The sequence below is a fragment of the Benincasa hispida genome, chromosome 10 (genome assembly GCF_009727055.1).
Source record: "Benincasa hispida cultivar B227 chromosome 10, ASM972705v1, whole genome shotgun sequence".
NCBI lineage: Eukaryota > Viridiplantae > Streptophyta > Magnoliopsida > Cucurbitales > Cucurbitaceae > Benincasa > Benincasa hispida.
This window is the reverse complement of record NC_052358.1, coordinates 33,418,486-33,480,370: the sequence shown is the minus strand read 5'-3', so window position 1 is coordinate 33,480,370 and position 61,885 is coordinate 33,418,486. Positions and strand designations below refer to the sequence as shown.

Sequence of the window (61,885 nt, the reverse complement as noted above, 5' to 3'; positions counted from 1 at the left end):
TTCTTCACACAAAGATGGATTAGTAGAACCAAAAATAATATCATCCACATATATTTGTACTAAAAGCATATCATTTTCTTTAGTCTTAATAAAAAGAGTAGTATCAATTTTATCCATTTTAAATCCATTCTCAAGCAAGAAATTATTAAGTCTATCATACTAAGCTCTTGGAGTTTGTTTTAAGCCATAAAGAGCCTTTTTCAACTTATAGCCATGATTAAGAAAATCAAAACTTTCAAACCCCGGAGGTTGTTCTACATAAACTTCCTCTATGATATAACCATTTAAAAATGCACTTTTCACATCCATTTGATACAAAATGAAATTCTTATAAGAAGGAAAAGCAAGTAACATTCTAATAGCTTTTAATCTAGCAACGAGTGCAAAAGTTTCTTCATAATCTATTCCTTCCTCTTGACAATAACCTTGAGCTACAAGTCTAGCTTTATTTCTAATGATATTTCCATTTTCATCCATTTTATTTCTAAGGACCCATTTAGTTTCAATTATAGAAGCATGAGAGAGCTTAGGGACTAACTCCCAAACTTTATTCCTTTCAAATTGATTTAATTCTTCTTGCATAGATAAAATCCAAAATTCATCATTTTCGGCATCTTTAAAACTTTTTGGTTCAATTTGAGAAAAAAAAGCAAGATTATTAAACATATTAAGAGAGGAACGAGTTTTCACACCTTATTCGGGATCACCAAGGATTAATTCTTTGGGATGGGAAGGAGCATACCTCCACTCTTTAGGCATGGATGAAGAACCAACTTCGTTCTTTTCGATTAAGCTCACCTCTTGCTTACTTGAAACAATTTCCTTGCCTTTGTCACTGTAGAAAATAACAAGTTTTTTAAGTGGTTTTTTATTGGTTTTTTTGGAAATTTACAGGCCGAATGACATTATCGTAATTATTGAGTAGTGACATTTTCGCAATTATCTCTTCTTCTTAAAAAATAGGGCAGTATTTTGTGTAACTCCTTTTTTAGACAGAGCACAGCAGCCGCAAGGGAGGAGAAACAGCCGCCTGGGTTTCTTTTCCGGTTGAAAAGTCGCCGCTGAAGAGAAGTCGAACGAGGGAGCCGCCTGAGAGCATTCAACATTGACAAGCTGCCTGTGTGTAAAGATTCGAAGGCCACCGGTGCATTTCCGCGAAGAAGAGAAGCGGCCGAACGTGGGCCTGTCGGTGGGCGACCACGATCTGGGCTGTCCGATTCCAAGCAAGTGGGCGGCCGTTCGTTGGGCGGTCCGGTCTAAGAAGTTCGTCGTGGAGGTTGCTTCTGGTAGAAGTGAGAGAGGCGCGGGTCTGCGCGTGGTTTGCTGGTCAAAGGCGATAGCACACTGTTTTTGGGATGTTTTTGCAACAGGTTGTGCTCAGTTTTCAAAGGCGACATTTGTGTGGGGATCTCTCGGTATCAGTGGATACAAAAAATTACAGATTGGTGATTTCGTTGATTATCTGTAATTTGTAAAATTCCTTTATTGCTCATTAATAAATTAATTCAAGCTGGTTCTCAAAGTGGATGTAGACCAAACTGGTCGAAACACTATATATCTTGGTGTTCTTTACTGCTTTCGATTTATTTCTGCTGATTGTTTGCGTTCTGTTTGGCCATCTAAGTTAAGTTCAAAAACTCTCACAAATGGTATCAGAGCTCCAGTTGATCCAAAGAGGTTGTGTGGTAGTGTGTGCTGGCATATTCTTTGTTCAGAAGTTTTTGTTGGAATTAATTTGATAGATGGCTTTGATATCTACATGATTCAAAGTTGTTAAATTTGATGGGAAAGGTGATTTCGGGTTATAGAGGAAAAAGATTAAGGCTATTTTGGTACAACAAAAGATAGCCAAAATATTAGACGAAGATAACCTTCCACCAACAATAACAGAAGTTGAAAAAAGGGATATGGATGAGATGGCCTATTCGATGATAAATCTGTATCTGCCAAATGGAGTGCTTAGGCTAGTAGATGAGGCCACTACAACAGCGGAGTTGTGGAAGAAACTGGAAAGTCTTTTTTTGACTAAGTCCTTGCCAAATAAATTATATCTAAAGGAGAAATTCTTTGGATATAAGATGGACTCAAGTAAAGGCTTAGAAGAGTACCTAGATGAACTTCAGAAGATTATAGTTGATCTCAATAACATCGGTGAGAAGATGTCGGATGAAAATCAAGCATTTATTCTTCTGAATTCTTTGCCAGAATCGTATCGAGAAGTTAAGGCAGCTATTAAATATGGACGGGATTCATTGTCCATGGATATAGTGTTTGATGCCTTGAGAACTAGAAATCTCGAGATTAAAAAGGAACGAAAGAATGGAGAGTTCCTCATGGCCAGAGGCAGAAATAAGAAAAAGAACGAAAAAGGAAAAGAGTCGAGATCCAGGTCGAAATCAAAGGGGAAAAGCAAAAAGTGTTTCCTATGTCATAAAGAAGAACACTTTAGAAAAAATTGCCCTTTGAATAAGAGCGATGAAGCATCAAGAAGCAAACATGTAGGGGATTTTAGTGCAGCAAATATTACTGATGGGTATGATTCAGCATAGGTTTTGATGGTGTCCAGCAAGGACATTCAGAATGCATGGATCATGGATTCAGGGTGCACGTTTCACATGACTCTTAATCGGGATTCTTGATTGATTTTCAGGAAAATGATGGGGGATCAGTTCTGCTTAGTGATAATGGTACTTGTGATGTAAAAGAAATTGGGTCAGTTCGAATTGCAATACATGATGGTATGATCAGAATTCTTACAAATGTAAAATATGTTCCAGAACTCAAACGAAATCTAATTACTTTGGGCGAATTAGATGGAGCAGATTATTCTTATAAATCTGAGAATGGAGTTCTGAAGGTTATCAAGGGTTATTTGGTTAAGCTGAAGGGGACCTTGAGGAATGGTCTTTATGTGTTGGAGGGTACTGCAGTTTCAGGTAGTGCTGCTATTGCATCTGGAAAAGAAACAGATAAATCTATGTTATGGCATAACAGATTGGCTCATGTGAGTGAAAGAGGTCTGCAAGCTCTTTCACAACAAGGTTTGCTTGGAGGAGTTAAAGACATTGAACTTCCATTTTGTGAACATTGCATAATGGGAAAGTCTACCAGAGTAAAGTTTGGGAAAGGGAAGCATTCTACTAAAGGAACTTTAGATTATATTCATTCAGATTTGTGGGTCCTACAAAGGTACCTTCTATGGGAGGTTTGAGATACTTTATGTCAATCATTAATGATTTTTCAAGAAAAGTGTGGATGTATCCATTAAAACAGAAGGATGAAGCTTTTGGAAAATTTCTTGAATGGAAAAAGTAGGTTGAGAATCAACAGGTAGAAAGGTAAAATATCTGAGGATAGACAATGGTTTAGAATTTGTGAATAAAAAATGTGATAAACTTTGCAAATCTGAGGGAATTACGAGGAAATTCCCTGTTACGTACACTCCACAGCTGAATGGTTTAGCTGAGAGATTCAACCGAACAATTGTGGAGCGTACAAGATGTCTCTTGACAAATGCTTCATTATCGTTGAAATTTTGGGGGGAAGCTGCCCAAATAGCCTGTTATCTTATTAATAGGAGTCCGTCTTCCGCTTTAGGCCTAAAGACTCTTCAGGAGATATGGACAGGAAAAGCTCCAAGCTTGGATCATCTCAGAGTGTTTGGATGTTCAACTTATGCTCATGTTAAGGAAGGGAAGCTGAACAAGAGGGCACTGTATGTTTATTGGCTATCCTCAGGGTGTTAAAGGATATAAACTTTGGTGCTTGGAAGAGGGCAGAAATAAATGCATTATCAGCAGAGATGTGACTTTTAATGAAACAGAGATGCCATTTCATGTCAAAGAGCAGCAGAAACAGCAGACAGTTGATCAGGTTGAGGCATAGGTTAGAATTGATTCTAAAGCACAACCATCAGTTAGTTCAGGTAATTCCAGTGATCAGACATCCAGTTCTGATGGTAGACAACCTCAACTACAGAGGACTTTGATTGATGAGGGAGCTTTTGGTGAAGAAAGCTCAAGTGGCAGTGACCTACAGAACTATCAGCTTACACGCGTGACAGGCCTCAGCGGGTGAGGCAAGCTCCTACGAGGTATGGTTATGCTGATTTAATTGCTTTTGCTCTTACTTATGCAGCTGACAGTATTGAAGTAGAGCCTCTTACTTTTGAGGAGGCTATTGTATCTGATTCGAAGGAACAGTGGAAGGATGCTATGGAAGCAGAGTTGTTCTCGTTGCAGAAGAATCAGACATGGTCATTGGTTCCAAAGCCTCCTAATCAGAAACTCATTCAGTCAAAGTGGATTTATAAAATCAAGCCAGGTACAAGAGGTGATAGCAAGCCTAGGTATAAGGCTAGACTGGTAACCAAGGGTTACACTCAAAAGGAGGGAGTTGACTTTCATGGGATTTTCTCTCCGGTGGTGAGGCATTCGTCCATTCGATTACTTTTATCTATTGATGTTCACTTTGATATGCTTGTTGAACAGATGGACGTTACCACAACTTTCCTTCATGGTGAATTGGAGGAAGTGATCTACATGACTCAACCTAAGGGCTATGAGGTGAAAGGAAAGGAAAACATGGTTTGTCATCTTCATAGGTCCATTTATGGATTGAAGCAATTGCCGAGACAATGGTATATCAGGTTTGACACCTTTATTCTGAAGCAGGGGTTTCACAGGAGCTCATATGATGTCTGCGTGTACTGGAATCTATCTCAGAAAGGTACATATACTTATCTATTTCTGTATGTAGATGATATGATTCTGGTGTCCAAGGATTATTCTGAAATCTGTGATCTCAAGAAACGATTAAGTAGTGAATTTGAGATGAAAGATTTAGGTGAACTAAAAAGAATCCTAGGCATGGATGTGAAAAGAGATAGGGAGAAAGGTTTGTTAACCATTTCGCAGGAGAGTTATGTGCAAAAACTGCTTGAGAAGTATAATATGTCTGGTTGTAAGGCAGTTTCAACACTCTTAGCATCTCATTTTAGGCTTTCTTCATCTCAGTGTCATATTACTGAACAAGAAAGGTTAGAGATGGCTAATATTCCCTATTGTAATGTTGTTGGAAGTATTATGTATTTGATGATTTGTACTAAACCTGACTTGGGATATGCTATGAGTATGATAAGTAGGTTTATGTCAAATCCTGGAAGGAGCATTGGAGTATGACAAGTTTAGGTTTTGTTGAGGAGTTCTTGGAGCGGAGAAATTATGAGAAAAACCATTTTCTTCACAAAAAGTTTCAAAAGCATTACTATCAAATTCTCCTCCATGATCCCTCCTAATTTAGAAATCAAAAAACTTTTTTCATTTTGAACTCTTTTTGCAAAACTAGAAAAGCTTTTCAAAGCATCATTGTTATGTTTTAGCATCAAAACCCAAGTAAACCTTGAAAAATCATCAACTATCACAAAGGCATAATAGTTTCTCTCCAAAACTAGCAATTCTAGAAGGTCCAAATAAGTCCATGTGTAATAGTTGAAGGGTCTAGTTGTAAAGATCACATTTTTAGATTTGAAAGAGGACTTAGTTTGCTTACCCATTTGACAAGCATCACAAACTTTGTCTTTTTCAAATTTAAATTTGGGAAGACCTCTAACCAAAGAATTCTTGGAAATATTTGAAATTAAGTGCATGATAGCATGTCCTTGTCATAACCAAGAATCATTATGCATAGCCGATAAACATTTATCATTAATAGGACAATCATTCAAATCAATCGTATAAACATTTCATCTCTATTTCCAACAAATATAACTTTTCTATCACTAGCATTTTCAATGATGCAATTCTTTTTATCAAACACAACTCTAAAGCTTTTATCACACAATTGACTAATACTAAGTAAATCATGCTTCAAACCATCAACCAAAAGTACATTTTCAATTAAAATAGAAGATTCATTACCTATACTACATTTACCAATTATTTTACCTTTTTTGTTGTCACCAAAAGTTACAAAGCCTCCATCCTTTTGGAGAGAGAGGCAAACTTGGATGAGTCTCCCATCATGTGCCTCAAGCAACCACTATCCAAGTACCACTTGTTTTTCTTAGAGACTTTCAAACAAACCTACAAACACAAATGTTCAAGTTTGATTCTTTGGTACCCACACTTGTTTGGGTCCTAGATGGTTAGCATTGACAAATTTGGGAGTCCATTTCATTTTTGCATAGACATTTAAGGCATTGGATTTAGACAAGTAACAAAAATAAGTTGTATGTCCAAACTTGCCACATGAGAAACAAACAACATTATGCAAAGATTTATCTCTTACAACAAATTTATGCATTCTACTTTTCTTGGAGAAATTATTCCTTGGAGCATTGTGAAACTTTGCATTTGAGAAAAATTCTTCTTGGAGAAGTAGTATAAGCATATTTCAATTTAAAACATTTAGGTCTAATATGGCCTTCAACACCACAATAATGACATATAGGCACAAAGTTAGATTTAACATGCTTAGACACAACCTTAGGCATATTGAGCTTAGACATATTATGAGATGCTTTAACAAGATAGTTTTAGAACTTGAAGGAGTAGAACATTTATCAATAAGCCCAAACCTCTTTTATCACCAAAAGGCTTGCCTACTTCAATTATCTTGCCTAATCTTTGAGCACCTATTGTCAACTTTTTAATATATTCTTTAGCCTTATCAAGTACTTGCAAAGCACTAAATTCCTTTTCTTTGAGTAATTTAATCAAAATTATCTTTTCATAACTATCATGCTCAAGAAATTTAACTTTGTCAAGCAAGGAATTTTTCTCATCACAATCAAAAGCATGCTTGTCACAAGAAATATTCATTTCATCAATATGCATAGCATCATGCTCATCTCTTTTTACGCAAGATATTTCTTCAAGTAAAGACTTATTTTTACTAGATAAAACATTGTATTTCTTTTTAAGCAGAATATACTTAGAACTAGGTTTTTCTAAATCATTTTGCATATTTTCAAAAGCTTCAAACAATTCATTATAAAAAAGAGGTTCTAGAGTTACCTCATCATTTTGTTCATCTTCTTGTTCAGTATGAGCCATGAAGCAAAAATTGGTCACTTCTTCATTATCACTCCCACTTTCACTTTCATCGCTATCATCCCAAGTAGCTTTCATTGCTTTCTTCTTGGATTTCTTAGATGATTTGAGAAGAGGAAAATCGGTTATAATATGGTCCAGCTTCTTGCATTCATAGTATATTACCTCATCCTTTTTGCTCTTTTCACCTTTGACTCTTTTTGGTTGGAAGATGCTTCTTGAATTGCTTTTTTCTCTTGATGAAATCTTCTTTACTTACGTGAAAGATAGGCAACATCATCTTTCATCTTGGGAGTCAACTTCTCAAGAGATGGTCTTTAGAGCTGTACTCTTTTCTTTCTTTTTCTTCTCATCCTCCATGTTTTTCTTGATCTTTATCTCATGCGTCAACAATGAGCCCATGAGTTCATCAATGGAGAGGAGATTTGTGATCTTTTGCCTCTTGAATGGCAATGACTTTAGGCTCCCATTGTTTAGGCAAATACCACAATAGCTTCTTTATCTTCTCAAGATTTGAGTACTTTTTCCCAAGTCCTTCTAAAGCATTGACAATGTTAGTAAATCTAATAAACATATCGGAAATAGCTTCATTTTCATCAATTTTAAACATATCATATTGATGAACTAACATGTCAATCTTTGTTTATTTTACTTGACTAGTTCTTTCATGAGTAATTTCTAATTTATCCCATATCTCTTTAGCGATTTTGCAAATAGACACTCTATTATACTCAACTTCATTCAAACACAAAAAAAGCTATATAGCTTTGGCATTTAAAGAGCATATTCTTTTTCATTTATTGACCATTCTTCCTTAGGTTTTTATAGTGCTAACACCATCAACATCTTTTGTTGGAATTTTAAAACCTTCCTCAACAATATCCCATAAATCATAATCAATAGAAAGCAAGAAAAATCTCATTCTATTTTTCCAATAACTATAATTAGTATCAAAAGAAAGGAGGTTTTGTAATAGATTGACTATCGGTAAAAGGGATAAAACCTAAACTTGTATAGGCTAAAAAATAAATTAAGTTTATCAAGAAATAAATATTTCAAGAGAGCAAACCCGAACCAAATTGTTGAAATCGTATATGGCAACCCTAGAGGGGTGAATAGGGTTTAATTAAACTTTTTTTCTAAATTAACCCAGTTAAACTAATTAATACACTTCTATAAATAATAAGAAAAATCAATTATGCAACAAATAAGATGACAAAAGAGTGAGTAAAATCTATCAAATTTTAGGCAAAATAAATAAGAACAAAATAAAACATACAATAAATTTCTTAATTAATTGCAAAATATAAAATAAAAAAAGATTAGGAGGACACCATAATTTTTATAGTGGTTCGGTCAAACTCGACCTACTCCACTCCCCAAGCGGCCTCTTGGAAATTTGAATAAAAATCATTTCCGACTCCTCCATGGAATTAGAGCATCAACCGTTATCACCACCGCTCCTTTTACGGGTTCAAAGAGCAAACCTGATCCTTTCCACGCTTTAGGATCAAACCGTTACAAATTGGAATAAACACAATATAACTCTCACTGGAATGGATTTACAAAAAGCACTCAACAAATTTATCCTCACAATACAATAACACCTCTCTCAAGAATAAAATGAAAAAAAAAAAAAATGGGAGCTTAGAGAGAGCAACAAATGGAACCTTGTTTTTTGAGGATTATGAAATATAAAAATTTATTAATTCAAAATTTGGAGAGGAAGATGGTTTATAAAGAGATGGAAAGGGAAAAAATTGAATTTAAATTGGACCATTAGATTTTGTGTTAAAAAAAAATGAAGGGTGGAGATTAAAAGAAATTAAAAGAAAAATAAGAAGATAAAATAAATAAAAATATATATTTTTTAAATTCTGAAATTTTCAAACGAAAAACATATATATAAAATATAATAATAATAATAATAAGTTAAATGGTAAAAAAAATTAAAATATATATATATATATATTATCACATATAAAAGGGCTTCCAACGGAAGGAGCATTTAATGCTTTCTGGATTTTTTTTTTTTTTTTAAATTTGAAAGAAACCATATACATTTTTTTTAATAAAATAATATATATATTATAATATTTAAATTAACCAAAAGCCCATATGTCACTCTCCCAAAGCTCCACGTGTCGTCGCCGGGATGGCATGAGCTACTCCAGTCGCCACATCATCGCCACTGTATTTTTTGAAAAATCTTTCGGTATAACTTCTTCTTAGCTCCGCATTTGAGTCCGATTAACAAGAGTGGAATCGTGTTTCGAGCTTTACGCTATGGACATATTAAAACACTAAAATTTTCAGTAATTAAAAATTGAGTTTGTTATCATCAAAACATTGATTAATTAATTAATTTGAGATTAAGGGCCAAAAAACCAACAGGAAACACAAGGATAAACATATTAATCTAAAACATGTATGAACCATGAAAATACATTGAGAATAAGGGAAAGGGATATCACATACCCTTAAAGTACTGCCTTCTCACTTCCTCTCTACAACACGTCTTCTTCTCTCAATCTCACAAACTCGACACGACGAACACAACAACAAGGAAAGGAACATCACCACGGGACCTTCCTCGTTATTCTCAGGGACGAGTGTGCAGAATTTCATGTGTTGCACTCAATCTTGGTAAAAGTGGAGGATGAGAGCTTGAGAGATTTTTGGAGAGAATCACACACATAGAGATGGAGAAGGATGGAGAAGAAGATGATTCTTTTTCTCTTCTATTTTCACGTTCTTGAAAGCTTGAGGGTTGAGTTATAAGTCTCTCTCCTTTTAATTTTTCAAATTAAATTTCAAAACAATTTGAATTTTAATAATAATATATATACATATCTTAACCAACTTAATATATAAGTGTTAAACTATATGTTATATCACATATAATATATAACCTATATTTTTATATAAATCATATTCTTGTAAATTAATATTTGAATCACATTCAATTAACAATCTCTCTCATCAAACTATATAGTTTTAATATGAATCATATTCACATTAATTTTAATATATAGTTTCTATATAAATCATATTCATATAGTTAACGTTTGAATCATATTCAAATATTCATTTCTCTCATAAAACTATATAGATTTAATATGAATCACATTCACATTAAATTTTAACATATAATTTTTATATGAATCTCATTCATATAATAACTACTTGAATCATATTCAAATAGTTATCTCTCTCATAATGTATCAACATACATTATACATTATTTAATTGTATCTTATACAATCAATTCTCTTTAATTAATTTGAACAATTCAAATTAAACCAAAATTTTTTATTCTCATTAATTCTTATTGAGCTAACAAAGAGACCATATAGACCTACAGGTTGAAGCTTTAATGATACTTGATTAACTAATTAAACTCTTTAATTAACTTAATCATCCTTCATTAACTGTCGGACACTCCACCAAAGATCGACAACTGTACTCTTCGCAATATATATATATATATATATATATATATATGTCCATTGGATAAATAGTCAACTATGCGTTGACCCTTCACAAATTGCTCGTAAGTACAATTCGGTCAAATTACCATTTTACTCATGTAGTTACATTTAACTTCTTAAGTAACACCGATTCTTCTAATTAACAATTAGTCATAGTACAACTATAACTGAACCCTTCTCAAGCTAGGAGAGGGTGAGGCACCTCATTGTTCAAGCCTTGAAATTAACCTTTAAGAGAGCAATTTATCTACTTAGCCTAACAGTAGGGAATGAGTGAATTTTTTCTTGTGTTGTGTTCCCAGCTCCTTAATAAGACGAATTCCCAAAAATTGTAGGCTTATTGAGTCGGTGAATCTGGTCACTGTCACCCATACAAATCAAACGACCGCCCTTATAGGCAGGAATTCACAACCCACTCAGTATTCAAGTCGAGTCACCTATGGTCATCCTAGTGAAATGTAAGTCTCTTCGAGCAACGGTGTTATAAAGAGAGACTATGCATTTCGTGGTCTAGTCTTATACAAACTCTTTGTATATGATACTTTTGATCACATGTCTCCACATGAATCATCAGGATCAGATCATTTGTAGCACTTTACAAATATTGTAACAACTACAAAGTGAGCCGTATAAGTAGTGTTAGCAGGATAAGATACCAAATCTTATCCATATACTACATACCATTTAGATTATCACTTAAACATGATCCACTTGTATGTCTCCATATACATGTTTAAGTCACATAAGATAATCTTGGATCTTTGTATAATATAGATTATTGCATATAAAACTAATCAACCATTGATTCAAATAACCTATAACTACGAGACTTTAGGGCATACATCCCAACAATTATATGATTATTGATGGTGATTAGGTATTCCCTCAAAACATTGTACATTCTATTTGGTAATCATTTTGGATTTCTTGTTATCCATTTGTTTCATGTATGAAAGATGTAAATTATTAAGCAAAACAAGCATGATCTTCGAAAAGAATATAACCAAGATTGTCTTATATTACTCTTATAGACCATGTGAACATATAAGTTGTTAATGTTAACTAAAGAGGAGATCTATTTTTGTTTTGGAGATATGAAAGAATTTGTAAAGGAGAATTTTTGCAATTGGTGCAGTCGATAAATATTGAGAAATTTTAATATTTTTCTTTTTGTTTAGATAATGTAGGTCCCTGTTACTTACTTAGTTTATCTCTATAGGTTACAAATATGATTAGAATTAGAAATAGGTAGAGATGAGTTGTCATGTATTATATGTTTGAATGTTAGTATGGTTCTGACTTTAAGTTTTTTAAACAAGGATAATAAGCCGATATCATACTATTTTACCGTACAAATTTTTCTTTGTAGCTTTTAGAGGGCAAGATACAAGAGGTGTAGTGAAACAAAAAAAAAAAGAGAACTGTTAAAATACTTTTTTCACGAGCCTTTTCACATATTGTTGCTGATACCACTACCACCTTTCCTTGGCTTTAGGATTGCAACCGATGTGAGTGAACTGTTAGGGAATGTTAACACAAGTAGTGCTCTTTCTATGTTTGAGAAGATGGAAGAGAAAGGTAAGGAAACAAAATATTGAAGTCAAACTTAGGTTTGGTTGTCACCCTAAAGCTAAATACCTTTTGTTTAGATCTTACTTTTCTTTTGATCAAATCTTCATGTTTAGAGTTATTATATTAAAATTTAATCATTCATTTATATCAAACTCAACTCTTTGTATTTTGAGTATTAGTCTCTTTTCATTATTTCAACGAAAATTTTTATTTCTTTTTATATTTTTAAATGTTAGATATGAAATTTTATCATTTCTACTTTGTGACCTATCTTCTCCATCAACATGAATTAATTCCTCCGGCATGCCCACTACTCTCACCTTAGCCAGTAGCCACCACCTTTTCCTCTCTATTCTTTCCATATTAGCCTTCAAATTTCACCTTAAGAATCGTCCCTTTGTTGAAAAACTTGGAAATTATGTCCATCATTTGTTTATGACTTAGGATGAAAATTTTCAAAGCCTAGTTAGATTTCATTTACTATATGCTATTCTGATTTTTTTTTTTCTTTTTTAAAACTGCCCTTGTGATATAATTATATCTTCACTTCATTTTGTACGACATATGAATCTATGACGTCTAACTTTACAATACAGTTCATTGTGATATGAGCTATTTGTTCGGTTGGGTGGCCAAGCAACCTCTATTTTTTACTTGATCTCTAATTTCTTTACATGAACATTTCAATCTACTTCCTTTATTTATCTGGATCCCTGATGTGGTGATTACGTCTCATTACTGAATCAAATATTTGCTTCATTTTTCTTATCAATGCTTGATCCTTTAAATAGAAGATTTTTTAAGCTAATGTAACTTTATTTAGACAATTTTTCATACTGAGATTCTTCTGTTTATGTTATGAATCTTGGTAGTTTTGGCAATGGAGTCTACATCCACTTTGAGAAACAACTTGAATTAATTTTATTATGAGCAAAAAGGAATTTACAATAAAACAAGTAGATAACATGGAGACTATTTTTATAACAGGAGCTTTTGTTTTGTTTCTTTTCACACTCAAATGGGTTGAATGGCATTCTATTGAGGTACCCTTTTTTGAGTGTCAAGTTTTATGAAATAACTCAAAACCTCTTGTCAGAAATTTGATGTCAATGGACCAAGGACATCTGTTATTCTAGTGCTTACGTAGGAATCTCAAATCCATTCTATGTTGGAGTTCTAATTTTAAAGAGGTTAGATATGGTCTGTTTTTATTGGGTTGGTCCACAAAAAACAAAAACAAAAACAAAAACAAAAACAAAACAGAACCGGTGACCCAACCCGACCCAACCCGAAAATTTTGGGTTGGGTTGGGTTGGGTTGACCCTCCAAAAAAGAACTAATAGGATTCATTATTAGCCAACCCGAATATTTGGGTTGGTCCACAAAAATCTTCCAACCCGGCCCAACCCAAACTATGTACACCCCTACTTTTCAGTTCACCTAAATCTTTCATCTTAAATTCACTACTCAATCGTTTCTTGAGATCACAGATTTCAGAATAATCCTTAGACACCAGGATCATATCATCTACATACAGAAGTAGATAAATATATGTACCTTTCTGAGATAGTTTCCAGTACATGCAGGCATCATATGAGCTCCTGTGAAACCCTTGCTTCAGAATAAAGGTGTCAAACCGGATATACCACTGTCTCGGCGATTGCTTCAGTCCATAGATGGACTTGTGAAGACGACAAACCATGTCTTCCCTTCCTTTCACCTCATAGCCCTTAGATTGAGCCATGTAGATCACTTCCTCCAATTCACCATGAAGGAAAGTTGTGGTGACGCCCATCTGTTCAACAAACATATCAAAGTGAACAGCAATAGATAAAATTAATCGAATGGATGAATGCCTCGCCACCGGAGAGAAAATCTCATAAAAGTCAACTCCCTCCTTGTGAGTGTAGCCGTTGGCTACCAATCTAGCCTTATACCTAGGCTTGTTGTCACCTCTCGTACCTGGCTTGATTTTATAAATCCACTTTGACTGAATGAGTTTCTGATTAGGAAGCCTTGGTGACCATGTCTGATTCTTCTGCAATGAGAACAACTCTGCTTCCATAACATCCTTCCATTGTTCTTTCGAATCAGATACAATTGCCTCCTCAAAAGTAAGAGGCTTTCCTTCAATACTGTCAACTGCACAAGTAAGAGCATAAGCAACTAAATCAGCATAACCATACCTCGTAGGAGCCTGTCTCACCCGCTGAGGCTTGTCACGTGTAAGCTGATAGTTCTGTAGGTAGCTACTTGAGCTTTTTTCACCGAAAGCTCCCTCATCAATCAAAGTCCTCTACAGTTGAGGTTGTCTAACATCAGAATTGGATGACTGATCACTGGATTCGCCTGAACAAACTGATGGTCGTGCTTTAGAATCAATTCTAACCTCTGCCTCAACCTGATCAACTATTTGTTGTTTCTGCTGCTCTTTGACACAAAATGGCATCTCTGTTTCATTAAAGGTCACATCTCTGCTGATAATACATTTATTTCTGCCCTCTTCCATACATCAAAGTTTATATCCTTTAACACCCTGAAGATAGCCAATAAACATATATTTCAATGCCCTCTTGTTCAGCTTCCCTTCCTTAACACGAGCATAAGCTGAACATCCAAACACTTTGAGATGATCCAAACTTGGAGCTTTTCCTGTCCATATCTCCTGGGGAGTCTTTAGGCCTAAAGCGGAAAATGGACTCCTATTAATAAGATAACAGGCTGTTTGGGCAGTTTCCCTCCAAAACTTCAAGGGTAATGAAGCATTCGTCAAGAGACATCTTATATGCTCCATAATTGTTCTGTTGAAGCTCTCAACTAAACCATTCTGTTGTGGAGTATACATAACAGTGAAATGCCTCGTAATTCCCTCAGATTTGCAAAAATTATCAAATTTTTTATTCATAAATTCTAAATCGTTGTCTGTCCTCGGATACTTTACCTTTCTGCCGGTTTGGTTCTCAACCTGCTTTTTCCATTCAAGAAATTTTCCAAAAGCTTCATCCTTCTGTTTTAGTGGATACACCCACATCTTTCTTGAAAAATCATCAATGATCGAAATGAAGTATCTCGAACCCCCCATAGAAGGTACCTTTGTAGGACCCCACAAATCTGAATGAACATAATCCAAAATTCCTTTGATAGAATGCTTCCCTTTCCTAAACTTCACTCTGGTAGACTTTCTCATTATTCACAAAATTGGAGTTCAATGTCTTTAACTCCTCCAAGCAAACCTTGTTGTGAAAGAGCTTGAAGACCTCTTTCACTCACATGAGCTAGTCTGTTATGCCATAACATAGACTTATCTGTTTCTTTCCCAGATGCAATAGTAGCACTATCTGAAACTATATTACCCTCCAATACATAAAGGTCATTCCTCAAGGTCCTCTTTAGCTTAACCAAAGAATCCTTGATAACCTTCAAAACTTCATTCTCAGATTTATAGGAATAACCTGCTCTATCTAATTTGCCCAGAGAAATTAGATTTTGTTTGAGTTCTAGAACATACCTTACATTTGTAAGAATTTCGATCATTCCATCACATGTTGCAATTCGAACTGACCCAATTCCTTTTACATCACAAGCACCATTATTACCAAGCAAAACTGATCCCCCATCATTTTCCTGAAAGTCAATCAAGAAATCTTGATTAGGAGTCATGTGAAACGTACACCCTGAATCCATGATCCAAGTATTCTGAATGTCCCTACTGGACACCATCAAGACCTCTACTGAATCATATCCATCAGTAACATTTGCTGTACTAGAATCCCCTGCATGCTTACTACTTGATGCTTCCTTGCTCTTATTCAAAGGGCAATTTTTCCTAAAATGTCCTTCTTTATGACATAGGAAACACTTTTTGGTTTTCCCTTTTGATTTTGATCTGGATCTTGACTCTTTTCCTTTTCCGTTCTTTTTCTCACTTTTGCCTCTGGTCGTGAGTAACTCTCCATCCTTACGTTCCTTTTTACTCTCGAGGTTTCTCATTCTCAAGGCATCCAACACTATATCCATGGACAATGAATTCTGTCTATGTTTAATAGCTACCTTAACTTCTCGATAAGATTCAGACAAATAATTAGGAAGAATAACTGCTTGATTTTCATCCGACATCTTCTCACCGATGTTATTGAGATCAACTATAATCTTCTGAAATTCATCTAGGTTCTCTTCTAAGTCTTTACTAGAGTCCATTTTATATCCAAAGAATTTTTCTTTTAGATATAATTTATTTGGCAAGGACTTAGTCAAATAAAGACTTTCTAATTTCTTCCATAACTCCGCTGTAGTAGTGGCCTCATCTACTAGCCTGAGCAATCCATCTAACAGATATAGAATTATCGTCGAATAGGCCATTTCATCCATATCCTTTTTTTAGCTTCTGTAATTGTTGGTGGAAGGTCATTTTCATCTAAGATTTTGGCTACCTTTTGTTGCACCAGAATAGCCCTAATCTTTTTCCTCCATAACCTGAAATCACCTTTCCCATCAAATTTAACAACTTCGAACCGTGTAGACATCGAAGCATCTGTCAAATTAATCCCAACAAAAATATCCTGAACAAAGAATATGCCAGCACACTAAGCAGTAAAGAATGAACACCAAGATATATAGTGGTTCGACTAGTTTGGTCTACATCCACTTTGAGAACCAGCTTGAATTAATTTTATTATGAGCAAAAAGGAATTTATAATTACAGATAATCAATAATAATCACCAATCTAACAATAATCACCAATCTACAATTAATATCTACTGATACCGAGAGATCCACACACAACGTCACCTCTGAAACCGAGAACAACCCACTGCAAAATAGCCCAAATCAATCCGCCTCTAACCGGCGAACCACTCGCAGATCCGCGCATACCTCTCTGTTGCTGACAACCGGTAAGCCCACCCGACACCCACTGCGAAGGACGAGTACCTGCGTCATTGGACACAAACCCACGCCCCCGCCGACTGCACTACCACTGACGTCAAAAGTCGGTCGGCGCGACACAAACCTGGTATGAGCCTGCCGCCGACTAGATCGGCTGCTACCCTATTTCTCTCCGACGGCTGCTGTTTTTTTTTTTTCGGTTTTATCTCAGACGGCTGCCTCGTCTCTATCTCAAAGAGTCTCACGATTTCAGCCCTAATTTTGGAGAAGATATGTTTAATTACAAAAATGTCATTTGCCCATAATTACCAAGAATGTCATTGGACCTTTAATTTCACCAAAAATCCAATAAAACCCACTTAAATATCGTGTTATTTTCTACAAACTTTATGTATATATTGGTCAATATAACTTATTGATCGGTTAGTTAAACAAGTTTTCACTTTCTTTGTTGTGAATTAGTTAACTTTTGTGTTTTTTGAAAGTTGTGTTGTATATATAAAGAGAATTAAGATTTTATTTTGTGAATATACGGATGGAAAAGAAATATTATTCATTTTAAAAAAAGAGACATACTATTGATTTTCATATGCATATATATAGAAAAACGTGGGTTAAAATAAACTTTACCTTCATTTTTTGAACACATGCCCCAAACGTTGAGTGGGCTATCCCATTTCATATTGAAGCACTAAAAAATCCCTAGAATAAGAGCAATACTTGAATGTATCTTGCCCTGCATCAACAAAAAAACATTTAAAAATAGATAAAACAAAAAGTTTACTAGAAAACAAAATGTGATTTGACAATTGGGTAGATTGAAAAAAAAAAGTGATAGTCTAAAATGCATACCCAAGTTTTTTGTCCTAAAAAAATAAATTAATTGTTAGTATACTCTTGCATCATTTATTCTTATAATAGTTAAAATTAAATATTTGAAGATGAAAGTTCATCTAAATGTATAGTTCAATGGCATATGAAATGTGGTAGTGATCAAAATTCCACTATATATTGGGCACAACTAAAGACATAGTTTATGCATTTTGGTGTCTTTTAATGGAGCTGGTGGATCAAATTGAAAATTTAACCATGTTTACAATAAGTTCATGGATGATTTTTTACAAAAACACAAAATCCAAAAAATATTTAGTTGTTAAATTATTGCTACCATTATTACTTCCAGACAGCTTTTAAATATTGAGACCAATTACCAAAATTGAATCCATCAATCCATCCAAAATCTTGTCGTCTAAAATAATCAAATGGCCAATTCTCTCTCACTACTGATTGATTACTACTAAGTTATGTGTTCTTTGGAGAAAATTACTACTGATTGATCGAGATCTTGACGAGTTCTACAAAGGTATGATTACAAATCCTCTTATTTTAGATGAGTATGCTTTAGTTTCGGCCAAAATTAGTGAATTTGAAAGCTTATTGATTCTTGTTACTTCCGCTGCATAATAATACACTATTTAAAAAGGTGGTTACGAGTTGGCCTTGTCTAACTACAGTGAGTGAGGTGTGCAGTTTCCTAGGGTTAGTAGGCTATTATCGACGATATGGGAAATATTTTTTTTGCATAGCCATTTCTTTGACTCAATTGACTAGAAAAAGAGATTTCTTTATTTGGAGTAAGGCTTGTGAAGAAGGCTTGTGAAGAAATCTTCTAGGATCTCAAACAAAAGTTAGTTATTGCTTCAGTTCTTATAGTATCAGATGGAAGGGATGGTTTTGTTATTTAAATCGATGCCTCTAAGAAAGGATTGGGGTGTGTCTAATGTAGCAGAGTAAGGTACTTGCTTATGCCTCTCGTCAGTAGTTTTTGCCTTAAAGATTTGGAAACATTACTTTTATGAAGAGAAGATACAGATTTTCACAAATCATAAAAGCTTAAAATACTTCTACACTGAGAAGAAGTTAAATATGAGATAGTGTAGTTGGTTAGAGTTGGTGAAGAATTATGATTGTGAGATTCTGTACCACCTCGAAAAGGAAAATGTAGTAGCAAATACTCTAAGTAGGAAGGCAACCTATTTAACAACCCTGATTACTAGACAGACTCATCTATGCAAGAATCTCGAACGAGCTAAGATTGCAGTAGCAGTGAGGGAAGTTATTGCATAGTTGGTGCAATTGTCGGTATAACCAACCTTGAGAAAAAAATTATTGATGCTCAACGGGATGATCCTTACCTTGTTGAGAAAGTTTGAAAGGTGGAGTCAGGACAAGGCAGTGAATTCTCTGTGTCCACAGATAACGGTCTCCTTTATTATGGAGGCTTATGCGTACCTCTCCACATACATGTTTAAGTTACAACGATAACCTTGGATGTTAGTTTATTAGTTTGTGGTTAATACAACTAAAATATCACATATTTTATAGACAAAGTGAATAAAAATATTAAATATTATTAATCACCTACAAGTTTATTCATGCAAGGTTTACCAACTATAGAACCCTACGAGATTTAGAGCACCAACCCCAACAGAATCACTCTCACCTATGATAATCCCGAATAAAGAGGAGTTCATAATTAGCTCAGGATTAAGGTCTAGTTATCTTAGGTCATCAATTTGAAATAGTCAGTTTTAACAATAAACAGTTGTTATAAAAAAAGTAACTATTTTGTGGTCCAGTTTTATACAAACGTCTTTTGCATAAGATGCCCCCATTCACAAGTCTTCACCTGAACGACTTTGGGATCACATCGTTTGTATCAATACAAAGTGGGCCACATCTATAGTGTCCCCAAGATAAGTTGCTCAACCTCATCCATATACTTATAGAGTATTTTGGCTATATATTTAAAACTTTGTCCTCTTTTATATCTCTACATAAAGTTTAAATATTCATATTATGACCATGGGTTTGTTTATTAGATTTATAAATAAATGCAATTCAATAATGATTCATTAACACTTTTATTTAATGAAGTCTCAATAATACCTTTATTGTGAATAGAATATGTTTAATGTTTACCAACTGCAAGTTTTAGGACATTCCCAATAGTTAAGACATGATTTGGATTGACTAGGAAAAAATTGTTTTTCAAAAAGCCATTTTTCATTTAAATTTTTTTTTAATAAGGTTTGTTTAAAATAAAGAACTCACTTATTTGGTTACATTTTCTTAGACGTGTTTTTATACACTAGTTTTTTTTTTCTTTTTTTCTTTGGAGTTTGCTATACACTCAAAGTGTTTCTATTATGTCAAATTATATAAAAGAAGACGGGTAAATACTATGAACTAGTTGTTGCAGTTGGTGGCATAGGTGGTCATTGGAGTTGTGACTGGAGGCCATAGTTTTCAGAGTTAGTCGCCGAGATCGTCTTTGCCAAAATTGGGTGTCAAAGGTGGCTTTTGTTGAAGTTGGCAACCAAAGTAATCGTTGGACTTGGTCCCATAGTTGGCCATTGGAAATAGGGATGTCGATTTACCCCGCGGGGATCCACCCCGAATGGGGTGGGGAATCCCGATTAGACGGGGAATGAGGGTGGGAGCAGGGATAATTTTGTCCTCATTGGCTAAACGAGGATGGGGACGGGAATTATATTCCTCGTCCTCGCCTCCATCCCCCCTCCCCCGCGATGAATAATTATATAATTATATTATTAAATTATATATAATATAATTACTTATTATATTATCATCATCTCATCATCATCATTAATTCATATTCTGTTTACCTAAACAGAATATGAGTTTATAATAATTATTATAATAGTTATTATTATAATTATTATTATTTTATCAAATATACTTTTTACGAAAATTGTGATATAAAAAGTTAGCTATTTTTCTAGTTTTCATTTCAACATTTTCGTACTTTAATACATTTCTCAATTGTTTTAACATTTAAGACTTTCTACCTTCAGCCATAAATGTTGTAGTATTTAAATGGGAAGCTTGACTATGATATTAAATATTTAAATTTTAACTTTTAGAAATTATAGGATTAAATTATATTTTTACACATATAATAATATTTTTTTTATAATGAATTTTTATACTTTTTTCTTTGAATAAAAAAATTATTGGAATCCCCGCCTCGATCTCTGCGAAAAATTTCGTGGGGATGGTGTAGGGGGGATTGGGGACGGAGAAGCCTTCCCTGTCCCCGCCCCACCCCATGGACATCTCTAGTTGGAAGTGGTTGTCAATAGAGGGAGTGATTGGATATATTAGAGGGAGGAAAACTTAGTTATTATGGCCACTTGGTTGTAAATATTTCCACCATAGAAAAATAAGGGTCAAATTTATAGACCTTACCCCATTGTTTTAAGGATTATTTGGTCATTTGTCCAAAAAATAATTGCCCTTTTTAAAAGTAGCCAAACAACTCTATATTTGTAAAAATGACCGAATATTCCAATGATACGATTTTGTATTTAAAAAAGTGACAACTATGCCCTCCTATAAGATCCTTATATTTTGTGTGCTTAAAAACAAAATCTTTTGAATAAAAATTCCCTAATATCTACATCTATAGTGATAACTGAAACTAATAAATATATCTAAATTTTTCATACTCATTACTATAGTACTATAGAAATCGTGTTATAATTATAGAATATATCACAAAACAAAAATCAAATCAAATCAACTTTTCAATCTTTACATATCCCAAGGAGAAACCCTTCATCTTCGTTCAATCTCTCATACCCCATTTCATCTTCCCACGCAACACTGAAATAAACCAGCATTTCATCTTCAGAAACCCTCGAATCCCAAATAAGAAATACCGTGTATGTGAAGAATAAAGCCTAATTTGGGATTCTCCATCATATGTCATATACCCACTCACCTCAGTTTCTTTATTAATGAGCAAACTCTCCCTGCTTTATTAATTATCTATTTTTCATATTTACAAGGAGGGTATTTGTGTTTGTCTTATGTTCCCCATTCCTTTACTTCACATTCATAGCATTCCGTGTATATTTTCTATTAAAAAATGCTAGATTTTTTTTCAAAGTTTTGCCATACATTTCTTGTACTTAGCTAAACTTTTCATTAATCTTTTAGCAAAACAAAATACTTATGACAATTTGAATCTTATACCTTGTAACAACTTCAAAAAAAAAAAAAAAAAAAACCCTTTTAACAACTAAAAAAACAACTAAGTGAGTCATACTGTGTTATGAAATTACTTTGAATTCAAAATATACCGTCGAAAATATTTCTAAAATATACAATGATAACCAAAAAAAATATGATCCATTTTTCAAAAAAATTATTAAGATCCGTGGATATAGTGGTACTTGGATGAATAAATCGTAACCTAAATAATTGTAGTTTTTTTTTCCAGAGAATTGATTGGAGTATTGGAAAGTTGGAGATGAAAGATATGGGTGATTGGAGAGTTTTTGTTGGATATGGAAGATGAACGAACAATCTACCATTACAATTAATCAAATATATAGTATCAAAGATTGAGAAAATGAACACCTAGAAAACAATTAAAGACCAAAAAAAAGAAAAAAAAACCCACCGGCAAAAGGGAAGAAGAATAGCCTCTTTTGGGGAATGTAACCTCTGGAGGGAAGAATATTTTTCATCCGAAGTAATATCTAAATAATTAGAAAACCCATTCTAATAAAATCTCACATAAATCTCCAAAATGCACACTTGGCAACGTAACCCTTAATGAAAAAGGAAGATTCCTTTTTTTTTTTTTTAAAAAAAAAACACTTTAATTAAAATAAGGCAATACTTGAATTATGTCTTGCATCAATGGAAAAGAATTTTTTAAAAAGGAAAAACCAAAAGTTTGACCGATGATTAGCTACGATTGCGATTGGATAATTTGGTAGATTGTAAAAAAAAAAAAAAAAAAAAAAAAAAAAAAAAAATTAGAATGCACACCCATGTTTTTTCGTTAAAAAATAAAAATGTTAGTATACTTTTGCATCCTTAATTCTTAGAGTTAAAATTAAATATTTGAAGATCTTATAGTTTGAGAGTTCATTCAAATGAGTGTAGTAAAACGACATATGAAATATTTAGGGACCAAAATTCTACGGTAGTTGGCACAATTAAGTGTAGTTTATATATTTTGCGGGGAGTGGTTGGATCACATTGAAAATTCAAGGTTATTTACAATTAATAGATTGAAAAAAAAAAAAAAAAAAAGAAAAAATTTAATTAATATATTATTGCTACCATTATTATTCCATACTGAAGCATTTTAAACACCGAGACCAGTCACCAAATTTCTAAGTCCATCGAAAAACTGGTCCCCTAAAATTATCAATGGCCAATACTCTCCCACTTTACGAAAAAACAATTATCAAAAGACCAACACAAAGAGCATTGGACATTGCCATCTTCTTCCTGTTGCTTTCTCTGGTTTCTTATCGTCTGTTGTTGCTCTTCAACCATGGCTTCTCCCATCTCCAAACCATTGCTTTCCTCTGCGAATCTTGGTTCTCTTTCGTCTGGTTTCTTGCCGTCATCATCAAATGGAACCCCGTCGACTACAAAACTTACCCTCAACGCCTCCTCAAACGGTAAACGCACACCATCTTTTCATTTCTTAGATCTGTTTGGAATAACTTAACCTCTTACAAAATCATTTCAAATATATTCTAAGCAAAGAAAGAAAAAAAAGGTTGTAACTAAGGTCTTCTTTGCTAATCATTTAGACCCCGTTTGAATATTTTGTTTTTGAAAATTAAACTTATGAACACTACTTTCATCACCAAATTTCATTCTTTGTTATCTATTTTTCATCAATGATTTAATAAATCAAGCCAAATTTTGAGATCGTATTAAAAAAAGTAGCTTACAAAACATTGTTTATGTTTATGAACTTTGACTAATAATTCAACCATTGTAGTTAAGAAAAATACAAATCATGGTAATAAATGTGGATGAAATATGCTTAATTTTAAAAAACAAAAACCCAAATGGTTATCAAATGAAGCCTTAGTTTTTGTTTTTGAAAATTAAGTCTATTAACACTCCTTTCACTTCTATATTTTTTTGCTTTTGATTTATTTTTTACTTATGTTTTAAAAATTAAGCCAAATTTTAAAATGACTAGACATTCAACTCATGTATTAAAAAAGATTAAAGATGCAAATAATAGAAAAACATTAAGAAGGAAATAGACAAAATCTTAGAAAAACAAAAAATAAAATGATTATCAAATAGTGTCTTAGTTGTTTTTTCTTTTGAGTTCAACAATTTGGGAGTTGGAATGGAGATCTATAATTTTAAGGAAAGGATAAAATAAAATAAAATATTTTAATTTTTGAGTAGCAGTTTATATATATATAAGAGCAGTGATATTAATGATATTTGCTCCATGCCAATTTTTTTTTATTAAACAGCTAATTAGACTGTACGAAAATAGATTAGGTAGAGCACTCAAGTTTTTCTGAACACAAAAATAATTGAGGTAAATTAAGATGAGTTATAAGAATTTATGGGTGGTGTAGGGAGGTGGAACTTCCGGCCGTGGATATATTTGTGACAACGGCGGATCCTGTGTTGGAACCACCGATAATAACAGTAAATACTGTACTGTCTTTGATGGCGTTGGATTATCCGACAAACAAATTGAGTTGTTATATCTCTGACGATGGATGTTCTGCTATGACCTTCTATGCACTGAGTGAAACAGTGAATTTTGCAAAAATGTGGGTGCCATTTTGCAAAAAATATGAAGTTGAAATACGAGCTCCTTTTAGATACTTCTTAAATGACTCACCAATGCATTTTCATTCTTCTCCACAATTCCAACATGATTGGAAAACTGTCAAGGTAAGTGACAATGACAACCTAAACCCTTTTCTATATATATATATATATATATATTTATTGTGAACTGACAATAAAAAAATCTTTGGTAGTTGGATATTTACTACTTATTAGACCATTAGCATTTAAGGTCTCGCAGCCACTTCTACTTTTTTTTTTTTCTTTCTTGAAATTAAGTTTATAAATCCTCATTTCATTTCTATTTTTTTTTTTATTATTTACTTTTTTATTCATATTTTAAAAAACAAAGCCAAATTTTAAAAAAATTTGTTTTTATTTTTGGAATCTAGTTAAGAATTTAACTATTATACTTAAGAAAGATATAAATTATGATAAGAACATGAGAGAAAATGAACTTAATTTTCAAAACAAAAATACTTAAATGGGTTTCGTCTAGCAACTATCTGTGGCATCCCTACCAAATTGTTCAATCATAATTTGCCATGTGGTGTAGCAAATTCTTTTTTATTTCTTTTTTGAAATGTTTTAATACTTCTTTGCTGTGCGTGATGAGAATGTGATGCATAAAAATGGGTGCATCCAAGTATTACGCTTTTCAAAACTAGAAACAATAGAATCAAATGATACCCAATGAGGACTAAGTGACTTGTTTTATAACCATGATTAAAATATTATTTTGCTCCCTCTACTTTGTAGTTTGTTGAAATTTAGTTTTGTATTTTTAATAAATCTTAATTTTTTGGGTTGTTTTCAAATATAGACAAATGAACCAAAATATTTACAAATTATATCAAAATTTTCGAACTATCAATGATAGATGCTAATAGACACTGATATACCTCTATTAGTATCTATCAGTGACATTGATAGACACGGATAGAAGTCTATCAGTGTCTATTAGCGTCTATCATTAATAGTTCTAGAATTTTATTATATTTTGTAAATATTTTCAATAATTTTACCACTTGAAATAATTTTCTTAATTTTTTTTCCTACAATTTGTTTATTATTAATTAGAAAAAGAAGTGATTATATATTACCATTTTCACTATAAACTTTCAAAATATATTCACATATTATGTTTCTTTGCATGAAATTTTTTATTATAACTTCGTCAATTTGAACAAAAAAAAATAACTTTGCAAGACGAAATTTAAGATTTATGATTTATTGAAATTATGAGAAATAAAATTGAACATTTAAAATTTATTGAATAAAAATTAACTTGAAATGATTAAATTTAAATTTATCGGATGTATAAAAAGTTAAAATTTGACGTTTAAAAATATATGGATTAAAAATTAAACAAAGTGTGGAACCAAAATAGTGTTTTAATGAAAATAGGATATACATTATAGATAGAATTGATTTGTTTTTGTTTAAAAAGACATGGAAGGGGTTAGTTGAGAAATGAATAAAGGATAGATATGTAATTATGAAAAATGAAGGTTGGGTATGAGAGGCTTGAAGGGAAAATAAAGGAAGCAGAAGAAAACAGACTTTGTTCACATGAAGAGATTGGACTGGGCATTGACTTGGCTGCTTTCTCCAACATCCACACCAAACACCATCCCACCATAATAAAGGTACTCCTCTTCCCTCTCCCTTGTTTGCCTCTTGGGGAACAAAAACAAAAAAAACATAAATAAAGAATCAAAAGTGTTGTTTAAATATCTTTCATTTACATAATTCTCCCTATTAAAATTAATGTATAAATAATTTTCAAAGATAATCATACTGAAGGGTTTAAGTTAAGTCACTTCTGAAAGTTTAAGAGTTTAATTTTTTTGATACATTTAGAAGTTTGAACACAAAAACGAACATAGCCATCATATGCAAGAACAAAGTGGATTAGTCACAAAAGCGAACATAGCCATTAAGACATACAAACTCCTAAATGTATGTCTTAAAAAATTGAACACAAAAACAAACCAAACCAACATCAATAGCCATCATATGCAAGAACATCATCCTACCTGCCCAAAATAGAACCTAATTAGTAGATAAATGCATTAACTATAGAACACCATCAATTTCAGCTTGCGCTTTGTACAACGCTGAATATGAAGAACTAGCTCTCTAGATTCAGCAACCAAGACATGCATAATACGCTTCCCAAACGAAGTGTTAACTAACGTCTGGCTAGGACAACTTTTAGTGTCCTAAGACTTCGTGTGAACAAGATCAGAAACATGGTTACCTTGGTAAAGTTTATGAGTGAAAGAGAGTAGGGAAGGAGCCATTAAATGTCAGAATATCTGATTTTTTAATAGGTGAAACCCCCAAATCAGGCGAAGATAACATATAGGTTATGTGACAGCTTAAGATCCAATATGTCTCATGATTTGGTTTGTCACAAAGGCTCCATAATTGAACTTAGTAGGAGAGGCACCCGTTTACCAACCCCAATCTTGTGCAAAAGCGCACTTAAATCAAAAGCCATTAATTCCATGATCTCTATACAGTCTTGAGCTTGATCAGACAACTCTTTTTCTACAACCATACGCCTTTTCACCACAAATTTTCACATTCTAGCATTATGCAAAAAAAGAAACAAAATGGCATTTAGAGGCACAACAGGGATAGAGGTTGAGTGATTCTTAATCTTTTGACTTTTAGCAGGCTGTTTACACTTTGCAGCATGAGGGTTGTCCACCTTAGAGCTTGAGTCATCACCCACAAGCCCATAAGATCCTGAGTTTTCTTTTTCACAAGAATTTTGTTCAGACGGACATGGGGAGCATTGTCTTCATTTTTCATTTTCTTCTCCTACTTCTTGCTCAAAACACTCATAGATATATTATCATCAGATTCACCTTCTTCACAGCTCTCAACACTAGGAATGAACAGTGGTATATATTTAAGGAAAATAGATAATTACAAGAGTAAAACGAATATTTAACCTAGTCGTGATTACCAACAACCCGTGAAAATCCACTTGTTTATACTGATTATATCCATAGACACAACATATCTTATAGTGTATAAGAGTTCAACAATAAGTCTATAGTGGTTTGTCCCATAGTTAATGAGTGAAGGTTAGTTTAATTAATTAATCTTGGATCATTGAAACTTATAATTTGTAGGTCCATAAAGCACTCTTGTTATCTCAACACAAACTAACAAAGATCAAATATATTGAAAGAAAATTTGAAACCTTCAAATTTTATGAGGAAAAATATTAATTGTATTGAATACAATTAAGTACATATTTTATTATAAAGTTTATTTGAATGAGTTTCAAATTTTAACTTTATAATATGAATGATTAATTTATTTGAATAGAATTCAAATAAATAAATTATCTAATTTGAATAACAATCGAATTAAATAGATAATGAGAAAATTAATTTATTTGAATATGATTCAAATAATTAATTCATTCAAATTAAAGAGATAATGGAGAGAATAAATATTTAAATATAATTGAAATATTTAAAAAATTTTAACATGTGAGGTTGGATAATTGTCTTTTAATTATCTTTTAATATGAAATATTAGTAGATAACTATAATTAAATCTCCACGGAAGGGTTATTCTAATAGGATTTGGAGTAGCCTAGTAGAGTTCTATAAATATAGCCCTAGGGAGCTCTTATGGGACTACACTACAACATAATCTCTACAACCATCTTGTTGAGATTTTCTCCAATAAAATTCTCTCAAATTTTAGAGAAATATTTTTAGAGAAGGATTCTCTAGAAATTCTCCTTCATCATTCCCTTTCATCTTTCAAGAATGGTTCCTATAAGTCAAATGCTTGCTAGAATTATAAAAAGAAAAATCTTGTAGAAAAGGGAAGACTTTGAAGAGCAGCTAATCAGTTTGAAGAGAATATTTTGTTGCAGTTGCAGATTGAAAAAAGTATGATGCTTAACATTTTCTTCTAGTTTTTGTATTTTATATTCTTTCAATAAATCAAAGAACGTAGTCATACGCTTCCGCTGGGATTTGATCACCTTCTGATAAGACATCTTTCCTTTGTAAAAATGACATTAAGCTCTGGATCGCATAGTTGACGTATGCTAATAAGCTTTGCAGTAAGCCCTTTCAACAAGCATAACATCATCAAGAGAAGGAAGACAAGGGTATTTGAGTTTACCTTTTCCAATAATCTAACTAGTTGCACCATCTCCAAATGTGACCTATCCTAATCCTATAGCTTTGAGGTTAGAAATTTAGCTTTTCTCACCTGTCATGTGTTTGGAAGTTCAAAACTATCAAAAAATCGACCACCTTTAGTGGACATCATAAAGAACGTTAGAACAACATTACATTGAGTAGACGTATTTTTTAACTTTCCATTCCTACATAATTCTTGGAGAATTTTGAACAACATTACCTATTTTGGGTGGAAAAACTAGCCTTGTCACCTTTTTAAGATATCTATGGAGGGAACAGTAAGGTTCGAAATGATCCATTCTTTCACAATAATGACAAATCCACACCAATCATGGCTTTCAACCAAGATTCTAGTTGACAATAGGTTCTGATATTTTGTTTTCCTTTAAATAAAGGATTACTTACAACTTTGCTTTTTGAACCTGAGAAACCAAGCCCAGATAAATCATCAGAAGTTTTGCCTTTTGAAAGATTCTTCCCAAGAGCATCAGCTTCGAAATAAATCCCTGACAACGACGCCAATTTATTCGAGGCTGTCGATCCCCAATAAAATAAATTTATAAATCACTCTAAAGAGTTTATAGCTAGATGAAACAAGTTGTCTCCACATGAAATCTTAAGATGTTAAAGTCTATTGATGAATTTGAATGGTCATAGGGGGTTGGTTGTTTTGTTTGCAATTAAATTTAAAAGTATGAATGTAAAAGCATAATTAAAAAGGGAATTAATTTGATTAAAAGGCTTAGCCTAGGAACTTGAAATCTACCCAATCACTTGGTTGATCATAGAAGTTCTAAAATCATGCGATGCTAGCATGTTTTACTCTTAGTTCACTTGCTCTAGAAGTCCTAAGCCACATGCTCTTATGTATTGATTAATTTCTAAATCAATCTAGATGTTCAACTAATTGGGTTCATTAGTGTCCATGTCAATTAATCACCTGTATTAAGATAGGTAATATAGCTAATGTGATTTAATAACCCGATTAGCCTTAGTTATCGATCGATTCGTTCTTGAAATTAATTAATCATACAATGTTTTTGAGAAGATTATTCTAAACAATCTAAGTTCACATCCAAGCATGCTTTAAACCTTGCCCTTGAGGCTAAAAATACATTAGTTTCAATCCTAATCTCTAGCAATTAAAGAATAAATGAGAGTTATGAAATAAATGCATAGAAATTAAAATATCATTCAAGAACAAAGAAATTAACAAGCATACATCATAGAAGTGAAAATTCAAGTCTCCCATCCAAGATCTAATGAGTTCCAATCCTACCCTAAGCTAGAAATACTTACCTTGGCCACACATATCGTGCCAAGATGAAGTCCAAATGTAAATAAATGAAAAACTATAATAAGTTAATGCTAAGAAAAAAAAAAACACAGAGAGAATGAAGTTGGAGGCTAGAAATTCGAGGATCCAATGACCTAATTGGCCAAAAATCTATTTATAAAAAGAGCCAAGTGCAACATCACGACGTTGGCCTCTCTTGCCGAAGCGCCAGCCTCAAGCATCGTTTCCTCCCCGCAGCGCCAGGTCTAGGGGTAATTTGGACATGTTCCACTCCTTTCTTCGCGGTCGATGCTGCGGAGCTTTGATTTGATCGATTTTTATCCCTTTTGGCTCTATGGTCCATTATAACTCTTAGTTGCTCAATACCTACAAACTAGCATAATAAACAGTCAATAGAAATCACCTTCATGTCAAAACTTTTAGGTTGAGATCTTAGAACTTTACCAACCAGTTTTTCTTTTGGAGATCATTTCACCCTAAGGCAAACAATATGTTCGCAATATCAAGCAAACAAACATTGCACTTAGCAATTATTTAATCTTCAAGCATTTTTAAACTTTCAAACTTGTGATCAAAATTGAAGTCTCATCTTGAATTTTGATGTTTCCTCAAGAGTCATAGCCAGAATATATCTATCAGCTGAAAGATATTTTTGTAAATGCCATTAAAGATAACAGTGAGAGCATGAGAATTTTCAAGAGAGGCTCCATTTTTAGCTCCTATCCACTCAATTTCAGGTTTAGGAGCATTCCCACTATTGAAAAATTGTAATATGTGGAGGAGTCCATCTAATTACAATGAATTTCCAAGTTTTGTGATCATTACACTTCAAAAATGTTATCATCGTAGTCTTTCAAATATGAGTAGTTTGTTCTATCCAACACTGAGGATGTGTTGTAGATCCACCTTCTTTAATTCCTTCAATTTGAAGAAATAAAGATCAAAGTACCAGAAGTGATGGTGTCCCACACTTATGCCAATTTACATTAAGGTTATCTAACACACAACAACACTTGTCACACACGGTGTTACAACAATTCGATGAAAATCAAATATAAACACACACAAAAAAAAGCATGAACAGAACCTAGAGTTTGGTAACGTAGTTTGATGCAATACTGCCTATGTCTATGGGGCAATGTATCCAAGAAAAAAAAATTTACTAATATAATGTCAAGTGATTACAATGTTGCACTTATCTATAAAGAAAGGACAATTACAAGACACACAAATTGCTTAACTTCTTAAATAATAACTTAGGCTTCCCATAAGTGTGGGACTCCCTCTCATGAAACTTAGGCTCCCCCAAGTATGAGACTCTCTTTTACCAAGACTTTTATCTTTCGACCTTCAAATAAAGACCATTCCATTTGATGAATCTAGACTCCCCCAAAGTTTGAGATTTCTTGTCAAGTTTTAGTAAAACGATTCAACAAGATTTAGAGAAACACTCACGATCTACTGCAACAACATGTTTCCACAATCCTAAGGATTGATACACTTGTGGTTTATAGCGAACACACAAAACAAATGGTTCAATGATTATTCAAAATGGTCAACCCTAAAAAGAGAACAACATCCTCTTAAATAAGCACCACGAAAAAAGGAAACGATCCTAAACAAATTCTACACACAACTCATAGAAATAAGTCATAAGAATAAACACCGAAGATTTTTTAGATATGAAAAAAATATTATGCAAGATCCGTATTTTAGGGAGCATCATTCTGTGTAGAACAACAATAGAGATGGACTGCCACAACATCCTAAAATAAATATTGTCAACACCAAATTTCTAACGTTCATAATAATAAAAAAAATATTTTAGGGACCTTTCAAATCTAGTCTTAAAAATTTAGAGACTAAAAAATATATTTTTAAGAATTCGGGAACTAAAAAAATAAATTTTGAAAATTCGCAAATCAAATACACTTGGTCTTAAAAATCGATGGACTAAAAGATTAGATTTTTCAAAATTCACATACCAAATATACATATTCTTCACAACTTGAGAACTAAAAGGTAATTTTTTTATCATTTTTTAGTATATCAATAATTTGGTAGCAAAAGATTCAAAACTCTGACCTGATGAAGTATATATCATACGCCATTTAAGCTATCTCATGTTGTTTGGTTTTAATAATTTAATAATTATAATTTGTATTTCTTTAATTTATTTAATAAAACTGTGTTCTTATTAAACAAGGGAGTTCAAATATTATTTTTGTTAACCTAATCAACAAACATAATATTATAGTGAAATAATCTTACTGTTATCAATCTCGAAGTGAAAAGTTCGATTATTCCACCTAACATATTATAAAAAACAACAATATACTGACATGTTTATATAACCAATTGTATTTATAGATATTGTGGGAGAACAAAGATGTTTCAGATGAATTGCCACATTTAATTTATGTATCAAGGGAGAAGAGTTTAAAACATCACCACCAAAACAAGGCGGGCGCTATGAATGTTCTGGTAATTCGAAACATACTGATTAATAATATATATATCATGCTGATTAAAAATGATTGATAAATATCATTTTATACTCTAAATTATGAGCTTATATCAATTAAAATTCTATATAAATAATTGTATCAATTTAAATCACCAACTTTCATAAATGTATCATTTTACACTCTTTTATATTTTGTTTGATCAATATGATGTGGAACCTATGACTTGAGTCTACTAAATGTCTAAGAACTTGTTCGGTGCAAAATCTCAAAACAAAATTTTAGAAACAATGAATTCAAAGAAAACGGAGTTATATTTGGTTAAAAATTCATAAATTAAATTTCAATTAATTTTTTTTTTGAATGTATTTGATAATATATTAATAAACCATAAAACTCATTATAGTTACTTACTAAATATTAACTTGAATATAAAATATCCAATTTATGCACTTGTTTTATGTTAAAATTTTTATATAACAATATTTTGTTATATCATATAATAATATATTATAGGAAAATTATTTCAAATGGTAAAACTGTTGAAAATATTTACAAGATATAACAAAATTTTAGAACTATCAATGATAGATGTTGATAGACACTGATAGAGACACTGATAAAAGTTTATCAGTGTCTATCAACGTCTATCATTGATGGTTCTAATTTTGCTATATTTTGTAAATATTTTAGTTTATTTTTCTATATTTAAAAAAACCCCTATATTATATAATACATATTTTAATTTCACTAAAATAATTGAGTTTATAACATGAAATATTATATTTGTTCTTGTTTATATCTTTTCTAATATAATTCAGCATTTTTAATTTTGAATTCAAAATTTGGGTAAACAGAAAAACTAAAAATCTTGTTTTCAGAATTTGCACTATTTGAATCATGGAATTTGAAATCAATTTTCGAAAATTTGCTCAACTTAGTGAATTTGAAAACATAAAACATGATCTGAATTGTCAACCACACAAGCATTAAAATTTCATAAACAAATTAATTAAGACATTTCATTATGATTACCTTTCAAAATCATTCATACATTGATTCTCAAACATGTGTAGACTTCTTCAAGTTGGTTCTACAAGATAAATGATTAAAATAAATGTAAGATGATTATTAAAAGAAATATGACTAAGTGTTTAAATTGAATCATTTATGAACATATACGTAAAACTTTAATTGATACAATTAATTTCGTTAAAAAACTGATACAATTATAAGTTTCATACAGGTTTTTCCAAACAAAATGAAGTAGAAGATGTAAATTGATACATTTACATGAGTTTGATGAGAATTTAAATTGATGCAATTAATAATTTAGAGTTTAAATTGATATAAATCCTAAAATTTAGGTATAGATTGATATTTCCCTTAAAAAGATATATAATAATGTTTGTACGAATTGATGTTGTAGACAAGAGTGTCGGGATTATTGACAAATGCGCCATACATATTAAATGTGGACTGTGACATGTTTGTCAATAATCCCCAAGTTGTTTTACATGCAATGAGTGTATTTTGCACCCCTAAAGATGATTTGGAAGATATTGGATATATTCAATCTCCCCAATGCTTTTATGATGGGCCTGAGGACGACCGATATGGAAATCAATTGGTGGTCATATTCGAGGTAATTTTTTGAAAATTTCTTTATTCATGTACATGTAATCTTTCTTCATATTTTGCAATTCGATAGTTAAAACAAGATGTATAATTTAAAAGAATTTGGTTGTATACTAGGCTACCCCTAGAGCATAGGGATGACTAAAATTCTTCGCCAGGATGGATCTCGAACCAAATTCCTTGGAGATCCGACCCAATTGGGACAAGAAATTTCCGATTTGATTGAGGACAAGGTCAAATCAGGGATTTAAATTGGGTTCCCAATCAGGAATCAGGCGAGGATGGAGAGGGGATCTTCGACCTCGAACCTGATTCCCGTCCCCGTCTTGATTTTTTTAATTGTTTATATATGTATATATACTACTACTACTACTAATAATAATAAAACAATATATTATTGAAACAATATGTTTCAGTTTTTTTTCTTTTTTAATTTTAAAAATCTAAAATAATAAATTTAATTTTTATTAGTTTATAATAAAAAAAACATGTAGCATTTAATTTAAACAACTATATGTGACAATAATACTAATTTCCTACATAAAATTTATAATTTCAATATAAATATTAAATTTAGTTAATTTTAAATAATAAAAATAATAAAATAAAGCAAGGATTTTCCTCGCAAAGATTCTCTGATCTCGACCCTGACTCCCCAAAACGGGGAATGGGGCGGGGATGGAGATTAAAAATCCCCACAGGACTGGGATGAGGAATGCATTTTGGGTAACCCATTTTGAGGAGTAAAAGGACTCTACAAGAATGAGCTATGTGACTCGGCTACAAAAGTTAGTTGTACCCAAAAGTGTTGGGATTTTAATATGTAGCGAATAGATATAAAGTCAAATAAATCACAAGTACAAACGAGAGAAAGATAACAACGGTAACATGTAAATGAAAAATTCATAAGGGTTGTTTGGGGCGCGAAGTTAAGATGTGATATATGGAGTTCATATACTTGTAGAGTTTATATGTCTATAAAGTTGGGTTCATACGTTATGAGTATTTGATGTAGTTTTTTAAACTCTTCATAATCTGCTTTTATGATTATTATTTTTGTTTTGATTTTTTTTATTCAATAATTCCACCCATCTTTATTTGAATAAAATATGGATTAAAATTTTTTTCTTTTATTTTTATAAAGTTTGACTATCTTTCTTTTATTTTTTTTTAGGTAATGAATAATAATTAACCAACTACATTTCTTGCACGAATATGGTTAAATAAAATAGGAACCAAAGAGAAATTATTAATTCTAATTTTTTTCCATCAATTTCATCTTTATCTTCTTCTTCTTCTTCCTTTCTTCATCTTGTTACTCTATTTTTTTTCCTCTTTTATGAATTTTTCTTAATCAAATATCCCCTATCATCTACAGTGAATTTAATCTCACCACGTTTCTTTATCAATTCCACTTTCAATTCCTCCTAATTTGGAGGGTCATCAGAGAACAAATCTTCATTTTTCACTAATTCTTACTAGAAAATGTTTTGGAAAATAAATCTCCATTTTATGGGTTTTTTTTATTTGTTGATTCTCTTTTGTTTTTTCTTTTGTTTTTGTTTGTTTTTTTTCATAAGTTCTTGTTCCACCATTCAACTACCTACAAACTTTTACAAATTCTTAACACTAATGAGATATGCGAACTCAACTAGAAAATATATATTTTACAGTTTTCTACATATAAATATTGCACTTAAAGTAAACAAAATACTATTATTTATATAGTCAACAACTCTACAACATACTTTAACAGTCATAGAATATATGAGTTGAATGTGCATAATAAATAGGATAGGGTTTATTTCAAAAATAATAGGGTATATATATATATATATAAACATGCCCAACAATGAGACAATTTGTAGTCGAGGTGATTGTCGGAGCTCCAAGTTAGTCACACAAACATTTGAGTCGAAGGTGGTTGTTTAAGTTGATTATTGAAACTGATTTTTATTGAAGTTTGTAGTCGAAGGTTGTTGTCGGAGCCCCAAGTTGGTCACACAAAGCTAGTGTTGGACTTGGTCATCGGAAGTGGTTGCTGGAGCTCAGAATTAGTCATCGAAGTTGGTCATGCGAAGGTGGTCGTCGAAGTTGATCATCGAAGGTGATTTTCACCAGAGTTTGTAATTATAGATGGTTGTCGAAGCTTGGAGTTAGTCGCATGAAGGGTGTCGCCAAAGTTGGTCACATGACTTTATTATTGGAAGTGGTTGCGGGAGCTTGAAATCAGTCGTAAAAGTTGGTCGAACGAAGGTGGTCATTGAAGTTAGTTGCTGGAGTTGTCGGAGGTGGTTGTCGGAGCCTTGAATTGGTCGTCGGAGTTGGTCTGTGCTGGAGTTGTCATCGGAGGTGATTGACGGGTCCTAGAATTAGTCATCAAAGTTGGTCTTGCAAAGGTAGTCGTTAGAATTGGTCGTCGGAGTTTTCGTTGGAGCTGGTTGTTGGAGTTTGGAATTGGTCGTAAGGGTTGGTCGCACGAAAGTGGTGCCAGAGTTGTCATTGGAGGTGGTTACTAGAGGCTAGAATTTTTCATCGGAGTTGGTTGCACGAAATTTCGAAGCCCAGAGTTGGTAATCGACGTAGGTCGTATGAAAGTGGTCATCGAAGTTCGTTCCTGATATGTGGCAGCAGTAGTTACTGACGGTGGTCAATAGATATTGTTGAATCGTTCTTCTATGGTTAGTAGTATCTTATATTAATCTACATACAATTTCTTTATCTTATGGTGTCCTTTATTTCTAAGACAACGTGATCACTTATTTCTAGGCACTTTGTCCCATATACCTTTGTGACATCCATTTATATCCCAACCTTCTCAGCATTAAGACTCTACTAGATTGTCAAATTAAGTGGCAAGTTTAACTTAAAATTTTTATCTTTAACTTCTATAAAGGAAATGCATAAGTCAAGTCGATATGAAGTGTAGGCCTCAAGCCATAAGACCCTAGGGTATCCACATTGTTGAACTCCTTAGAGAATTTAGCCATGGTTAAAGATAAATAAATGAAATTTATTAGATCAAAAGTCATAACTACATGATGATGTTCAATGCAAGAGAAAAGAAAGAAAATAAAAAAGTGTAGACAAGTAAACAAAGAAATGCTGGAAATATACTTTGATGATGCCTTATGGAAATTTCTCACTCTCATAATCTTTCTCTAGGGTGACTCTCCTTTTTCAAGGATAAGCCCTTTATTACCACACGTTGTCACGGGATTAGAACAACCTAGATTGCTCAACCTTTAGAGGAACTTTTTTTTACGAAGTTGCTGATTAGGATTGTAAGAAATTGTCCAAGGATGACTAACTTTGTGGAAGAACCGTAAGTGACGTAGGTGGTGCATAGATGGAGAGTTGATAATCGAAATGAAAGTATTCTCCTCCTTTTATAGGCTCCAAATTGGTTGAGGAAGGCCAGAAATCATGCTAAACACTTTTATCATGCAATTTCGGGGTTGAAAAAAAGATTGGGACAAGAAAACAATAACCTCCGACGACTGGGTGAAAATCTAGAAAATTAAGGTTTCTTGATGCAGCCATAGTGACTTCAGGCAATGCAGGTGCATTGAATAAATTTCATCAAATCAATCAAAACTACCTTCAAAAGTTCATAAATTCAGCTAAAATCAATAGAAATAAACTTTTGAGACAAATAGCACCCTTATAAGATCATTTGATCAATTTAAGACCAAATATGGGTGAAAACATATGTAAATGTTCATTAATTTTTCGTATGTAAAAGTATAGAAATATTAGCCTAAAACATGCATTTCATGCCATATATCAGGTTATGACTGCTTTTAATTTCCAAGATAAAAGTAAATGATAAAAAAATAAATAGCATTGAAACTAAAGCCAAGAAAAGTAGAGGAGTAAGTTAAATGAGAGAAGATCTAGCTTAGGTATTCGGATCCACCCATATATGAAGTTGTTCATTGGACTGTAGATATAATCATCAAGTTCATGCAAGTACTTAACCTACTTGTTCAATAATGCGGCAACAATCGCCCTATGATATTAATCAATATGCTTAACTAAACCATGTGTCAATCAATCAAGAGTGTAATGCATCTCAAAAGCAATCAACACATGCATTAAGATTTAGCAAAAATTAAGACAGTTAGTTACTAAGTAATGCTTAAATAGTCTAATTGATTTTATTCTTGAACTTAACTATTCATCCAGTGTTGTAAAAGGGTCACTATGAGTAACCAAACAATTTACATACAAGAGCTTTGATTTGTGATACTCAGAAATTCATGCAATGTTATATGCCACATACCGATTATAAATCTCTAGCAAGACATTGAAAGGGTTGTCAATCCAAACATATAAGATATTGAGATTAAAATACAATCAAGAATCACAAGTACTTGAAGGATAATAATGTAAATACAAGTCCTGAGAACATATTACAATGGATTTCATCTTCAACCTAAGCTGGAAAGTACTTCTTAACCATTAAACATTGAGATATTGAATGGATAAGGTTTAGAGACTAAGATACATCACAAAAGTGTGAAAATATAGAGAAAAAAGAGTGGAAGCTAGTTGGCTAGAGGCCGAATGGATTGGGTGTTGGATGGGTAGATGCTTGACCTAATGCATATGGATGTGTTTATAAATAACCAAGAGCATTGTGTGGCTATGCATGGTGTTGCAGAGTCGTGTTCTGTTAGGCTAGGATTTTACGTCATTAATAAATCCCAGACCTGATCAAAAGAATACTTATAAATCATTGAACCACTACTTATACTATTAGGTAGTACAAGTCGAACCACAGAGAGGCCAAGAATTAAATCTCTCTTAAGCTAAATTTGACTATGGAAAGTAGTAAAAATAGAGTTTTGGTTTGTTTGATATAATGGAAAAACAAGCAATAAATTAAATTGTAAGGGATAAATGTAAACAGGGATTGGTTTATTTAGTTCTAAAATCAAGATAGATATTCAATACACTTTCTATCATCGTTTTATACCAATTAATTATGCAATCAAATTATGCATGCACAACTACTCACTTGATTCGACTGAACTAGTCTCTATAGTGGCAGATAACTAGCAAGAATCTAGCCAAGAAAGCATCATAATTATTGATTATAGTCGAAAAGTTAATACTCTAACTAATTTACATGCTTCTAAATTCTATTGGGTTTGATAGCGGCCATATAGAACTAAAAACACATGCATTAAAATTTAGGATTCAATTGTGTCGATTAGTTGTCAGGATAGTCATATTGAATTAACAAATTTTATCTTCCAACATAGAAATTCATGCATCTTAGGAATAACGATCAAATTTACAATTAGCTAATACTACTTTGGTGACCTTAGCTAGACATTCATATGCAAAAATACATTAAAACAACATATTGATGCAAGATTGTGACAAAACTAAGAATCATAGCTTATCATGCTTATAAGTGAAAAGTCATCAACACAAACATGTTTTTAAAAACTAAAGAGGATTTAAAGAATATATAAATTCAGATTGCAAAACACTAGTTAGATTAGACAACTCAAGAAATAAGCAAAGCATCCTTAATCCAAGAATTAGATAGAAAACATCTCAAGAATTCATAAAAAAATCGAAGAGACAATTCATTCCAAGCTTATAATCCAAAATAAAATGAACAAAACCTACTTAATGATGTTGAAAAGATAGAGAGGAAGAAAAAAAATCTAGTCTTCCCTTCAATCTCCATAAAATCCAACATTATTTGATCTAAAAGCGAAGAGAGGTATACAAAGAAAGCAGTCAATAGCATTGCAATGTTGCTACACAGTTGGCCCTCGAGCATTGGATGGATGGTGCGGTTCTGGCTTGTGCAAGAGGCACACGCGCAGAAGGCTGGAATCGCATTAAGAGTTCGTAGCGGTTGCAACGTTGCCTTGTATATTCAGCTACTGCCTTTCAGCATTGGGATAGCGTCAGGCTTAGGCATGATGAGGATTGTGATGCTCATGTGAGGGGCTGTTTGATCATTTTTACTCCTTTGAGGCTTCGATGCTCAAATTACCTCCAAATTGCGTCAAATTAATCTTGTTTGGCTCCAAACACTTGGTTCTACCTCTTGATTGCTCGATACCTACAAATAGGATAATTAATATTAAAAATCTACAAATGAACTTGAATTAAGCTAGGAATTATAGCTCTTTTTAAGAGTTATCATCTTCTTTCCAAGCTTGAATTTTTCCATAAAAGAGACAAGGCTACGATGTCAAAGGTTGCATCATAGTTCGATGAAGTGTGCTTCCACAAAGAGAACTTCCCAAAATTGTATGGAATCATAGCGGTGTTGCCTAATGAGGCTACTATCTTCAACGCTGTCCACTAGCATCGTGCAGCCCCGTAGTGGCTTCAGGGGTAGAATCGTAGTTTTGATCCATTTTGGCCTAGACGCTCCGGTTTGTCTTCAAATGCTCCACTTGAGAACAATTTTTGTCCAAATGCCCAAATCTACCTCGTCGATGCTTGATACCTACAAAATCGTAGATTAAGCACTTTAAACTACACAACCAATTCGAGTTAAGTTAAGTAAGATAACACATTTAAGGTACTATAATAGCACATTTAAGGTGCTATCACCTAGTCTTTGAATTTTAGCGTATACACGCATTTTTTTCTAGAGTGATTGTAGATGAATGTGACAAAATACGAAGAACCACCTAGTGATTTTTCACTTATAAGGCCATAACCATCAGTGTGCACATATCCAATACATTGAAACTTCTTCGTGCATTGGCTTGAATGATACTCTATGCTGTTTTCTCACTAGATAGCGTAGACATGATTTAAGAGTCATGCCCACTCGAGGTTTGAGACTCTTCTTTGCAAGAATGTCTAATAATCTCTAACTCATATGACCAATTAATGTATGTTGTAGCTCCATGCGCAACTCATTTTCAACAATAGCTACAAGGCTCTTCGCGATCTTAGCATTCGTCACATATATTGTGAAATTTTTATTTCCTCTTGCTACTACTATTGAGCTTCTAGTGAGTTTCCACTGGTTATCACCAAAGTAACTATGATAGCCATCATCGTCAAGTTGTCCTGTGTAAACAAGATTGATCTACATATCTGGAACATGTCGAGCAATTTTTAGAAGTAAGTAACAACTATTATTGGTCTCAAGATACACATCTCCATTGCCTATGGTTTTTTATGTACCATAGTTTCCTATCTTCACTGTTCTAAGGTCACCTGATTTATAGGATGAGAAGAGCTTATGCTTAGAGGTAACATGAATTGCAACACCATTATCAACTATCCAATCTGTATCCTAGCATGTGACGTTAACTACACTTTCATCACAAACAACCTATATATCATGTATGGCTACTAGTACATCATTTTTTTAATTTTTCTTTTCATTCTTTTCCTTTTTTTGTTCTCATTTTTATCTTCGACAATGGATCTGTCTATGACATATCTTCTTGCAATGGAAACATTGTATATATTTGTTCGATGTACTCCTAGATCTCTTTCTATTATTTTAACTTCTATTGCGACTTTGGCTTCTCCCCCAATTTTCTGTGATAGAGCTTCTGACTCACTTGTTGAAGGCTTCGTCATTTTCCTTATAATCACCTCTTCATTGAGAAGACTACTTTTGAGTCTTGACAATACTCACAGTAAACTTTCCACAGGATGAGCAATTACTCAAAGAGACCAACAATATCTCATTGCTGTTTGGTAATGAACTGAAGAATAATAATGCTTAAAATTAATCTTCCAAGTTCATTTGTATATTTGATATCTGATCCAAGATACTTTACATTTCATTCAAATGTTCTACAATTGGAGTCCGTTTTTTATATTTCAAATTTACGAGATTTCATATCAGGAAAGCTTTATTGCCTGCATTGTTTCTTTCAAACAAGTCTTTCAACTCTATCCATAAGGAGTATGGTTTTGTCTCTTTAGTAATGTAATAATATACACTATCATCAACCCATTGAGGTATAACCAACAACTTGCCTATTTAAGAGTTCCCAATTTTCATCAAACATATTTCTCTTAGTTGACTCTCCCTTGCATGATACTCTTTGCAATAGAGAAAGTCCTCCATTTTTCCTTTCCATATTTGCCATTTTGCTTCATTCAAGCTAACCATTCAGCTCAGGTTAACACCCATGGCTACACACTAAAATTAACCAAGTCAACAACATCAGCACAAACTTTGTTGGCTTGCAAATTTCTCGCTAGGTTCAAGCTCTGATACTGCTTGTTGGGATTTTAATATGTAGCAAATAAATATAAAGTCAATTAAATCACAAGCACAAAGGAGAGAAAAATAGCAACGTCAAGATTTACATAGAAAACCCCTTAAAGTAAGTAAAAAATTATGTGACGGCTCCCAAAAACATCCACTATATAAATACTTTAGTCGTAACTTGATGATACAACAACTATCAGCAAAACTATTACAGAAAGACTCGAAAACAAGAAGAACAACATTGCAACCAATTGAATTGTTGTCGACATCTTTCTGTTATGTGTTGTAACCACTAGAGCTTCATCGTTGACTATAGCGACTGCATATAAAAGGAAAACGAACGTGAAATGAATGTAAGAGAGACTAAGAAAACAAGAGAGCAAGACATTCGTTCTGTAATAACTTTAAAGAAGAAGTAATAAAAGAAACCTTCTCGATTTGTACAGTAGACGTAGGCCTTTGGCCGAACCACTTAAACTCCTGTGTCTTTTCTTTCTAACTCTACAATCGTTTAGCATTTACTATTATCGTTTACACGATCGTGTAGTTCCTATCGCATCGTGTACTCGATCGTTTAGCTCCGAGTCTAATCGCCTATACGATCGTTTAACTCTTTAGCTCTCGTCTACACAATCGCCTAGCACCAGGAAACTATCGTCTACACGATCGTCTAGTGCTTCATCCTATCATTTACATAATCTATCGTTTAGTTCTTGGAGCTTCGTTTATACGATTGAGCTGCCATTTGGTAAACGACAAAAGAATTTCATGCCTTAGCATACTACCTCCCCTAACTCTTGAATTGTTTTTTAGCGTTAAATCTGAGTAATTTGTGATTGTGAACGAGAAGATCTAGTCATCTAGGACAACAAGTGGTATCAGAGCTCAGTGAACAGTTCAAGACAGATCCAAGATTTGAATTCTTGCATACTTTGATTCAGAATAGTCAATCTTGAAGATCAAGAATGGCAACTACCAGATATAAAATTGAGAAGTTTGATGGTAAGACATACTTTGAACTATGAAAAGCGAAGATTAAAGCAGTCTTAGGACAACAAAAGGCTCTACTGGCCATTACAAACCCTGCAAAGTACCCTGAAACACTCACTAAGGCAGAGAAAGAGACAATTGAGGTAAAGGCGTATGTAACCATTGTCTTGAATGTCACAAACAGTGTTTTGAGGTAAATTGTAGACCAACCTACTGCCTATGCCCTCTGGAACAAACTGAATGAGATATATCTCAACAAAGACCTGCCCAACAAAACTTTCTTGAGTGAAAGATTCTTCACCTTCAAGATTGATGTAGCAAAGTCCTTCACGGATAATCTGAATGAGTTCAAGAGATGTCTTCTACATTCAGATCAATAAGAGACAACATTGGGGAAGAGAATGAGGCGTCCATATTACTAAACTCTCTGCGAAAATCTTTCAAAGATGTCAAGGTAACCATAAAGTACGGTAGAGAAAGAATAACCACAGAAGTAATCATATCAGCTGTGAGAGTCAGAGAACTTGAGTTACAAATGAGTAAGAAGGATCAACAAGGAGATGAAGGCTTGTTTTCAAAGGGGAAGAACAAGAACAACATGAAGGGGAAACAGAACGGAGGAGATAAGTCCAAGATAAAGTGTTATTGTCACAAAATGGGCCGCATGAAAAAGGACTGTTATGCCTTGAAAAGGATGTTGAACCAATAGAACAAGGGTGGAAAACAGACCGAGGCTACTGTAGGGGAGAATTACCTTGTCTATTCAGATGCATTGGCTACTACTGAAGAAGATGGAGACCATAATACTATGGAGACGGGATTGGATGTTAGATTCTGGATGTTCAGTCCATATGACACCATCTAAGGGATGGTTTTGCACCTACAAGAAGTGGGATGGTGGGCTAATCTATATAGGAAACAATAACACCTGCAGAGCTGTTGGAATAGGATCTATGTCCTTGAAAATGCATGATGGTTTAGTGAAATTGATTAGGAACGTGAGACATGTTCCTACTTTGAAGAGAAATCTCCTATCTTTGGGGATGTTCAATGCTATTGCTTGTGAGTATAGGGGTGTGAGAGGCACCTTTGAAATAATTAAAGACTCTAAGGTAGTTTTTGTGGCAACCAAGGTGAATGGATTATATTTCATCGAATATGTGCAAATAGCACACTTGACCTTGTTGGCAACTAAAGAAGAACCCATAAAAGATGAGTTACAGCACAAAAGGCTTTCCCATATCAGTGTGAGAGGGCTGCAAGTGCTCTCTAAATAGGGGATTCTTCCAAGGGGTGTTGGAGATGACCTAAAATTTGGTGAACTCTGCATATTAAGCAAAGCAACAAGGCAAGGGTTCCCTAAAGGATAACACACTTCAAAGAAAATTCTAGATTATGTGCATTCAGACTTGTGGGGGCCAGCTCACTCTCCATCTCTAAGTGGAGCAAGGTACTTTCTTTCATTCGTAGATGATTACTCAAGGAAGAGTTGGGTTTAATTTTTAAAATCCAATGATGAAGTGTTTAGTAGATTCATAGAATGGAAGATCTTGATTGAAAAGCATACCTCTAAACAAATTAAACATTTGAGAATTGTTAACGGTTTAGAGTTTTGTGGAGAGAAGTTCAACTTGTTTTGTAGGGAGCATGACATAGTAAGGCATAGAACAACGAGGTACACACCTCAACAAAATGGAGTAGCTGAAAGATTGAATAGAACAGTGCTGGAAAGAGTAAGATGTTAGCTATCCAATGCCTTATTGCCTGAAAAAAATTGCATTGAAGCTGTTTCCTACACGATATACACTCTTAATAGGTGCCCACATCAATCCATAGAGCTGAAAACTCCTGAAGAGAGGTGGATAGGGTAGCCACCTAAGCTGGAACACTTGAAAGTGTTTGGATGTGTAGGCTATGTGCATCAAAGCCAAGGAAAGTTGAAACCTAGGGCTGTAAAATGCATGTTTTTAGGTTTTACACCGAGAATAAAGGGTTATAGGTTGTGACATCCAGTTGAACAGAGATGTGTGAATAGTAGAGATGTGGATTTCAGACAGAATGAGATGTTTATGATGTCTGAGCAACCATCTACTTTAATGACAAAGACAAGTAGTACAAGATTTAAGGTGGAGCCTCAAAATGATCATGGAGCTTCTACTTCCTCTCAAAATCTAGAGTTAGAAGGTGATGAAACTGCTGAAACCAGTAAGCATGTGTTAAGTGAACAAGTTGAGACACATGGAGACTTACACAATTATTCATTAGCAAGAGACAGACCTAGAAGAACTATTATTCCACCGACAAGATATCAAGAGTCTGATTTTGCTAGTGTAGCATTAAGTGCTGCCATTTCTTTGAGTAACAATGAACCTACCAGCTTTGAAGAAGAAACAAACAACCTGGATGTTAGACAGTGGATTGAGGTAATGAATGATGAATTAAAGTCCCTCAACCAAAATGACACTTAGAGACTAGTACCTTTGCCTAAAGAGTACAAACCTATCTCATGTAAGTGGATTTAAAAATTTAAACAAAAGATTCCAGGTGTGCAAAAATCTAGGTTCAAGGCAATGTTAGTTGCTAAGGGGTTCACTAAAAACGAAGTTATTAACTACACTGAGGTGTTTTCTCCAATAGTGAAGCATACATCCATTAGGCTACTACTTTCCTTAGTTGTACAAAAGGACTTGGAGCTAGATCAATTGGATGTAAAGATAGCCTTTCTACATGGGTTGTTGAATGAGAAAACTTATATGAGGCAACCTCAAGGTTATGTGAAAAGGGGAGAAGAAGACTTGGTGTGTTTGTTGAATAAGTTTATATATGGCCTCAAGCAGTCACCGAGATGTTGATATGGGAGGTTTGATAAAGTGATCACCAAGATGGGGTTCAAGAGAAGCTCATATGATTGGTGTGTCTACACAAACACTAGTAGCTTCAAGGAACCGGTCTATCTACTTCTTTATGTAGATTACATGTTGTTGGTCAAGAGTTGGTCAAAAGTTCCAAAGAAGAATTGAGGCAAGTTAAAATTCTTCTTAAGAGAGAGTTTGATATGAAAGACCTAGGGGAGTAAAGAAGGATCCTAAGCATTGAGATTGAAAGAGATGGAAAATAGGGCATATTGCAAGTTAGTCAGTCTGAATATTATTCTAAGATACTGCAGAGGTTTAAAATGGAGAGTGTTAAATCGGTTGGCACTCCTCTTGCACCTCATTTCAAGCTTTCAGCAGCAAATAGTCCAAAAGGTACAAATGAAAAGAATTTAAACCATATGAAGGTTGTTCCCTATTCCCAAGCAGTGAGGTCACTGATGTACCTTATGACTTCTACCAGACCAGACCTGTCCTATGGAACAAGTATGGTCAGTAGGTACATGGAAAACCCTAGTAAAAGACATTGGGAGGCAGTCAAATGGATACTTAGGTATCTATGTTCATCCAATGATGCCAGAGTCCTATATAGATAGAATGAGCCATCCAATGAGGAAGATTATGGTTATGTAGATGCAGATTATGCAGGGGATTTAGATAGAAGACGTTCTCTATCAGGCTATGCTTTCCTATGGGGGAACAATTTGATAAGCTGGAAAGCTAGTTTACAACCTGTTGTGGCTCTTTCCACAACAGAGGCTGAGTTCATCGCACTATCTAAGGCTGTGAAGGAAGGTTTATGGCTGAAAAGGTTTACTAAACGATTTCAACATAACACAAACAAAGGTCAGAATCTATTGTGATAACTAGAGCACAATCCACTTATCTAAAAAAACCAACTGTTTCACAACAGAATCAAGCACATTGATATTAAATATCATTTCATCAAACAAGAGATTGAGAAAGGGGAAGTCGAGGTAGTGAAAATTCATACCTCAGAAAATTCAGCTGATATGCTAACCGAAACTGTTCTATTAAACAAGTTTGGTCGATGCTTGGCCTTCTCGGGTTCAAGTTACCTGAAAAAGGTTAGCTCAAGTCAGCTCAACAAGCAAAGAAGGAAAGGTACTCTAGATGCTTACAAAGGTGGAGATTGTTAAAGAAAGACTCGAAAACAAGAAAAACATCGTTACAGGTAGTTGAACTGTTGTTGACATCTTTCTGTTCTGTGTTGTAACCACCAGAGCTTCATCGTTGACTATAGCGCCTGCATATAAAAAGAAAACGAATGTAAGATGAATGTAAGAGAGAATAAGAAAACGAGAGAGCAAGGCATTCGTTCTGTAATAACTTTGAAGAAGTAATAAAAGAGACCTCCCGATTTGCATAGTTGACGTAGGCCTTTGGCCGAACCACTTAAACTCCTGTATCCTTTCTTTTTAACTCTACGGTCGTTTAACATTTAGTAAAGTATCGTTTATACGATCGTGTAGTTCCTATCGCATCGTGTACTCAATTGTTTAGCTTCGAGTCCAATCATCTATATGATCGTTTAGCTCTTCAATTGTCATCTACACAATCGTCTAGCTCCACTCAACTATCGTCTACACAATCGTCTAGTACTTTATCCTATCGTTTACATAATTGAACTATCGTTTAGTTCTTGAAGCTTCGTCTATACGATTGAGCTACCATTTGGTAAACGACAGAAAAATTTTATGCCTCAGCATACTACCTCCTTTGACTCTTGAATTGTTTTTTACCGTTAAATCTGAGTAATTTGTGATTGTGAATGAGAAGATCATAGTCATCTGGAACATCAAAAATAGTAGATAAGAATACCATTCATCAAGTAAAGATGGAACACAAATGTAAGGAGAGATCTCACCTGCGAGAACAATGGTGAAAGAACAATAAAAAAGAAACAAACTACTTCTTCGGCTGTTACACGAATTGCACCAAGTGGTAAAAAAGAGCCTTATTGAGTCTAAAGAAATTGGGCCCATTTTATTATTTGTCGAAACCCGACAACGAGTACCAAGTTTTATACCATTGAATATGGTTGCTTACAAAAATATAGACATTGATTTATACATTTTTTAGTTCAAACAAGGGTAAGAATAAATACTAAATTTAAACAATGAACTAATAAAGATTTATACTACAAAATTAAATTAGTCTCCCGGTCACTTTTTATTTGAATAGAATATCTAGTATATCACAGTTATAATTCAAACTCTAAGAAGCTCAATTGAGCGAACTAATAGTAAGAATGAGCTTAGTGGAACAGAAATCGAGATGTTATACTTGGAAGGAAAAAAAAAAATTGAGCTAACTAATACCCAATGTGTAAATAACTAAAGCTTCGTTTGGTAACTATTTAGACCTCGTTTTGTATTTATTTAGTTTTTTATTTTTGTTTTTGAAAATTAAGCCTATACACTCTACTTCTACGTCCATATTTTATATTTTGTTATCTACTTTTTATCACTTTTTATCAATGGTTTAAAAACCAAGCCAAAATTTGAAAAAAAAAGTGGCTTTTAAAATTTTGTTTTTATTTTTAGAATTTGGCTAATAATCAACCCTTCTACTTAAGAAAGATTCAAATCATTGTAAGAAATGAGGATGCAAATAGACTTAATTTTAAAAAACCAAAAATAAAAAATGAAATGGTTACCAAACGAGACCTTAATTTTTCTGTTTTTAATTTTTGAAAATTTTAAACATAAAAACACCTCTCTCACCTCTAAATTTATTGATTTGTTATATACTTCCTATGAAAGATTTCAAAAGTCCAACCATATTTTGAAAACTTAAAAAAAATAGTTTTAAAATTTTTTGAGATTTTGCTAAGAATTAAACTCTTGTACTTAAGAATAATGAAGATCAATATAGGAAATGAAGAGGAAATAGACTTATTTTTCAAAAATCAAAAACAAAAAACTAAATTAATTACCAAAATGGAACCTAAAAAAAACTACAAAATACAAACTTAAACAACAATTAATTTAAATTAATTTGAATTCATACGAAGAAATTCATTTGATAAATACATGTACGCTTGGAATTCTACCAAAATGTCTTCTCAAAATTATTGACAAAACAATTTAATTTGGAGAAAGAAAAAACAGTTTTCACATTAAGACAATTATTACAACTCTGAAGGAGAGTTTGAATCTCCAGTTTTCACCATTATTTTTCTTATTATTTATTAATCTTTTTTTGTATTCGATTTCAAAAATCATGACAAGTGGTTAGGATTGAACTCATCAACTTTGGAAAAGTGAAACTCGTACTTTATATCCAATTATTCACTAAATTAGTAAACTAATAATTTATCCTTTATATTATTTGAAGACATTTTCAATTTACACCCTTTAATCATTTATTATATCAATTTAAATAATAAACTTAAATTGTATTAAATTAAACTTCGAACTTTCATAAATATATCAAGTTACACCACCCTTTCTGTTAGTTTCTATATATTAATTTTTAGTTTAATAACATGTGGGATAGGAGATTAGAACAAACTTTGACTTGTTGGTTAAGAATATATACTTGAACCAATTTAGCTATATTCAAATTAGCTGGAGTAATAATGTGTGTAGTATATATTTTGTAGTACTTCGCACGTGGGATCATGGGACTTCAAGGACCATTCTACTGCGGGACTGGGTGTTTCCATAGACGAAAAGTCATATATGGCCAATTTCCTCACCACACTACACATTTTATGGACGGTAACTTTTGCATAGTTCAGTTTTAATTTATATAATGTTAATCTTAATTCAATCTTATGAAAAAAATATTGTTTTTAATCCTCTTGTAGGAAAAGCTTCGGAACAAGAAATAATGAAATCATTTGGATATTCAAAAACTTTTGGAAAGTCAGCAATTTATGCTTTTGAAGAAACCACATGTGGCCATCTTCCAAAAGGCCCTTTGAGCAATAATCTTGAAGCTGCCAACCAAGTGGCTTCATGTGGCTATGAGATCGGCACTACTTGGGGTTCCAAGGTTTCTTTTTGACTCCCTATTATTATGGTTATGTTTGAATAAATCTTTTCAGGTTATTTTCAAATAAAAGAAAATAAATGTATTTATTTATGAATATGATAAAATATCACTATTTATTAATGATAGACTACGATAGATATTGATAGAAGTATATCGTGGCCTAGCGTCTACTTATAAATGTCTATGCGATCTATCACAGATAGATAATGACATTTTGTTATACCTGAAAATAATTTTCAGCAATTTTACCATTTAAAACGATTATCCATGTTTTTAATGAGATCAACATTTTTTGAATAAGTATTTGAAATTTTTTTTTAGTAAAATTTAAAAAACAATAACAAAGTTGAAAACATACTTTCAGAGAGTAGAAAATAAAACAATAAAAATGAAATAACCTTTTGTATTCAAATTACAAATTGAATAATGCTAAATAAATGATTAGAAAATGAGGTTTTAGGTAAAAATTATCGAGTGATGGATCCTACTATTTGTATTCAAATTACAAATTAAAAATGTGTGTTTGATTGAATCTCAGATAGGGTGGATGTATGGATCTACAACTGAAGATGTACTAACAGGCTTAGTGATTCAAAAGAGAGGGTGGAGATCAATTTACATTGCATTAGATCCTCCAGCATTCTTAGGATGTGCGCCTTCACAACTTGTTGCTTCATTAACTCAACAGAAGCGATGGGCCTCTGGCTTACTCCAAGTTTTATTCAGCAAACATTGCCCTATTTTTGCTACTCTCTTTGGGAAACTCCAATGGAAGCAATGTGCAGCCTACTTGTGGATTCTCACTTGGGGCCTTCGTTCCATTCCAGAGCTTTCTTATGCATTACTTCCACCCTATTGTCTCATCACTGACTCCTCTTTCTTCCCTACTGTAAGTACAAACCATTATTATCTTTCTATGTGCCATGGTTTCTTGAAACATGAAGTAGAAAGTGAGTAAACTCTTAATTTTTACTCACTTTTTACAAACCATTATGTGTCATGGTTTCTTGAAACATGAAGTACAAACCATTATATTTTTTAAAACATTAGTTGAAAGTATAGATAACAAAACCCATAAACTTATCGTGAAAGTAGTGGTTATATGCTTAATTTTTACATTTCTAAAACAAAAATCCAAAAGATTATTAAACGTGGCATAAATAGTTATCAAACGAGAGCTTAATAATATATATGGAATATATTAATTCATAGATATTGAAAGCAGAATGGTCGGATGATGATTTTATTACATAAGTTAAACATGGGTCCACGTAAAACTAATTAACAATTACAAGAGTAACCCATATGTTCAATAAAGATTGTGAGATTTTTTCATCATCCGTTGACATGTAAGTAAATCTCTTATAATATCGTTTTTTCTAAAAACCTTCCACCCATAAATTAGGAGGGTTAAAGTATTTGGTTGATTTAGTTATATGTTGCGATTGCATATATGCAGGTGGAAGAGAGAGCAATCTTGATCCCAATTTCTCTCTTCATCATTTATAACTCTCAACAGTTGTTACAATACAAAGAAACAGGTCAATCAATAAGAGCTTGGTGGAATAACCAAAGAATGGGAAGAGTAAACACAATGTGTGCATGGTTATTTGGAGTGTGGAATGTGGTTCTAAAACTTTTGGGTGTAAGAGAAACTGTATTCGAAGTAACAAAGAAAGAGACAGGTTGTGAGGCTGATTTGGGACATTTCACATTCGATGAGTCTCCAATGTTTGTGCCGGGGACGACCATTTTGTTACTCCAACTTATTGCTTTACTTATGAGCTTCATAAGGCCGCCCAAGAGATCAGGAAGCTCAGTGCTTGAGGTGATTTGTAGTGTATGGTTAGTTTTATGCTTTTGGCCATTTTTAAAAGGAATGTTTATGTTTGGTAAAGGAAGATCTTATGGACTTCCTTTCTCTACCATATACAAATCAGGTGCCTTTGCGTTGTTGTTTGTGCTTTTATGCCAAACAACAACCATGATTTAACTTAAGAGTTTTCAATTTTGTAATAAGTTGAATGATATGTGTTTCGGCCGATAGATTATTTAAACTTTTAAATTCTTGATCGAATATACATTTATATATGTTCAATGTTTGTCTAAGTCTATTTATTTTATTGATTGTGACCTCTTTTAAATGAGGTAACTCTCTTCTATTAAGGATTAAAATAACAATGTCGATATTGATATCGAAATCTCAATTTTATAGATATATTGATAAAACTTCGATATCAACATATATTTCTACAACTCATTAAGATTATAGAATTTATTTAGATTAATAATTAAGTTATTTTTACTTTAAACTAAGTTATGGATATTAATTATTAGTATTCATATTTACATTGGACTAAATAGATGACAATGCGTTAATAAGTCGATCCTTTATGCGTTGTTCATAATTGCAACTAGGTCAAAAGTCCGTTTTACCCCAATAGTTACTTCTATCTCCTTAATTACTACTATTCTCTATATTATATAGTTATAATTGGAACTCATTTAAATAAACTTTATAATAAAACATGTCTTAATTGTATCCAACACGTGTCTTAATTGTATCCAACACAATGAATACTTTTCCTCATAAAATTTGAACGTTTCAAATTTTCTTTGAACATATTTGATCTTTGTTCATCCGTGGTGAGCCAACAACGGGACCTTATGGACCTAAAATTATAAGGTCCAATGATATTTCACGATTAATTAACAAAACTCATTAATTAATTGGCCTTCTTTCATTAACTATAGGGCAAACCACTATAGATCCATAGTTAAACTCTTATGCACTATAAGACAAGTGGTGTCCATGGATATAATCAATATGAACAAGTCGATCCTTCACGAGTTGTTCGTAAATACAGTTGGATCAAATGTCCATTTTACCCCTATAATTACCTTTTTTCCTTATGTACCACTAATCCTCCAATGAAACCTTTTTTTTATAGTCCGACTATAAACTAATTTCCTCTCAAACTAGTGACAGGGTGGGGTCCATTGTTCAAGTTTCGGAGTCAACACTTAAGGAACTACTCATCTACATACCCTATATCGGAAGGAGTTTATTATATCTTGTGAAGTTATGTTCCTAACTCCCTATTTGATTAATTCCCAAAATGGTAGGCATATTGAGTCGGTGATTCAGGCTACTCTTACTCGTGCAAATCAAAAGGAGAGCTCTGATACATGTCATGAAATGCATGTTTTCAGACCTTTATTTGCATACTTTTACTTAGAAAAGTGGACTCTTGCATGTCTTTTCCCTTAAATTTAGTCTAAATTAGTTAAAATGAACTTATAAGGGTCTGAGTGATCTTAAAAGATGTCATTTATTGACTTTGAGGTGATTTTGTGGACTTTGGCAGGTGAATTTGACGGAACTGAAGATTTTTGTCCAATATGGCCACATCACAAAATTCTCTATGACTGCATCACTGAGCTCTAATTTTTCATAATTCAACCTAGTCAATGGTGGTTGCGATTTTCAAGGACTTATCCCAAAACCTCTTGAGTTGTATTATCTAGCATTTATTATTCATTTATTTCTTGTAGTTTTCTTATTTTCTTTTCACCATCGAACTCTATATTGTAGCTATGATTTATGATTAATAAAGTTCATTATGTTATCACTAGTCGTGCGCTAAATATTCCTAGGAATTTAGCAATGTTGATGCCCTAGGGTTGTTATGGCTTAAGTAGTCTTGCATTTCATACCACTTTGTTTTACACATTCTCTTTGTTGAATTTACAGATAAAATTAGTAAGTTAAACTTACCACTTTATTTAACAATCTAATGGAGCTCTAATGCTAATAAGGTTAGGGTGTAAATGGATGTTACAAAGGAATATGGGAGTTCAAACCTAGAAATATGACTGTCACGTCCTCTTAGATATAAGGGACACCATAGGATAAAGAAACTAAATTCAACTAACCTAAGATCCAGCTAACCATGGAAACATTAAGCATTAGCTGCTTAGACCTCCTAAAGGAACTTGACACAAGACCAAATAGGAGTAGATTTTTGTTCATGTGTAACTCACTGTCCCTGTGTGATGCAGCCATATTACTTAAGGCATAACATTCGAAAGGTTAAAACATTGTTTATCCCTGTTCGATCACCATTGTTTACTATTTTAAAGTTTTTTTCTCATCTACCACAATATAACTTTTCATTGGTCACCTTGGTTACATTGGTCCATAGTCATAATCAAATTAAAAATTGATCTAGTCTTGTGGGATTCGACACTTGGAATACTTCAAATTTATTACTTCATCGATAGTGTATGCTTGCATGAGACCTCATTTACCCATAGCTTTTTTCCACCCATACATTTGGTCAATCAAGTATTTGGCGTCGTTGCCAGGGATTAGTAGAATTTTTAGTTATTGTTGATTGTGATTGAATAATGTGACTGCATTGATGCCGTTTCAGAAAAAATTTAACTCTTCGTCGCTATTTAATTTAAAAGGAGGAGTTGGTTCATGAGAAGAAGACCGTGCCTTTTTCAACCAGTTTCTAAAATAGAAAGGACCTTTCGCTAATGGAGACAAGAACAAAGGCACAAACGTCGGGCGTAGAAGGAGTTCAACGCACAAGAGAGTCTTCTGAGGCCACATTCGTGCAGTAAATTCAAATGAACCACCCTTCTATAGATGATCCTTCAATTCCTCCCATGAACGGGGTACACCAAAATGAAAACCAACATCCACCACCTCAACCTTAGCTACAGCCAGCTACGAACCCCCAAGATTATATCTTCATAGTAGAAGATAGAGATAGAGCCATCATAGACTATGCAACTTATACATTTCAAACCTTACACTGGCATTCTAGATCCACTAATTGATATGCCCACATTGGGAATAAAACTTCTTATGTTTCAAATGTTGAACTCATTTGGTCAACTCATCGGGCTACCTAATGAAGATCCCCATAAACATCTAAAATCATTTATAAGAATCTGTTGCTCTTTCGAAGTTAATGATGTTTCTGAAGATGCACTAAGACTTAAATTATTTCTCTATTCTTTGTAGGGAGACGCTGAAGTATGGCTTGACTCCTTACCTCCCAACTCGATCACCACATAGGATGACCTTGTGAATAAATTTCTAGGAAAATATTTTCCGCTGACAAAAATTCCTAAATTTAGTGGCGACATCATAACCTTTAGGCAATCTCCATCTAAGTTTGTCGATAGAGCATGGATTAGATTCATATCGAACTTCTAATGTCCAAGGAAATCCAGAACAAATCTTTAAGGACCTTGCCCAATAGCAAAGAAGCTCCGAAACAGAGTAGAAAGGAGTAGTGGAAGGTTGTAACATTTAGAAGCATACTAGAGTATCAAGGACCAAAGATGCCTAAAGAAAAAGAACATAGCCTAGAGAAAAGATCAATGAGTGTCAAGTCTAAGGAAGAAGTGACCAACAACTACAGAAAAGAATAAATTTGATGAAAACGACGAAAAGAAGAACGAAGGCTAGCGATAGCACCTTAAAAGTGCTATTTTCCTTAGTTTAATATAGATTCATTATATGGATTTTACATGTTAATATGCTATTTTTTATAGGTAAATCAACCTTAGAGCGTAAAATTGTCATTTGGAGTATAAACGAGATTAAAATGAGCTAAATTGGAGCTCAAAGCATCAATCGAGCAAAAGACATGGAAATTACAAAAATCCCATTGATCCGCAACGCCGTGGCACCTAAGTGGTGGTGAGCTCGACAAAAAAACCTCAGAGCTCCTTAAGCAGAGTAGCACCTGATGGTGTGTGTTGCAAGCGTACGTACCAAAGTAAAATCCCAATTAAATTGGGTATCCTCCTCAGAGACTGACGTGAACAATTTATCCAAAGCTTAGCTATTGTACTTTCTCGTCAATTTTATTTAGGCAACCAAAAGATGATTTTTTAGCAATAATAAAACACAAGTAACAACTGAACACAAAAGAAAAATCAGAGGAGAACAAGTCCAGGGTGTTGTTTCATTAAGGGTGTACAATGGATTTTACATGCGATTGATTAATAACGATAGCTTGATGCTAGAAGTTCTAAAATCAAGAAATCCTTTCTCAATTAGCTCATTCCATTCTACCCCTAGTTAATCAACCTGAATCTCTTATATTGTTTAAACTAGTGTTGTATTAAAACCTTTCAATTGCACCCCTTATTATTCTTAATTCATTATCATGGAATCTCAAATAACAATCTAAATTATTAGGCCCAACAAATTAAACTCTTTCTCAAGAAATTTAATTAGCCCCAGATCGATCAATTAATGGCCAGTTAACCAAAAACATGAAGCACAAATAATATAGAAACTATGAGATAATTAATTAATCACAATGTCAAACATCTATTGAAACAACCCGAAAATCTAACAACACACTAGAATTTAAAGTTTAGCTACACATGATTTAAAAAATATCAATTCCTAAACAAAAGTATTTCATGGCAACAAAATAATGTAAAGATATAAAGAAACAATCTCCCATCATTGTAACCGAATCCCAATCACTATCTTATTGACTTTCGCTAACGAATCCTAGATTGATCTCCAATAAAGATTGACATTCAGATTGATCTTCTAGTCATGTTCTGTCCAAAAAAATGCTCCAAAAGTCTCTCTAAAAGGCTCTCGGTTCAATTCTCTATTGAATGCTTAAGCTCTCTCTTGTAATTTTTCTCTTCTCCTCTTTTCTGATGGTGCACTCATCTATCTATAAAAGCATCACAACATTGCAACACTATAGGTCAACGTCGCAACGCAAGCGTCATTGCGAAACATGCATGCCATCCATAGCACCACAATGCTACAAGGCACGTTGCAATGTTGCCCTGTTTTATGCTCTTGGGTCTACAGTGATAGGGAGGCAGCATTGCAACGCTGGCTTCCCCGAATTGTCTTCCAAATTTGGCCTATTTTCTTTACTTTTGGTCCTTGGTTCCTTCCTAATTCCGTAATTGACTCGTAGATACTCAAATTTGAACTTTTAACCCGGGTTTTGATCATTTTCGCCCAAAGTGTTCCTAATGCTTAGTTTCCTAAATGCACTTAATAAACCACATCAAACCATATAAAACTAGAAATAATAGTTCTAAAATTGAAAGCAATAAAAGCACTTAAGTGCTTTTACCATCCCAAACTTAAAACTTTGCTAGTCCCAAGCAAAAGAAAAAAGGAAAGAAACACAAAATAGGAAGAATAAAAATATTGAAATACTAAGGTCCTAGGCATATATCCTCTTACTCCAGTTTCATTAGCTTCTCAACACATGCAACACTCTTCCATAGAAAAATTCATATACATCTTAATTATTGAGAGTTTCTAAAGCCAAAACTTTTTATCCCCTTTGTGTGTGTGTGTCCCCTCTTTTAATTCAAAACTCATTAACTAACTTAAGATTTAATCAAGTTTCATCAGTTTTCTGCTTAATCTGGCTCAAGTACCAATCAAAAGCACTGACACAATCAAGAAAGTATTATGTCTACTAAGGTGCCTTGTCTTTTTCATCATTTTTTTTTCTTAACAATAAAAGGGCCCTAAACTTGCATCATTTTACCTAGGGGAACTACTTTCACACATCCACTACAAGGAACCATACCTAGTCAATTCCTAGGTGTCCTAATTTATCACAACAAAGACAATTTTTTTTACCCCATCCATGCATACACATTACAAGTTTAAACAATAAAAAGATATTCTCTTATATGCATGTGTATACAATCATTTTTTTTTAAAAGGGCAATCATAATATTATTTTCTTCTCCTCTTAGTCTAACATTACAAACCATCATGCAAGACATTCTCTAACTAGGGAGGCCTTTCGAGATGAAAACCAAATTGACTTAAATTAATTCCTTGTTCAGTTAAAGGTTCTAAATTAAAGTGGTTCGTGCTCAGAATAAACAAAGGATAAAAAAGGGATTTAGAACAAAGAAAACTCAAGATAGGGCTATATTATCTTATTTCTATTTCAAAGCATGGCATACATCAAGAGTTACTCAACAACCATCATCATAAGAACAAGTAACCAAAGAACACATTCAATCAGTCAATACATTCTTCCTAACCAAAATTAACTATTTTTCAAAAAATATTTCACAATTTTTTTTTCATAAACCTCAAAATCAACATCTTAACATGCATAAAACATTCAACTCAAACAAACATGCATACTAGCACAAGTACCAAGCACATAGTACACCCCCACCCCAAACTTATAAAGATGCATTGTCCCCAATGCATGACAAACAAAGCAACCGCACAACAGATGAGTGACACAAGCTTGGGCATGAGTGGGGATCCACGAATCTGGATGTCGGACTGGTGCTTGAAAGTACATGGGCATCATCACAATCCTTGGGATCAAAGAAAATAACCATGAGATAGCTCTTTCTCCTAAAAAAAAAAACAACCAAATAACAAATGAAATAACAACTAAAACACTTGGGTTGCCTCCCAAGAAGCGCTTAGTTTAACGTCTTTAGCTAGATAGGACCAACTGATCACTCCTTTCCACAATAATGTTTCAACCTATGGGCATTGACCTTGAATGTTGTTCGATCTTTGCCATGCAACTCAACTGCGCCATAATGAGTCACACACTTGATTATGAACAGTCCAGATCATCGAGACCTAAGCTTTCCTAGAAACAACTGAAGATGAGAGTTAAATAACAAAACTCGTTGACCAAGAAGAAAAGTTATAGACAAAATCCAGTTATCATGTCATCTCATTGTTCGTTCCTTATAAAGCTTAGCATTCTCATATGCCTGATTCTGAAACTCCTCCATCTCATTAAGATACAACAATATGTGCTTTCCAACTACCCGAGGGTTAAAATTGAGTTTCTTAATCGCCCAATAGGCTCGGTGCTCTAACTCAACAGAAAAATGGTAAGCATTTCCAAACACCAATTTGTACGAGGATGTAATCTTTGGGTGATAAGCTAAGTATACCTTATGCTTAACCCCATATTTAGAAAGCATTTTTTCAAGGAACTTATTGCAAAAATGTGATCTCTCATCACTAATCACAGCTCGTGGGGTGCCAAATCGTGTGAAAATATTTTTATGTAAAAATTTAAGAACAGCATGAGCATCATTTGTCCTAGTAGCAATCGCCTCTACCCACTTTGAGACATAATCCACAGCAAGCAAAATATATGAATGTTGTATTATGTGTCCTAAAACTCGAAGTTTGTAAAGTTAAGCACATTCTATTATCAATAAAGATGTTATTCAACATTTCTTCAATAAAGTTGTTATTGACTTTTTAACTTGTATTCGTAAGGTCTAAATTCAATAAACTAAGATCCATGACTATTACATAAATACTTGAAATTTATGTAGAGACATAAAGATGGATCAGGTTCGAGTATATAACCAAAATGATCTATAGTATACGAATAAGATTGGATTCCTTATTCTTATAACACTATTGGATGTGGCCTACTCTGTAGCGGTTATAAGTTGTTATAAAGGTGCTACAAACGAAGTGATCCTAATTCATTCATGTATTAACATGAGGAGTGGGTGCGTCCTATGCAATGAATTTGCATAAGATCGAACCAAGAAATAAGTCACTCTTATTTTATAACGTTGTTTACTGTTTAAGATTGACTATTTCACTTAGAAGACCTAGGTAACTCGATCTTAATCCTGAGCTAACTATAAACTTTTGTTTATTCGGGATCATCCTTAGATTTGCATAAGTGAGGGTTGGCTCAACAGCGCCAACTCAATAAGCCTCCCATTTCAGGGATAAGACCGAGTAGATAGCTGGGGACATAGGGTGCAAGACGAAATTCACGCCTACCCGATTTAGGGATATGAGAGAGGTTGTTCTCTAAAGTACTGAATCTAGGTCTTGAACAAGGGGTGTCACCTTCTCATTAGCCCGAGAGGGATCCAGTTTAGTGATTGGATCATAAACTAATTGTTCATTAGAGGATATGCAAGAACTTAAGGACCAAGACGTAATATCGAGGGTAAAATAGCATATTGATTCAGCCGTTATTACGAACAACCTGTGAATGGTCGATTTACTGGTTAGGGTTATATCAGGTGGACACAAATATATCTACAATGAGGAGAGTGAAACTATCGAGCTATAGTTATGTGACTTGATAATTAATGAATACTGATTAATTTGGACTAAAGAGTTTTAGCTAATTAATCTTAAATCGTTGGAGTTCATGATCTATAAGTCCATAAGGTTCCTCTACTAGCTCATAAAACATGAACACCTTGAATCAATAAATTAAGTGAATTTGGAATGATATGAATTTGAAAATGTTCAAATTGAATTTAGAGTTTGAATTTGAATAAGTTCAAATTCAAATTAGGGTTTGTTAATTATATATGATGTAATTAAATATTTAATTTATTGAAATTAAACGAAATTGGAGAGTTTATAATATTTAAATATTGATTACATGAATGAGATTCATGTTTAAAATTAGGTGTGTGATTAATTTAATATTTGATATTAAATTGCTTAATTAATTAAATATGGCTAATTAATTAAAAAGAAAAATTAATTTTCAATGTCAAATTCAATTTGAGAAATTGAATTTTGGTCTTTTAAATTCAATTAATTAAATCAAATTTTAGTTAATTTTTAGAATCAATTAAAATTTAAAATAAAAGAAATTAGAAATCGTAAAATTGGGTTTTGAATGGATTTTTCCCACAAAACACCAAGGAGGAGGTGTTCCTCCACCAAATTGACACATTTTCCCCACTTCTTGATGAAGTAGCTGCTGGCTTTAAGTTAGTTTAATGGTGCCTGCATGTAGATGTAGGATAAAAACACTTTTAAGTTTGATAGATTAAAGGTGAATAAAGTGCTGGAAAATAGTTTTTTTCAAAGTTCATCTTCTTCCTCTTAGAAACCCATAGCATTCACCTCACAAATTCACTTAAATTAGAGTTCCACCACTCAAATTCAAGGCTGAGAATAATAGAGAAGGTCTCTTGGTGGTTCATTATCAATTTGAAGTTGAATCAACATGAAGAGCAACTTGAATTAGGGAGGATTCATCAAAGGTATGTGAAACTGGAAACCCATTTGTAATTTTCTGTAATAGCATTCTTTTGAACTCAAATTAAATGTAATTGAGTGCTTATTGATTCTGTTTGCTTCCGTTGCTTACTTGTGTATCCCATCAATGAATACTAATTTAAGCATGTTGTAATTTAGTCTTTAATGCATCATTGTTTTTATTTGATTGTAAATGTTTATGTTCTTTCACAATGGAGTTTGGAACCATCTGCTTCCGCTCAGTAGTCCTCTAGTTTTAGAGTTCCTTCATACAAATTTTTCGGGGTTATTTGGAACAATTAGGAGCCAAAAAGAGCATCCAAGCTTCAAATGAGGCAAAATGACAAAAAGGCCCCCGAAAGAGCAGCCTTCAACATTGCGACACCTTTTCCAGAAGCACCTGATTTTGGTGCAACGCTGCAATGCTAGATACTTTGATGGACGCATGCGCGCCCTAGCGTCGCAGTGCCACCACA

At 33.2% G+C, this 61,885-nt stretch overlaps 2 protein-coding genes across 3 annotated transcripts; one reads left to right on the top strand and one right to left on the bottom strand.

Moving 5' to 3' along the window:
* Nucleotides 1-13,864: 13,864 nt before the first annotated feature.
* On the bottom strand, nucleotides 13,865-17,054 carry LOC120089034. Its single transcript, XM_039046464.1, has 7 exons — nucleotides 16,989-17,054; nucleotides 15,469-15,739; nucleotides 14,834-15,226; nucleotides 14,651-14,722; nucleotides 14,505-14,566; nucleotides 14,107-14,411; nucleotides 13,865-13,910 (listed from the first exon to the last, which is right to left on the bottom strand). Exons 1-7 carry the CDS (start codon nucleotides 17,052-17,054, stop codon nucleotides 13,865-13,867), a joined length of 1,215 nt encoding a protein of 404 aa, XP_038902392.1.
* A 6,153-nt stretch (nucleotides 17,055-23,207) lies between these two features.
* On the top strand, nucleotides 23,208-52,465 carry LOC120087625 (cellulose synthase-like protein H1). 2 transcript variants are annotated; one of them, XM_039044460.1, is made up of 9 exons: nucleotides 23,208-23,509; nucleotides 24,443-24,767; nucleotides 26,174-26,311; nucleotides 32,514-32,627; nucleotides 34,038-34,253; nucleotides 49,962-50,079; nucleotides 50,169-50,356; nucleotides 50,895-51,245; nucleotides 51,816-52,465. In XM_039044460.1, exons 1-9 carry the CDS (start codon nucleotides 23,253-23,255, stop codon nucleotides 52,347-52,349), a joined length of 2,241 nt encoding a protein of 746 aa, XP_038900388.1. In that variant the 5' UTR covers nucleotides 23,208-23,252; the 3' UTR covers nucleotides 52,350-52,465. The 2 variants fall into 2 exon arrangements, with proteins under 2 accessions (XP_038900388.1, XP_038900389.1); XM_039044461.1 differs by lacking the exon at nucleotides 26,174-26,311.
* Nucleotides 52,466-61,885: the final 9,420 nt, after the last annotated feature.

What these genes read in the sequence shown, in the direction of transcription:
- LOC120087625 (XM_039044460.1), top strand. Translation starts at nt 23,253, where the DNA reads ATGGCCAATACTCTCCCACTTTACGAAAAAACAATTATCAAAAGACCA. An exon ending in ACCATCCCACCATAATAAAG is followed by an intron (nt 26,312 to 32,513) that starts GTACTCCTCTTC and finishes TTGTATTTATAG; the next exon opens with ATATTGTGGGAGAACAAAGA. An exon ending in ACTCCTCTTTCTTCCCTACT is followed by an intron (nt 51,246 to 51,815) that starts GTAAGTACAAAC and finishes GCATATATGCAG; the next exon opens with GTGGAAGAGAGAGCAATCTT.
- LOC120089034 (XM_039046464.1), bottom strand. Translation starts at nt 17,054, where the DNA reads ATGACGCAGGTACTCGTCCTTCGCAGTGGGTGTCGGGTGGGCTTACCG. An exon ending in TGACCTTTATGTATTGGAGG is followed by an intron (nt 15,227 to 15,468) that starts GTAATATAGTTT and finishes ATGTTCATTCAG; the next exon opens with ATTTGTGGGGTCCTACAAAG. An exon ending in CCTAATCAGAAACTCATTCA is followed by an intron (nt 13,911 to 14,106) that starts GTCAAAGTGGAT and finishes TTTGTTGAACAG; the next exon opens with ATGGGCGTCACCACAACTTT.